The 59,081-nt window shown below is 49.4% G+C and overlaps 3 protein-coding genes across 4 annotated transcripts; 1 reads left to right on the top strand and 2 right to left on the bottom strand.

The window, feature by feature from the left end:
* The first annotated feature begins 10,296 nt into the window (after window positions 1-10,296).
* Window positions 10,297-54,769, top strand: ALAS2 (5'-aminolevulinate synthase 2). 2 transcript variants are annotated; one of them, XM_036740737.1, is made up of 12 exons: window positions 10,297-10,431; window positions 41,820-41,988; window positions 42,685-42,860; window positions 43,176-43,298; window positions 44,811-44,933; window positions 45,641-45,866; window positions 47,504-47,688; window positions 48,289-48,468; window positions 49,548-49,712; window positions 51,012-51,280; window positions 52,160-52,322; window positions 54,371-54,769. In XM_036740737.1, the coding sequence occupies exons 3-12, from the start codon at window positions 42,692-42,694 to the stop codon at window positions 54,532-54,534; spliced, it is 1,767 nt and encodes a 588-aa protein (XP_036596632.1). In that variant the 5' UTR covers window positions 10,297-10,431; window positions 41,820-41,988; window positions 42,685-42,691; the 3' UTR covers window positions 54,535-54,769. The 2 variants fall into 2 exon arrangements, with proteins under 2 accessions (XP_036596632.1, XP_036596633.1); XM_036740738.1 differs by lacking the exon at window positions 41,820-41,988.
* LOC118833381 (zinc finger protein 34-like) lies at window positions 11,049-19,978 on the bottom strand. Its single transcript, XM_036740739.1, has 5 exons — window positions 19,973-19,978; window positions 17,462-17,511; window positions 15,862-15,991; window positions 12,387-12,500; window positions 11,049-11,815 (listed from the first exon to the last, which is right to left on the bottom strand). The coding sequence occupies exons 2-5, from the start codon at window positions 17,501-17,503 to the stop codon at window positions 11,049-11,051; spliced, it is 1,053 nt and encodes a 350-aa protein (XP_036596634.1). The 5' UTR covers window positions 17,504-17,511; window positions 19,973-19,978.
* A 3,126-nt stretch (window positions 54,770-57,895) lies between the features above and the next one.
* APEX2 (apurinic/apyrimidinic endodeoxyribonuclease 2) lies at window positions 57,896-58,997 on the bottom strand (the record flags this gene model as incomplete). Its single annotated transcript, XM_036740740.1, is given in 1 exon segment — window positions 57,896-58,997. A coding segment is annotated over 1 exon segment (853 nt), but the record flags the coding sequence as incomplete, so codon positions are not given.
* Between the last annotated feature and the right edge of the window lie 84 nt (window positions 58,998-59,081).

Genomic DNA, 59,081 nt, shown 5'->3' with positions numbered 1-59,081 from the left:
GAAAAACGCTTTTATCTTTCTTTGCCTAGACTAGTCCAACCCAGCCTCATCATGTAGGAAAAGAGGCAGCGGAAGCAGTAGAAACTGTGACCTTTCCAAAACTATATCCTCTATTCCCTTCGAGCATGGTCCTGGGGTTCCAGCAAAGGTGACTGAGGCACTTTCTCCCCTCTCTGCCTTGGCTCTCTATGCCCCAACCTCTGCCTCTTGGACTCTTACTTAGCCTTTAGGGAAGCCTTCCCCACCACCCTAGCCAGACAGAGGGAAAAGACCAAACAAAATCCGGCTTTTCTTGGCCTAGTCTTTCTCTGTCCAAAAGGCTGTCTATTCGGATTGTGTCCCTTCCTCCTGGCTGGTATCTCTTCCTTTCTGCTGTCTGTACTCTGGAAACCCCCCTTTCCACCTTCATTCCCCCAATATCTGGAAACTTCTGTAAATGAAACATTCTAAACTAGAAACCCCCAGCGTTCAACACAAATATGTAAGACCAATACCCTAGTGCAGTGCTGTCAAACTTAGACACAGGATCCCTGTGTGCTGCCCAAATATTGACTTTGAAAACCACAAATTAACATCAATCGATCAACGTTTATTAAGCACCTACTGTATGGTAGGCACTGGGCTAAGTGCTGGGGATATGAAAAGAGGCAAAAGACGATCCCTACTCTCAGGGAGCTAACAACCAAATAGGGGAGACAACATGCAAACGTTTATCTAGAGAGAACTCTAGACAGGATAAATAGGAAATAAGTAGCAGAGGGAAGACACTGGATTTCAGAGGGGTTGGGGAAGGCTTCCTGGAGAAAGGGGCATTTTGGCTCAGACTTAAAGGAAGCCAAGGTCGGGAGGCTGAGTGGAGGAAGCAGAGTGGCTTGGGGGACGACCAAAGACAATGCCCAAGTCCTATTGTATTTTGACTTATTAAATATCTGCCAATGACATTTTAATCTGGGTCACTCCAGCTGCTTTGGCCAGTGAGTTTGACACACTGGCCCCAATGCATAAGCCATCAAAGGATGTGAGCAGACAGTTCTCAAAAAGAATCATGGGGGCAGCTAGGTGGCGCAGTGAGTAGAGCACTGGCCCTGGAGTCAGGAGGACGTGAGTTCAAATCCGAACTCAGACACTTGACACATTTACCAGCTGTGTGACCTTGGGCAAGTCACTTAACCCCAATTGTCCTGCCTTCCCCCCTGCATAAAAAATTCAAAAAAGAAGAATCATAGACTCTAAACAGCCACATGAAACACTGCCCTGAATCGCCCTCTGGCCTTCACTTAAACACAAACAGAAGGGCCTGATTGGCTCATTTCATTCTTTTAGACCCAGCATGATAAGCATGGCAGAATATGAGAGCTGAAAGGGGCCACACACCAAGCCCCTGAAGCCCAGGGATGAACCACCTGTCCAAGGCCACACCTGGCAGAAGCAGAGAGCAGCCTCCCAGCTTCACAATCCATCAGGCCCTTCTCCCTCCTCTGGAGTGCTCGTCTTTAGTACCCCTCCCCGCCCCCCATACAGCTAGGTTTCATTTAACCAGATAATAAATATAGTGATGAACATCTCAGAATTGAGGTAGGTTGGTCCTGGGACAAGAGCTTACTCCTAGACCATGCTCGGTACACTCATCTGTCTGTGTCTTAGCTTGGTGGAAGCAGCTGGAAGTGACGCACAGACTGCAGGGCCTGGAGTTAGGAAGATCACGGTTCAAATCTGGTCCCAGACACTTACTAACAGCTCTGTGACCCTGGGCAAGTCATTTAACCTTTTTTGCCTCAGTTTCCTCATCTGTTACATGGGGCTCATCATAGCATCTACCCCAAGGGTTATTTTGGAAATTAAATGAGATAACAACTGGAAAGTGCTTAGCACAGTATCTGGCTGTTACATGTTAACTTATTATTATGGTTATCTCCTTACTAGATTGTAAAACAACTGTGTTTTATTCCTATTTTTATTCCTAGATCTTCGGAAGAATTGCTAACAGGTTACAGATCAATAAACATTTGCAGTGGCTGTCTGTTTGGGGACCCCAGAAAACAAGGATGATAATTCTTCTCTGCCAGAGTCCTTGTCTAATACATCGTTGTAGTAGGGAGTTCTGGGTTCTCAGTGGCCTGCAAGCTTTGTCAGATTTCACCAAGTTTGAAGTGTCTCTCCTCTGAGGACCAGCATAGTTCAAGGTGGAGAGCATCATTACTAGATGAATTTTTCAGCCATGACACCTCACGAGGCCATTTAAGGCGTGCAGGGGCCAATGGATGGAAGAGATCAGCCATTTCTAAAATTTGCTTTACTCTGTACCTATTTTTTGCACATTGTAGTTACTTGGCTTTGTTCTTACATTCATTACCCTTGCTGAATGAGGAAGCCAAGACACAAGAAATTCTCCAGCATCACCTGTGCATAGAGGGCCCTCTGAGTGGGACCCAGCTACCTCCATTATTCTGGGGTAAGATACATGGCCACATCTTAAACGGCACTGAGCCCTGTGACCAGAATGGCCTTTGTTTTCTTTGAATGACTCAACTTACCTCATTGAGCCTTGTGGGGTGCTGGGGCTTCTCTTCTGGGGCAGGAAGCCTAGAGACCATGCCTGGAAGCAGAGAACTTCCTGTGTGATGAGTCATGGGGCTGGCTGAGGGGAAGTGTTGACTCCAGAGCCACGCCCTATTAGGTGTTAACCTAGGGGAAGGGGCCAACTCAAGAACCAATGGGCCCCAGTCATTCAGGTGGTGCTTGATGATGTCAAAAACTCTATAAGAGGGGAGAAGTCGGCTTGAAGATTCCTCTTTCCTTTTCTGGTTGGTGTGGGAACGGTGGCAAGCGTGACTCTGGGCCAGCCCTTGCTCTCCGGCCGAGCCCAGATGTTGGTAACTATGAATTGTATTGGGTCTGTCTGTTGATATTTGTAATTTGTTTGTATTTTGTTCTGAACTTCATGGTGCTGGTTTTGTTTTCCCCCGAACTAAATGAATGTTCTGAACTTCAGGGTGCTGGCTGTTTGTTCCCCTGAACTAGCTGAATGAATCTGTATTTGGTCTGTCTCTTGATGCTTGTCTGTATGCTCCCCTGAACTAACTGAATGCTAACTGAATGCTGGCGTTTTTCCCCTGAACTAAATGAATGTTGTCTGTATGCTCACTGAATGCTGGATTAAAGTAAGCTGGTCAACCCCTTCACCTTGCTTTCCTTGTTTAAGCAGATAAAAAGAACCTGTGCTTTCCCGGTGTGCCGGCAGCCTCCTGGGTGCTGGCTCTGGGGGGATCTTATGCCCCCACAGAAGCTGCTAGCTGGGTTGTTAAAACATATGGCATAGTCTTGAGCAGGGTCTGGCTTTAACAAGAGAGCATGGAGTTTTGGGGTGCTGGGTTGGTTGAATGTTTCCCTGTTTTTGGACTGCTCTTTGTACTTGAAGTGGCTATGGTTCTGTGGAGCCTCAGGAGCAAGGAAAACAGGCGGGTGGAAGTGCTGGGTGCGGTTTCCCAGGGGCCCAGAGCAGGGGATAATCCCTTCCTCCCAGGGCTTAAGCTGATAAGCCTGGCCCTGGAGGACTGTGCTGAAAGGGCCAATGTCCTGAGATTATATTGTACATGGAGTCTTGAAATAGGAGCAAAAGGGTCTTGCTCCATTGATAGAATAAAGTTGGGAGCTAAGGTATGGGTAAAACGGAAGCCAGATGAAGTCATACTCGGAGGGAAGGTGGCCTCGTGTGATTAATGGAGGAAAGCTTGTACATCTGGGGAATGGCTGGGAGGACAATCCTAGTCTCCATCTGGGGTGGGATCCTCTTGGCTTCCTCAGCGTGTTCCTTTTGAAAAGAAACATTTCCTATCTGAGTTTGGCTCTGATACTGGATCTTTGCATAACTGAAATCTCAACCAAACTGGAGATGATTTTATTTGAAGGATAATAGCCCATACTTGCCTACTCTTTTAGTTCTTTGTTTTGGCTAACTTTGTTGCTAGTTTTGTTTCCTTCAGGCTTAAGTATCCTGCACTTTCCGGTGACTGCTTAAGCTGGTAGCATTCTTGGAATTCCTGTCAGCTGGCTAAAGAACTGACCTCTGGTATGGGACTCTTTGGGGCAGGGACACCTCTACGTTTAGTTTCAGCGAGAAGAAGCTATGGAAAATGAGACATTCACCCCTTACCGCAAGATTTTGAGCCCCAATTGTTTGAAGGGAAGGTATGATGATAGTGTTCTGTGTACTTATTTTGTGTTATCCTTGCTATATTGTTTTATTGTTATGATATTATTGATGCCATGTAATGGATACGAAGATCTAGGGGTGGACATTTGAATTGTTAATAATTATTTAGGGGATGATTGATCGAAGAGATTATCTGGCTGGGACCTAGGGGTGGATCACATTTGAATTGTAAACCAATATTTGGGAATGTCACTGAATGACATGTTTTGCTTTATAGTGAATGATATGTTTTAGTTTCCTGCGTAATTGGATCACAATGTTCTAGGATATATAATTTAATTTAAATTATGATTGGATTGTGCATCCTAGAACATTGTGATGGGTGGAGTGCGTAATATTCCCCCCCACAGCCAGCACCTAGGAGGCTGCCGGCATGCCGGGAAAGCACAGGTTCTTTTTATCTGCTTAAACAAGGAAAGCAAGGTGAAGGGGTTGACCAGCTTACTTTAATCCAGCATTCAGTGAGCATACAGACAACATTCATTTAGTTCAGGGGAAAAACGCCAGCATTCAGTTAGCATTCAGTTAGTTCAGGGGAGCATACAGACAAGCATCAAGAGACAGACCAAATACAGATTCATTCAGCTAGTTCAGGGGAACAAACAGCCAGCACCCTGAAGTTCAGAACATTCATTTAGTTCGGGGGAAAACAAAACCAGCACCATGAAGTTCAGAACAAAATACAAACAAATTACAAATATCAACAGACAGACCCAATACAATTCATAGTTACCAACATCTGGGCTCGGCCGGAGAGCAAGGGCTGGCCCAGAGTCACGCTTGCCACCGTTCCCACACCAACCAGAAAAGGAAAGAGGAATCTTCAAGCCGACTTCTCCCCTCTTATAGAGTTTTTGACATCATCAAGCACCACCTGAATGACTGGGGCCCATTGGTTCTTGAGTTGGCCCCTTCCCCTAGGTTAACACCTAATAGGGCGTGGCTCTGGAGTCAACACTTCCCCTCAGCCAGCCCCATGACTCATCACACAGGAAGTTCTCTGCTTCCAGGCATGGTCTCTAGGCTTCCTGCCCCAGAAGAGAAGCCCCAGCACCCCACAAGGCTCAATGAGGTAAGCTGAGTCATTCAAAGAAAACAAAGGCCATTCTGGTCACAAGCCCTGAAACAAGAGTGTCTTACTGGCCTGGGTCTGCCATGGGAGGGATGAACGGCGCAGCAAGAAGGCAGGGCCCTGAGGATTTCAGGGCCCAGGGAGAGAAGCAGAGGCTGGAGGAGAAAGAGCACCTTACTTACCAGGTCAACTTCTCAGGGCCCCAGTTTGTCCTTTGTTACGTGTGGATAACATGACTTGTCCTGCCTACCTTGAAGAAATGAAATCTACTAAATGGGGGCTACCCAAGCCATTCCAAACTTCCAGTGGCACACAGTCCCCCACAGGGTTATCACAGTTATCAACAGACAAGCACCAGAACAAAGGCTTTACCACCATGATCCCATTTGAACCATCCAACAGCTCAAAGTCTCAGAGGTATCATGGCCTCCATTCTACAAGGGAGGAAAGAGGCCCAGAAAGGGAAAGTGATGTGTCCATGGTGTCAGAGGTGGGAGCTGAACCCCTGAGGTCATCTTGACTCTAAGGCCCGAGCTTCATCCCACTACTTCTCAATGATCTATGCAGACCACTTTGGAGCCCTTCCAACACTATGAAAAATTGGTGTTGTGTTCCTGACAATATCGTGTTATACCAATTACACAATCATGTCGTCATCATCATCCGAACAACCTTTAGCTGGACTACTGAATTTGCATCCACAGTATTTGGCGTGAGGGCCTTTAACGTTTACAAAGCATTCTCCTCATACCGCTCCCCGCCCCCACCCCTCTCTGGGCCAGCTCAGCTGTGTAGACAGGTATCGTTGGAATTTCATAGTTGAGGAAAGAGGAGTTACTTGTCCAGAAGCACACAGAGAAGGTAATAGGAATATGGGACCTCGAGCTTAAAGGGTCCTCACATGCCACCTAGTGCAATGCCCTGATCTGGCAGATGTGCCTGGGTTTGGGCCTAGGTCTTAGGATCCTAGAATCAGATGTTTAGGGCTGGAAGGTTATTGAGCTCAGCCCCATCACTGTATAGATGAGGGGGGTGAGGTGACTTACTAAAATTAGTAAGTGTGTAAAGCGAGACTGAGACCCAGGCCCTCTTGACTCCTATAACACTATGACACTATAACAAGCTGCTTCACATTATCTTTATTCTTAGTCACATGGAGACATCAAAGAAACAGACCAGCCTGAGTCTGGTACACAGCAGGATGAGCTAAGGCTCCAGAGGGGGGACATACCAGGGACAAAGAAGTAAGCCAACTCATGGGGAGCAGGGACCACACAGCAGGAGGAGGGGACAGTGGCTTACCTGGGCCATGGTTCTCTGCAGTGATGATTTCATCTGGGGCAATTAGTGGCACTATAGGAGGAGAAAGGAGCCATGAATGAAGAAAGAGCCACCATACTCCTACTTTGGAAGAAATGATCCAACTGAGGTTTCTGGGAATGGGTCTTTTTGTTGCTAGGCACACACCTGGGGAACATCTGTGGGCTCCAGATGAAAGGGATCCTCGAACTGCAGAAGGGGAGGGATTCCTCACTCAGAGAGGGGACAGGCTCACTTGTATCTGTCCTCCATCTCTCCTGACTAGACTGTGAGCTCACTGAGGAGAGAGACCCTCTCTGATTTCTAGCTGTATCTCATCAGGGCCCAGCAAGAGGCAACCGAGGAATACTTGCTGAGTGGAACAGCAGGGATTTCTCTTCCTTGGCCATCAATCTGATCTTTTCCTTCTCAGTTCTACTCGGCTAAATGGCTCCCTAATGTTTCTGGGCAAGTCACTTCCCTTCCATGGGCCTCCATGTTCACATCTGAAAAATAAGGGGTTTGGACTAAATGGTCTCTAAGTTCCTTTCTATCTTTAAATCCTAGGAACCTTCCCAGTAAAGTTCAAACTTCTTTTTGTGGTAATCCCTGTCCCCTCCTACCTTTTTCAGCACACTGCATCCTCAGTCACTGTCCTTTGTTAGATCTTCAGCCTCTCCCCTATCTACTGGCTCCCTCCTTAGTGCCCCATCTGCATCATCTTTAAAAATCCTTCACCATCATCCCTCCAAGGAAACTTTTCTTCAAAGTTAACAATGGTCTCTTACTTGTCAAATCTGCATTTTTTCCTCAGTCTTCATCTTTCTAAGCCTCTGTGCTGCACCAACATTTGGTGCTGTTCTCACCCTTCTTACATGGGAAGGCACCACCAGCTGAGGGGATGGGCAGGAAAGGCCTGCTAAGGAAAGTAGGATTGGAGCTGTCTTTTTTTAAAGCAGCTTTAAAAACAAAACCCCTTTAGTACCTAATACCCCCTCTTTTTGTTATAATCATTTGTTTTACATGATTTAGCATTAAGGTCAGAGATATTTGAGCTGAGACTAGAAGAAGGTAGAGGGGAGGAGGGAGAGGGAACATTCTAGGCAGTAGAGACAGCCAAAGGTACAGAGGCTGGAAATGGAGAATCATGGGTGAGAAGTGTGACTGGATTATAGAGTATGTAGTACAGAGTAAAGTGTTTAAAAAATTGGAAAGGCAGGAGGGGGTCAAGTCGTGAAAGGTTTTAAATGCCAAAAGTAGCATTTTTAATTTGACTGGGGGGGGTGGGGGGCAAGGGAGAGCCAGTGGAGTTTAAGGGACGGGTAGGGGGCCATAGTGGAGCCCTGGAGTGGAGGATGAACTGGGGAAGAGCTTTGAGGCAGGAGGTGAACGGGCTGGCTAGGCTGCAGCCCACACTCCGCTTGTGGACATTTAAAGCTGCCCAGCCCTAGAACACACTGGCCTCCTCGGTGCCCATCACAGCCAACACTCCATCTCCTTTCCTGATGTCTTCGCCAGGCTTGTGCCCGCGATCCCACTTTCCCCTTTCACCTGCCCTGCTCCCCCAGATCTCTCCTTCGGCCTCGGACACATTTGCTGTGCGAGCTGCTTTGTGTCCGTGTCCCCCGGGGCCCGTGAGCGGGCCGTGTTTGCCCCTCCCCCCGGGCCCTGCCCCGTACCCAGTGGCCGCCGGCAGGGCGATCGAAGCCATCCTTGCCAGCTCTGTCACTTTCCGGAGGTGGGCATGGAGGCCCAGAGCCACGCGCGAACGGCAGAAGCACAGGAAGCCGCGGGCCTCGGGGGCCTCCACCTGGCCTCGCCCTCCATCTCGAGGGGCTCCCAGGACTCGCCGGCCGGCGTAGGGAAAGACCCGGGTAGTTGGACCAGAACGCATCTGCGCAGGCGCGGCTGGCGGGGCGCTACGGGGCGCCGGAGAGGACAGGAGGAAGGGAAGCGGGGAGCCCGAGCCAGACCCCGGAGAGCTCCGGGATCAGCCTGTGCCCCCCCTTTCTCCCCGCCCCGAGACTAGGGGCCCTGGGAGGGGCGAGGCGGGGAGGGACTGGAACCTGCCCCGGCGCTTCACGCGGGAAAGCCGCGGCGCTACTGGAAGTACTCCCGAAACACTCCTGCACTGAGGCGTCTTCGCTTTCGTAGGGGAACTTCCGGTGCCGCTCTAGGCAGCCGCGGAGGCCTAGCGTCTCGGTGGTGCGCCCTCGGTTCTCCCCGCCCACCCAGGTTCACAGCGAGGGTGGAGCGTTCTCCCCGCCTCTCATCGCCTTGGAAACTTCTCAGTTCCGACGTTGGCAAAGGTGACGAAGGACCAAAGTGCTCCATGTTGGACAGGGTTTTTTGGTTGTTGTTCAGTCGTTTCAGTCGCCTCCGACTCTCTGTGACTTCACTGGGGCCTTTCTTGGCAGAGATCCTGGAGTGGTGTGTCATTGCCTTCTCCAGCTCATTTTACAGATGAGGAAACTGAGGCAAACGGGGAAGTGAGGGGCTACGGGCCAACAGGCATAAGGTCGCAGGGCTGTTGAACCCCAAATCACGATCCTAGCTAGCGTTACTTGAGCACTTTGCAAGCAACCCTCAACAAGCCTGGGCCATGGTCCCTATTGTAGTGAGGAGGAAACTGAGGCTGAGTGACTCTAAGGCTGGATTTGAACTCGGGTCTCTCCTGACTCCAGGTCCAACACTCTATCCCCCGCACCATCAGCAGTTACTAAATCTTGTATGCCTTTTGTTGACCAAAGAGAACAAAGAGGAGAGGAACCCGTCTGGACCAAAACAGTTATAGCAGCTCTTTCTTTGTGAAACTGATGGGGTGCCCTTGAATTAGGAAAAAGGCCAAAGAAGCTGTGCTTTGTGAATGTAATTCTATCTAGGACGATGGAGAAAGGAGCCGTGAATGAGATCACACTTTCTCTTTGAGTCCTTCATTAAGTGGGTTCCCTGTCATGCTAGGCAATGGGGGAATGCAGAAAGAGCCACCATACTCCTACTTTGGAAGAAATGATCCAACGGGGACAGGGGTGGGGAGCCTGCAGCTTCAAGGCCACATGTGGCCCTCTAGGTCCTCAAGTGTAGCCCTTTGACTGAATCCAAACTTTTGTTAAAGGGATTTGTTCTGTAAAACCTGGGCTCAGTCAAAGGACCATACTTGAGGACCTAGACGGTTCTTTTTTTGCTAGGCACACACATGGGGAGCAGCTGTGGGCTCCAGATGAAAGGGATCCTCGAACTGCAGAAGGGGAGGGATTCCTCACTCAGAGAGGGGACAGGCTCACTTGTATCTGTCCTCCATCTCTCCCGACTACACTGTGAGCTCACTGAGGAGAGAGACCCTCTCTGATTTCTAGCTGTATCTCATCAGGGCCCAGCAAGAGGCAACCGAGGAATACTTGCTGAGTGGAACAGCAGGGATTTCTCTTCCTTGGGCATCAATCTGATCTTTTCCTTCTCAGTTCTAATCGGCTAAATGGCTCCCTAATGTTTCTGGGCAAGTCACTTCCCTTCCATGGGCCTCCATGTTCACATCTGAAAAATAAGGGGTTTGGACTAAATGATCTCTAATTATTAATACTGCTCTATTATTATACTACAGGAAATGACAAAGGATGGTTTTGGAGAAACCTACAAAGACCTTATGAACTGATGCAGAGTGAAGTGAGCAGAACCAGGAAGAGTTTCTACAATAACAAGAATACTATAAAGACAAAGAATTTTAAAGAGCCAGGCACTGTGCTCAACACAGTAAGCAAGCAGCATTCCAGAGAACCCATGAGGAAGCCGGCTGCCCACCTCCCGGGATGCGCAGAAGGACACAGAGGACACATTGCAGCAATCACTGGTATGTTTTGCTTGACTAATTAAAAACCCCCACAATTTAAAGAAAATTTTTAGAAAAGAAAAACAACTTCCCCACTCCCCTCTCTCTACCACTTTAAGGTTTGCAAAGCACCTTGCTGAGTTCAGCCCTGAGAGGCAGCAAGGGGAAATACTGCTCTCTCCCTTGACAGATGACACAATTAAGGCTGGGAAGGGCAAGGGGCTTACTACAGATCTAAATGCTGAATACCAAAGAGAAAACATTTCCTTCTTTGCCTTCCCTGATGGATCTTTGTAAGCAAAAGACTGGGGCTAATTCACCTACATTTGGGAGGAAAAGCAGACTTGCCGAGACACACATGATGTATCCAGACCTACGTTTTGGCCTGATATCCAATTAGCTCTAGGGCCGATCTAGGCAATTGAGTATCCTGTTGGAAGAAGGGAAGGACATTTTTCAGAATAAATTAACTGAGATACTTTCTAGGCCAAGACATGGAAAAAGAGGAGACTGCAGGTACTTCTTGGCCTAGAAGGTGCTTGCCCTGGGTCTGTGCCCTAGCATCCATGGGGGGACTCCTTTCTCCAGTCTGTTTGTCACTATCCTGACCCTGAGGGGAACAAAACTAGCAGCTCAATTCACAGATTGCCCATGTTTATTATGCGCATAGGGCTCACAACAATGATTTTTCTGGTGTGAATTTTCTGATGATTAAGAAGGTTCCCTTTCTGGCTGAATGCTTTCCCACATTCATTACATTCATAGGGCTTCTCTCCACTGTGAATCCTGTGGTGTTTTATTAGGATTGAGCCCTGAGTGAAAGATTTCCCACAGATATTACATTCATAAGGCCTCTCTCCACTGTGTATTCTCTTGTGGTTAATAAGGTTCGAGCTCCACGTGAAAGTTTTCCCACACACATTACATTCGAAAGGCTTCTCTCCTCTATGAATTCTCTTATGGTTAGTCAGATCTGAGCTCCGACTGAAGGCTTTCTCACATTCGTTACATACATAAGGTTTCTCTCCACTGTGAATTCGAAGGTGGAGGACAAGCATGGATTTCCACCTGAAGGCTTTCCCACATTCATCACATTCATAGGACTTCTCTCCATGAGGGACAGTCTGATTTTTGGCAAGCTCTGACTTTTGCCTAATATTGCAATTCTGGGCCTCCCCACTCAGGCCACCCCCAGAAGGCTCTGCTTCTTGAGGTTTGTTTTCCCAGACAACATTTTCTCGTCCACATTTGGCTGTGGAGCTCGGCCTAGGAGTAGCAGCCACATGCCTGGATGTGGTCCTGTTAATGTTGTCTTGTTGGCCCTTGGTAAACAACCTTCCTTCTGAAATTCCATCTTGAGGAATGCCTGGCTTTTGCATAGACTCCTTGCTCTCAGTCCTGCCATCTGAAATGACAAAGAGAAGGGATATATGTCATTGTTATTCCTGGGCTAGGGTGCATAAGGGGGGCAAGGAGGAAGGAGAAGTACATGGCCTTCCCAATTTTGCATTGGGAAACAGACACCTTTACAATTTAGGTGGGAAAGGTGAGCTCCGAAATGAGGAGCTGGGGGAGGAGTGTCAAATGAACCCTAAGCAAGAGGATGTATGACTCCACAGTAATCATCAGTGATGATAATTCCCATTTTACAGCTGAAGATCAGATAGGTTCAGTGACTTGCCCAATGTCACACAGCAGGAGCCATGACTTGGATATGGTCCTAGGACACCAGGCTTTATGTCTGGAAGGGACTTCAGAGGTCATCTTGTCCAACCCTCTTCTTTTACTGCTGGGAAGTTCAGTGATTTGCCCAAGGCCACATCTGGCGAAAATGACCAAGTCAGAGGAGGTTATAAGGAGGAAGAAAAGGGAAAAGGAGACAGAGGGGATTGAGGTGAAGATCTCAGGAAGGACAGTAAGTAAAGGCAGAGGGGAAAGAGGCCCTCATGTGCCTGGCACCTGCCTCCCTTGCTCACCTGGCCATGTGCCTCTCCTGGCCTCAATAGCCTCTGTCCCCTGAACATCCAGGGTCCACAGCATCTGTCCTCGTTCCAGCTGTGAGATCAGGTAAGGCTTGGGTCTCGTAAATCCTGCCCGAGGGGAAGGAAGGCAGACGGGTGATGTTAATTGGGGATACAGAGTGGTCTAGGTAGAGCATAGGTTGAGTCCCTGGCACAAGGCTGGGAACATCCTGGGAGAGATGGAAAATACCCATAAATGCCATCTGGACTAAGGTCAGGAGGTATGGGCAGGAGCCTCTCAAACTTGTTCCCATCAACTGGGAGTCAGGGGGATGATGATTTGGGAACAGAAGAACAATTAGTAATCTGCCCTCCTCCTGCTAGGAGAAAGGTAGGCAACTCTCAGGGGCAAAAGCATGTGTACAGGCCCTGAGCATTTAGTGTCTAGTCTGGGGAAGGTGGGCTGGGTCTCTTCCAGGGGGTTCTGTGGGTGAGGAAGTCCATGCTTCCAGTGGGTAATGTCAAGTGAACAAGCATTTACTAAGCATCTGCTATGAACCGGGCCTATGCTAAGTGCTGGGGATACAGAGAGAGGCAGAAGACAGTCCCTGCCCTCGGACAGTTCCCATTCTCATGGGGAGACAACATGCAGGCATATACGTATGAAACAAGCTCTAGAAATTTGGGGCAGTCTCAGGGAAAAGGTACTGGGATTAAACGACACTGGGGAAGGCTGTGAGCTGAGACTGGAGGAAGCCAGGAAGTGGAGATGGGGAAGGAAAGTGCTTTGGGCATGGAGGGCTTCACTGCCAATGGAAAGGCACAGGGTAGGCTGTGCAGAGAACAGGCAGGAGGCAAGAGCACAGGGAGCGGAATGAGCTGTAAGAAGACTGAAAAGGGAGGAGAGGCCCAGGTTATGAAGGGCTTGGAATGCCTAACAGAACATTTTCTATTGGATCCTGGAGGCACTAGGGAGCCACAGCAGTTAATCGAGTAGGGGAGTAAACAACACGGTCAGACTTGTGCTTTAAGACAATGATTTTGACTTACGTGAGCTGATGCAAGCCAACTCTGAAGGACTTAGGATGGAAAACGCTCTCCATCCCCAGAGAAAGAACTGATGGGGTCTGAATTCAGACTGAAGCAGCCTTTTTAAACTTGCTTTATTTTTCTTGAGGTTTTTATTCTTGTCTATATTTTCTTTCACAACATGACTAATATGGAAGTGTCTTGCATGACTACATACGTATAGCCTATATTGAATTGCTTGCCTTCTCAATGAGAGGGGCTGGGGAGGGAGGAAGGGAGAGAATTTGGAACTCAAAGTTTTAAAAATGAATGTTAAAAATTCTTTTTACACATAGCTGGGCAGAGGAGGGGAATAAAATACAAAAAAAGCCAATCACATCAGTGGCTGAATGGAGGATGTACTGGAGTGGAGAGAGACTTGAGGCAGGCAGCCCCACCAGCAGCTACTGTAGCGGTCCAGGCATGAGCTGATCCATGGGGCTGCACCAGGGTGTCAGAGGAGAGAGGGAGCAGATTTGAGAAAGGTTTCAAGGTATGATCAACAAGCTTTGGCAAAAGATTGGATGTGGGAGTGAGAGAGCATGAGAAGTGACACCTAGGTGGTAAGCCAGGATGATTGGGAAGAGAGTGGTGCCCTCAGTGCCAATGGAGAAGTGAGGGGGAAGGGAAGGCTTGGGGGTACAGGGAGGGGGAGATGATGAGTTCAGTTTGGGATATGTCGAGTTTAAGATATTCAGGGGACATTCACTTCAGTTGGAGATGGGAAACTGAAGTCAGCAGTGGTTAGGGCTGGACAAATGAGATCTGAGATTCATTTGCACAGATGATAACTGAATCCATGGGAGCTGATGAGATCGTCAAGTGAAAGAGTATAGAGAGACAAGAGAAGGGCCAGGCCGAAGCCTTGGGGAACTCCCACAGTCAAATACAAGCTGGAGGAGGATCCAGCAAAAGGGACTGAGAAGGAGCAGTCAGAAAGGGAGGAGGAGAACCAGGAGAGAACAGGATCACTGAAACCCAGTGAGAATACAATTTAGAGGAGGAGAGAGCAATCAAGGTGTCTGAGGCTGCCTTGAGGTCAAGATGGATGAGGATCAAGAAAAGGCCATGAGATTTGGCAATCAGGAGGTCGTTCATAAGTTTAGAGAGGGAACTTTCAGTTGAATGATGAAGTCAGAAGCTAGAATGCAGAGAGTTAAGACAGTGAGAGGAGAAAGGAAGTGGAGGTACCAGTTGTGGACAGTTTTCTCAAGGAAATCAGACACAAAGAGGAGAGGAGCCATGGGATGGCAGCCAGTGAGTTTTTCTGAGGATGGGAGAGATGTGGCATGTTTGTGGGAAGCAAGGAAGTGGCCATAGTTGGGGAGAGATTGAGGATAAATAAGAGAGCAGGGACGACAGAAGGGGCAACCTGCTGGAGGAAATGGGATGGAATGGGATCGCTTGTGCAGGAGGCGGGATTTGCCTTGGCAAAGAGAAGGGAATGGGGGGTGGAGGAACTGAAAGGGGCATTCTATTTCTATAACTGCCCACTACTCAAGACCTTTCTTAGCTAGGTCCCTAGTTGATAATTACCTCAGACCCTCATGATACTAAGTCCAGTAAAGGACTGAGATGCCATAAGGTCAGAACAGACCCATCCGTTCCAGAATGGTTGAAATAAGTTCATGGTGCTCTAGGACGGAGACATGAAGGACGTAAGGACCGTGGAGAGTCCAAGCCTAGGCCTTTGGCCCCCTCTGGCTCCTGGAGGACTGCATGCCTCGCTGCTCCCATTTCAGTTTTCATGTTCACAGTTGTGTTGGCTATCAAAATGGGCTCTTAGCACTTAGTTCAACCAAGCACCCTTGAAGAGTTTGGCCTTTGTTTCCTTGATTAAATCAGGGGTCCTTGCTGACCTCCTTGCCTCAAGGGAAAGCCTTGTTTACATGGGTTTGAGTGACACATTTGTGACATCAGAGGCTTTTAGACCACGTGGGTTTAAGTCACCTCTTTGTGACGATTTTAGGTCACATGGGTGAGTTGCATGTGTGACTCACCCTTGACCCTGAAAAAGGTATAAAACCAGGGGTTGGCTTTCTCTTTTTCAGAGCTCTGACCCACAACTGTGGTGGTGCGTGACCCTGGGCCAGCCCTTGTTATGAGCTCCTGGGCTGAATTCAGATGTTGTTAACTATGAATTGTATTGGGTCTGTCTGTCAATGTTTGTAATTTGTTTGTATTTGCTCTGAAGTTCAGGGTGCTGGCTTTTCCCTGAACCAAGTGAATGGTATTTGTATGCTGTTGCTTTCCTTAGTAAAGCAGATCCAAAGAACCTGGGCTTGCAGCGTCTGTGACCTGGTTGGTGTTGATTTTATACCCTCCACAGCAGCCGCTAGCCAGATTGTTGAAACAACAGTTGGGAACAACTGTGGGAGGCCAGAGAAGCCCAGATCTGGGATGTGAGGGCATGCATACTTGCCTAGCGAGGCTGTGTTCCCATAATTCTCCAGCATCACTTCCCTATACAGGGCCCTTTGAGCAAGGTCCAGTTGCCTCCACTCTTCCCATGTGAAGTAAACAGCCACATCTTCAAAGGTCATCGACGTTTCCTAAAACAACAACACCGATTTTCCCTGTTGGGGGCGGGGGGGGGGGGGGGGGGGCGTGTCACGAGGCAGCAGAGGGCTCAGGCAGAGGTGGCAGGCTCACAAGGAGACAGAGGAAAGAGTGGACGGAGCCAAGAGTTTTGGATCTGACACTGGCTGTGTCATCTTGGGCAAGTCCCTTTATCTTTCTAAGCCTTACTGTCTTTGTCTATAAAATAGGGATAATAATATTGGAGTGAACTACCTCAAGGCTATTTTCGGAGGGAAGAGCTTTGTAAAACTTGAAAATAGAAAGAGTTCTAAGCTAATTTTTCTTCCCATCCCTGGTCCTTTGTAGCTCTGAAATTCTTGCGTTCTGTTAGTCTGGAGACCTACATCTTCTTCCACCCTCCTCCTCCTCTTCCTCCTCCACCTTCCTCCTCCTCCTGTTCTCCCTCTTCTTCCTCCTCCTCCACCTTCCTCCTCCTCCTGTTCTCCCTCTTCTTCCTCTTCCTCCTCTTCCTCCTCCACCTTCCTCCTCCTCCTGTTCTCCCTCTTCTTCCTCCTCCTCCTCTTCCTCCTCCACCTTCCTCCTCCTCCTGTTCTCCCTCTTCTTCCTCCTCCTCTTCCTCTACCCTCCTCCTCCTCTTGCTCCTCCACCTTCCTCCTCCTCCTGTTCTCCCTCTTCTTCCTCCTCCTCCTCTTCCTCTACCCTCCTCCTCCTCTTCCTCCTCCACCTTCCTCCTCCTCCTGTTCTCCCTCTTCTTCCTCTTCCTCCTCTTCCTCTACCCTCCTCCTCCTCTTGCTCCTCCACCTTCCTCCTCCTCCTGTTCTCCCTCTTCTTCCTCCTCCTCCTCTTCCTCTACCCTCCTCCTCCTCTTCCTCCTCCACCTTCCTCCTCCTCCTCTTCCTCCTCCACCTTCCTCCTCCTCCTCTTCCTCCTCCAGCTTCCTCCTCCTCCTGTTCTCCCTCTTCTTCCTCCTCCTCCTGAACTCTCCTCCCACACCCTATTCCTCCTCTTTTAAGAACTTGCTCAATGGCATCAGACAAATCACCCGCCCCAAGTCTCTTCAGGTACTGCTGTTGCTTCACAGATGACTAAAACAAGACTGATAATCTGGCCCTGCAGCCCTGCCTCCTTTCTCACAGGTGCATTTTGAGGGTTAAAGGGGTTCATTCAACCAACATTTATTCAGGACTTTCTGTGTCCAAAGCCCTGGAGGTGACTCCCATTGGGGATGACAAATGTTGTTCACGGGTCAGGTAGAAAGATAAGCAAGATTCAAGATAGAGCTATGAGGGTCAAGAACAGAACAGGCACAATAGAGAAAGCAAGGGAGGGACAGAGACAATACTTGTAGCTGGGGAGGATAAGGAATTAACAGCTCAAGTCAAACAAGCTCATGGCCACGACAGAGGGAGAATTACGTGGCAAGAAGCTGAGGAGGATGAAAGGAACCTGTGAGGGAGGGCGACAAGCGAACCCCAGCTTACCTGGGGGCTGACCCCTGCCTGGCTGATTCCAGTGCCTTTCATAGGTGGAGCTGGGCAAAGAGAAAGGTAGAGTGAGAAGAGCACACCTTTGTTGGCGCTTCTCTTACCCATCCCTGCCCCCAGCCCCTTTTCCACCCTTTACCTCCTTACATGCAATTGATGGGAGGAACCTGTCTCTATTCTACTTGAAGATTTCAGTGGCTCCCTACTACCCTTCTCTTTCTTTCTCTAGTACAGCACTCAAGCCCTCCAAATTCTCTTTTGAGTCTTCTCCTGTGTTATACCCCATCACACACTCTATGCTCAGGCCTGCACTCCCAAGGTCACCCTGGCAAGCTCTTCATTCTCCCACGCCCTGGCCTTTGTCCAGCTGGAATGTCCTCCTTCCCCCTCTTTCCTAATGACCCTTCCTTCCCACCCTTTGAAGCAGGTTTCGATCAAATACCACTCCTCCCAGAAGTATGCCCAGCTTCACCAGCAGAGGGCGAGCCACATCGCTTTCAGTGTCGACATAATGCTTTGTTTATACAGATTTAATATGTGGACCATGTAATAGTAAGTTCTATATCTAGGTCGCTGTTTTATTCCCCATTAGACTGTCACCTGTCTGGGGCTGGGGGAGGGGGGAACAGACTGGTGGCCACTGTCTCTAATTGGACCCAAACCAGGGTTCACGTAGTAATAATGATAGCAGAAACAATGATGCAGTCATCTAGACTTTGGGCACATGCTTTTTACATGTGTTATCTCAGATTCTCACAACAAGGTGAGGGCATGCTGGGGGAAGGCAGAGAGAGATGAGTGACTGACTGGTCCAGTGTTTGGGGCAGGATCTGAACTTAGGCCCAGCAGTCTATCCACTGCCATCTAGCTGGTCCTCAATCATGTGTCACATGCTATCCAGCCATTCACCAGGGCCTGGGGGGGGCACAGGCCCGGCTGCTTCAACAGGCCTCAACCTCTACCCTACCTCCTATACTTGCTCTGGGAACAATAATCAAATCTCTCCTACCAGTTCTGAAAAGGGTGGGATAAGCTAAAGGAATGAATGAATCAATCAATCAACACACATACTCAGGAACACCATTCTAACCTGGGAAACTGGGAATCACTAAGACCACATAATCTTCTTAAAGTTAAACTTTATTCTTTCAATTACATAATTACATCATCATGACTTTTTCTCCATCCCTACTGAACAGCAGAAAAACAAATTCAGGGAGCCTCTGGCCACAGAAAGCTTGGGGTTTGTGGACTAAACGAGAGTCATCAGGGTATACACCCCCCAGTAGATCATCAGCACCTTGAGAGGCAGGCCTGCCTCTTGTCTATCTCTGCCTCCCCAGCATTATACCTTAAGAAATGCTTGAACTGAAATGGACTCATTGACAAAAGAGGGAATTTTGTGGCCAGTGGAGGGAAAACTGGGATAGGTATACCCACAAACAAGCAGCTTTTAAGCACGTGCCCCTTTCTGGGATGCTCACTTGGGGCCTGCAGGCTGACCTTATCTGGAGAAACCTTAGGCTTAGCAAAAGGCCCACTTGCCACTTGCTCTGTCCAACCATGTCTGAGCAGTTCTTGGTCCATGGTCCTCTAGCTCTAAGAGAGATGTTGTCCATGAGCCCTCATCTTTCTCAAGGCTCAACCCTCAAACACACTAGCTGGGCTGCTCTGAAGAAACGGCACATTTCAGAGGTCTCCACCTGCCTCTGATCTGCAGCCAGGCCCTGCTGTTCCCCTTCCACTCTTCGAAGACCTGCTGCTAGCTTACATCAAGTTCAAAGTCCAATTCAAATGCCACCTACTCAGAAGCCTTCCTGGATCCCCACTGTGTTTCTTCCATATGAAGCCCTATCTCTCCATTCACACAGCCACCACCCAGCTGCAAGCTCTAGCATGGACTATGGCCCTAGCCTGCTGCTTGGCTCTGCCCCCCCCCCCCCCCGCCTCAAGTCTCTCCCCACTTCAGTCCATCCTTGACTCAACTGTCAAAGTGATTTTCCTAAAGTCTGCCTATATCAGGGCAGCTAGGTGGTTCAGTGAGTAGAGCACCGGCCCTGGAGTCAGGAGGACCTGAGTTCAAATCCGGCCTCAGACACTTGACACATGTACTAGCTGTGTGACCTTAGGCAAGTCACTTAACCCCAATTGTCCTGCCTTCCCCCCTGCAAAAAAAAAGTCTGACCATATCACTCCCCTACTCAGTGAACTCCAATGGCTCCCTATTACCTCTGTTTGGCATTCATGAACCTGGCCTCCTACCTTTCCAGCCTCCTTACACCCTCCTTCCTATTATAGCCAACATAATGCAATGCTTTGGTGTCTGGCCTCCCAAGGGCTCTCCCCCTTCACCCTCTGTCTCCTAGCTTCCTTCAAGACTCAGCTCACAGCCCTTTCCAGTCCTTCTTAACCCTAGAGCCATCTGTCAGAGATTCCCTCCCATTTGGCCTGTTGAGAGCTGGATGTAATCTGATGACTGGATGTGGCCCCAGGGATCAGAAGATGTACCTCCTTTCCTTCTCTGCTGATGTGAGGGGCTCTGGGTGTGGAGCAATGCATACATTGTCAGACTCAGCTGATGGGATGGTCACTTTTGCTCAACTGTCTTTCCTTTTTATATTCAGGGTCAGGGAGGGGGAGCAATATATTTGGAAGCGACACTATGTAAAAAGAAACTGAGAAAAAGGACAACTCACCGACTGCTGTCGCTCAGAGAGGCCTGCCCAGGGATGCCAAGGCCCACACCACCTCTCTTCTAATCTGTGTTACTGACATAGCTTTGGGGAAGTACTGGATTATAAGCTCCCTGAGGGCAGGCACCATATCTTCCTTAGGTTTCTATCTTCCGAAGAACTAATTCAGTTCATTTCAACAGACGTTTCCGAAATAGCAATTAGGCGCTGGGCATAGTGCTAGGCCTTAAGCAGAACAGGCCTTGCCCCACATAAGCTTACTTTCTACTGGAGGAGTACAGCACATACAGGCAATATAAGATCATTGGAGAAAGGAGGAGAGGCAGCACATGAGAAGGGCTCTGAAGGGCTGAGGGGGGACAGCATTAAAGGTGTGGCAATGGGAGATGACATGTTGGTCCATTAGGTTGCAATGCAGAGCACAGGAAGTAACATGAATTAAGTCTGGAAAGGTAAGAGGGAGTTGGGCTGTAGAGGGCTTTAGATACCAGGCTGAAGGGTTTGTAGATTATCCTGTAAATGATAGGGAGCCATTAAGCAGCGACATGACACTGAGAAGACCACCTAAACCAGGGTGGGGAACCTGCAGCCTCGAGGCCGCATGTGGCACTCTAGGTCCTTGGGTATGGCCCTTTGACTGAATCCAAACTTCACAGAACAAATCCCCTTGTAAAACTTGGACTCAGTCAAAGGGCCGTACCCGAGGACCTAGAGTGCCACATGTGGCCATGAGGCCGCAGGTTCCCTACCCCTGAACCACCCAACACAGTGACCACAAGTGATTGCACAGGCTACATCCCACACTCCTGGTCCCATCTCTCCAATGAAAGGAAGAAAAGAAAGATTAGCTATGCACATAAGGATGGCTTGGAAAGAGAAACGATTGGACAAAGGGGATCCAGTTAGTCCAAATGTGACATAATGAGAGCCTGTGCCAGCATAGGAAAGCATGATTAAATGTGAGAGATATTGTGGTGGTAGAATCTGCAAGACTCTGGAAGTGACTAGACAATAGGGAGGGCAGGGATGGTGGCAGTGGGGGGGGGGGCTTGGAGTAACTAGAAACCTGGCAGTGCTCTCAATAGAAACAGGGAAGTTTAAGGGAGGTGAGGTGGGGGGTGGGGGCAAGGCTGAGTTTGAAATGTCTATAGGACATACAGGTGGAGATGATAAGTGTTTGGTGTAGTTGTTGTGGGATGGTAATTTAAAAGAGTGATCAAGGCTGAATTTACTGAGAATGTCTGACAGAGATAATGAAATGACAGAGAGAAGAAGAAGGAAGAGGAGGAGAAGAGGAAGGAGGAGGAAGAGGAGAAGAAGGAGGAGGAAGAGGAGAAGAAGAAGGAGGAGGAGAAGAAGGAGGAGGAAGAGGAGAAGAAGAAGGAGGAGGAGGAAGAGGAGAAGAAGAAGGAGGAAGAGAAGAAGAAGGAGGAGAAGAAGGAGGAGGAGGAGGAAGAGGAGAAGAAGGAGGAGGAAGAGGAGAAGAAGAAGGAGGAGGATAAGAAGAAGGAGGAGGAGGAGGAGGAAGAGGAGAAGAAGAAGGAGGAGAAGAAGGAGGAAGAGGAGGAGGAGGAAGAGGAGAAGGTGGAGGAAGAGGAGAAGAAGGAGGGGGAGGAAAAGGAGAAGAAGGAGAAGGAGGAGGAGGAGAAGAAGGAGAAGGAGGAGGAGGAGAAGAAGGAGGAGGAGGAGGAGGAGAAGAAGGAGGAGGAGAAGGAAGAGGAGAAGAAGGAGGAAGAGGAGAAGAAGAAGAAGAAGGAGGAGGAAGTGGAGAAGAAGAAGGAGGAGGGGAAGAAAGAGGAGGAGGAGAATGCAGAGAAGAGATCTGGTTTAGAAGTCAAGAGATGAATGATGATCCAGCAAAGGAGACTTCAAAAGGAATGGTTAAACCAATAGGAAAAAAAACCAGACATCAAGGGAGGAAAAGATATCCAGGAAGCCAGGGTGGTGGCCAGTGCCTAAAACCACAGAGAGGTCAAGGAGAATGAGGAATGAATAAGGACCGTTAGTTTTAGCAATTAAAAGCTCATCAGTAACCTTGGAGAAAGCAGTTTCAGTCGAGTGTTCAGGCCAAAAGCTAGATTGGAAGAGGTTGAAACCTGAGAGGTGAGGAAACAGAAGTAATGAGTATGGACAACTCTTTCTAGGGGTTTGGCCACAAATGGACAAAGAGCTAGCTGATGCTAGGCTAAGGGGATGGAGGGAGAAAGGGAAGATTTGGAAAGATGAAGGAGATCTGCACATATTGTGTAGGCTGAAGGGAAAGAGCTAGGTAGGGAGGAGGGAGGAGTGAAGATGAGAGAACAGGTACAATCCAGGGGGAAAGCTCTGGGAGGGGATGGAAGGGCATGGAATCTGAGCAGAAGCAGAGTGAGCAACCCTCACAAGAAGGACTGCCTGTTCCTCAGAGATCAGAGCAAAGGAGGAGAGAGTGGGGGACGCTGGAAAGGGGGGTTGAGGGATGGAGTAAGGGACAAGAGGGAACATAGAGCACAAGCCCTCAATTTTTTTCCCAGTAAAGTAGGAACTGAGGTCCTCAGTGGTGAAGAAGGGGTAGTGGGCCTTTGAAAAGAAGGCATTGTGGGAAGTATCTCAGGCAAGCAGGCAAGAGTCAAAGGACTGCTGTGCAGCAACGAAGGCCCAACTGCGACTGGGGAGCAGAGACCTGTGGTGGGCGCAGAGAAAGGAGGTGTTGGCAATAACTCAGTGCTGGGGTTTGGCACATCATGGACGGTGAGCGGACCAGGAGACGAGGAGAGTGGACAGTTAAACTTGTCTGGCTGAGGGGAGAAAAGAGAGACAGGGAGTGGAGTGGTGAGGGCTGGATTGGAAGAAGAGGGAACGGTGAGAATGAAGACAAATAACAGATTTAGGAGAAACAAGGTAGAGAAAGAGATGAAAGGACAGAACATTATGATCAGAGCTGAAGATTCTGGGGGTACATACAGTACTGGGCAAAGGTATGAGACATAAAAGGGGACTGTTGCCTTCTTGGTATCTCCAAGCTTGGCACAGTACCTGCATACAGTAGGCACCTAGTAAAGGCTTGTTGACTGACTGATGTGGGCAGCTGAAGTGGAATGAAGATAGAGCTCACAGGAGTTGATGACCTGGGGGGGGTGTCAGTGCCAGGGTGTGTGGGCAGGGGCTGGGACACAGAAGAAGACTGGAAGGTAGGCACTGCCCACCACGAAAACAAAGTACTGAGTAATAATAATAATGATGACAGCAGTCATGAGAGTGAGCATTCATGGAGCCCTCACTACTGTGTAAACACTCTAGAAATGTTAGCTCATTGGCCCTGGGATGGAGAAACTGAGGCAAACAGAGGTTAAGTTTCTGAGGCTGGATTTGAACTCAGGTCTTCCTGACTCCAGGCCCAGAGCTCTATCCACTACACCACCTCATTGCCACAATATGCCTGCTTCTCACAGTTCCAAAGATGCACTGTCTTCCAGAGACTACTAGGCTTCTGGTTTTGCCATAAGCTGGAAAGAATGTGAGACTGAGAGACAAAGAGACTAAGAAAGTTTATTAACAAAGAAACAGGAGAGCAGAAGACTGTGAAAGGGCAGGGCTGAGAGGGAGGCAGATGACAGCATAGGGAAAGGTGGCCAGAGCAAGGGGTGTTTGCCCTTCAAGAGGGGGCCAACTGCAACCACAGGGAAGAGGGGAGCACAGGCTGCCCTCCTAGTGTTCCTGGGAGAAGCACCAGGCTGAGCACAAAGTAACAGTATGAGGAGAAATGGCATTGGTTTCCATGGCTGCTCATTCCAAATGCAGTGAAGCTGCTGCTGCTGATGCTGCTGCCTTTGCTACCTCCACCACCATCCCCACCACAGTTACTACTACTGATGCCCTGAGGCTCAGGATATCCTCTCCATGGCTCTTGTTAGTGAGCTCCCCGTCACCAGGGGAGCTCAGGTTTTCCTGGCTTTTAGGCCAGTTCTCTATCTCTATCCACTAATAAAATGTCCACTACCTGCTAGGCACTAGGGTTATAAAGAGAAACAGTGACAGGCCTCTGCTCTCAGGTGAAGGCTTAGGAAGTGCTGTTCTGTGTCCCTGCTCACAGCACTCATTGTGGCAGAACCTGTTCCTACCACATCTGGCACTGCATATGTGAAGAAAATTCAGTATACACAAACACTCACCAGGCCCATGCTTTAGGAGGCAGTTCTTCCCTTTATCCAAGGATCCACTGCAGGCTTTCTTTAAATGTCGAGCTCCCATGGTACACTGAAATTGAGCTCCACTTACTAAAAGCTGACTTGGCACAGCATCTCCCAAGCACATGTGTTGTGTAAAGCAAGGCTCAACACTGCCTGGGAAACAAATATTCAAGTCCTAGGGAAGCTAAAAGCCAAAGAGGGCGGCAGCTTAGGGCTGGCTTGGTGTGGAGTGACTTAGGGATATCAGACCTGTAGTATGAAAAACAAAAACTCTTTCCAAAAACCATTTATTGGATGCAAGGATGATCCATCGTTAGGGAAACAATTGACACAAATAATCATATTAGAAGGCAAAGCACCCAACATTACATGATCATCTCAATAGATGCAGAAAAGGCCTTTGAATAAGTACAAAGTTTTTATACTAAAAACCCTACAAAGTAGAGGCAGAGAAACATTTTTAACATCATTAGAAGCATCTATGTAAAATCAAAAGCAAGCACCATATGCAATACATAATAAATATGGGAGTGAAGCAAGGATACCCACTCCCCCTGCTATAGAGTTCTGGAAATATTAGTGACAGCAATAAGACAAGAGAAACAAATAAAAGGCATTATGGCAGACTGCGTGGTGTCTTGGGGAAGGGGGAAGGGGAGAAAACAAAGAACTCAAAATCTTATAAAAGTGAATGTTGAAAACGAAAACTAAATAAATAAAAAGGGAGAAAAGAAATAAAAAATTAAAAAATAAAAGGCATAGAGGCAAAGAGGAGATAGAACTATCTTTGCTAATATGATGCTCCAGTTGGAAAATCCTAGAGAATCAACAAAGATACTAATTGAAACAATAGCTTAAAAAAATCCTCAAAAATAAAAAAATCCAAAGTGACTTATCAGGAGCCTCGAAGAGGGAAACACAAAGTGTAGACAAGACAGCTGCTGCCGAAAAGGAACTTCCCACCTAGGAGGGGGATAAGAGCACAATCTTTAATGAATCCAATGACTCTAAGAAATGATATTCTATGACTTATAAAACAGAAACTATTGAGGGAGGTTTGAGGTGTTAAACCTGAAAATTTGGTTGAAGGAAACAACAGAGCTAGGTGATAGAAAAATGCATGTTGTTTATTATTTGCCCTTAAAGCATAGCGGAGCTAGCCTACTTGTACGTACAAGGAGTCAGAGTATAAACTCTGGCTGCCTGAACAAAGCAATGAGAAAACTTACATACGTTATTTTAGCAGAGCTAGCAAGCCTGTATGACCTCATTTTTATGACCCCCACGTATGTTTAACCATGATACAAGAAGAGGATTTTCCTTAATGGAATAGATTGTAAATACAACAAATTAGATAGTCGACAGAGTGTCAATTGGAATTACTACGCCAGGATCTCTGTGTTTAATTGGCCATTAACATTCCACAACATAGTATATGCCCATAAAATATTAAGATAAGGAAAAGTCACATAATTCAAGATAGTGTCTGGGGTCAAGGTTTTCACCCTTAATGTCCATGGACAGAGCAAGAAATGCTCCATCTGGATTTTGTTGATATAAGATAGAGATATCTCTGAGCTTACTCAGAGGACAAAGAGACTGTTAGGATCAGGCTTTTCTTCTGGTTAAGTAGTTCAGGCCCTGAGTCTTATTGAAATTACAAAAATGATATAAAATAGTATAATATTTTCCACAGAGGGAAAGGTCATTACTGACCAGGGGGATGAGGGAAAACTTCCTGGAGGAAGAGGTATTTGAGTTGCGCTTTAAAAGACTGATAGAAATTCAGTGAGAAAAAAGAGGACATTTCAGGCATAGGGAACAGTGTGAGCAAAGTCCTGGAGGCGGGAGAACATGGGAAAGGGTGAAGTTGACTGGTTTGTCTGGAGCACAGAGTAATAAAGGAAAGTAACATGAGATAGCACCAGACTGGAGGGGAGTAGAGAACCGCTGAAGAATGCAGTGACACACGGGAGGCTAGATAGGTATGGGTAAGAAAGATCATTCTGATAATGGTACAGAGGGCAGATTAGGGGAGAGATGATGCATGCAGCTAACTCAATGTCAAATTGTATTAAGGGACTCGAACTAGAAAGGTAATAGTCTTGCAGTATTCTGCTCTTAGCTGACTGCAATTGGAGTACTTGGTTCAGTTCTGGGCTCTAGCAAAGCCTTCTGCAAACAGTAGTACTCAATAAATGTTCTTTGAACTGAACTTCCTCTCTTATTTCTAGCCTGTGAGCTCTCCAGGAAAAAGAATGGATTTTATTGCTGCAGTGTCCAGTAAAGGCCTTGTGGTGCAGAGCAAACCCTAAATAAATGCCTCCTGAATTAACTCGGTGCCTTATTATCTCTCCCACTAACTCTAGTTATACCGAAGGCATTAGCCTCCAATATGTAGAGGGTTCGGGGGTAGGGGGGGGCGATACAAAGAAGACCAAAATCTAGGCCCTGGAAGGATAAGGCTCAGCAAAGAGAATTCTAGTTCAGGCTCTAGCCTCCAACTCTGTGGCCTTGGGCAGGTTCCTCCCCCTTTCTGGGTCTCAGTTTCCCTATTGATATAATGAAGAGTTTGGCCTGTATTATTTTTAAAGTGCTTCCAAGATGCTGAGACTGTAAATCACCAGATGAAAAGTCTATGGCTGGCTCTGCTTCTGTTGTGACTCTTTGGGCCTTGAGGGGGTCATTAGGCTGAAAGATCTTTTTGCTTTGAGATCCTATAAATATGTAGCTTTAGGGGAAGTTCAGGAAATCAGAGACGGCTTCCTGGAGGACGTGCCAGCTGGATTAAGGCCTTTAAAGGTAGGAAGACATCTACAAGCTAGAGTTTAAGCAGTGAGAAGGCTGGAGGGTGGGCCCTAGGGAGATGGCGCTGACCCAGGTGCTGAGCCGGAGCCGAGGGAAGAGTGTGCGCAGGCGCAAAAACAATAGTGGTTGGGGCGGAGGGACGCTGCAGCTGGCGCAGGCGCAGGGGCCGCTGGTCCCCGGAGGGGGCGCCACGGAGGCCAACGGAGGCCTTGACTGCAGACTCGGCCGGGCCCCAAGCTCGGGAATTCCACCCCCACCCTCCAAAGCCCCCCAGGGACCGCACTCACTCACTCACTCTGGCCTGCTCTGGAAGGCGACCGCGGGTGCGGGTGCGGGTGCGGGTGCGGGAGGGTCTGCGGGCAGCCCCCGGGCTGGCCCCTCGCAGCCTCCACCTTCGCCGCGCATCCGGCCGCCGCTCTAGGCAGCCCGGAGGTCCGCGGGCCACCGGCCACCAGGGTTGGCTGCGCGCCTCGCGTTGCATAGCAACGGGGGCGGGCCGGGAGCGAGATGGGGGGGGGGGGGCAGGAGGCGAGGAGGTGGAGAGGAGGTAGAGAACAAGAGAGAGTGTGGAAGGGGGGGAAGAAGGGATCCACGAGGAGGAGGAAGGGCTGGCCTAGGAAGGCAGAGGAGGGGGCCGGGAAGGAGGCCACATGAGTTTAAAACTCCATGTCACCAAAAAAAAAGAGCCTCTTCGGGCTCTGACCTCTCTCATTAACTCTACCATCCTCAGGTACCCAGGGTCCTGCCCAATCCCTTAGGCCTTCTTTTTCTCCCTTTCCTCGGAAATCTCTTGCTCCGAGGTCTCTCCCCTGCTCCTGCCCCCCAGTTGCCAGAGCCTAGCCCAGGCCCACCCAAGCAGAAGTTGGGTAGAAGAGAATCATGGGATTTGGAGGTGGAAAGGTCCTAGGCATATAAAAGACCTCAGATCCCATCTGCTCCAACTCATGCTGGTCACAGGGGCACCCCCAATGGGGACTGCAGTCTGGTCTTCACTTGAAGCCTTCAAGGCCCAGGGAGCCTAGTTTTTCGTGACCCCCTTTTCACTGATGCTGGCTCAGTCCTCTGGGATCAATCACAAAAAATTTAAGCCCTCTTCTAACAGCTGCCTTCAGTAGTTTGAAGGGCACTTGCATTCCTCTTTGAGCCTTCTCTTCTCTGGCTAAAACATGCCATTTACTTCAATACATCCTCACATGGCCTTAGGCTTAGGTCCTTCACCCTCCTCCAGAAACTTCCACTTCTCAATGGCCTTCCTCTGAACTGAACACAATACTCGAAATAGTTCTTACAAAGGGCAGAGTGTGGTGGGACCTCTCTCTCATTCTGCATACCAGGTCTCCTCAAATGAGCCATATCACACTGTTACCTCCTGTTGGGTTTGCAGTACACTAACATGCCCGGACCTTTGTGTGACAAATGATTAGGGAGGTGGTATGGTTCAGCAGAAACAGCACTGGCAGAGTCAGAGATGTAGGGTTACCTCCTATCTCCTAAGTTTACTACTTGTGAAAACACGGTCAATTCATAACCTCCCTGGGTCTGTTTCCTCATCTGTAAAATGACCAGGTTGGACTAGGTGGCCTCTGAGGTCTGCTCAACTTCTATGACTCTTCCACACTTGTGAAGTTGGTTTTTTTTTAACCCAAATGTTAGCTAGAAGGGCTGGTAGAGACTATGTAATCCAAGTCTTTCATTCTACAAATAAGGGGAAATGGGAGAGATGTGACTAACAAGAGTTCAGCTGATAAAGCTTTGCAGGCTTTCACAGACTGGAAACTCGAGCTGAGTTTGGGGCAGCCCCAAAGCCAGGCAGAGTCTAATCTGGTGCTGGCACTCAGGGCTCTCCTGGATCTGAAATTCAGCACTTTTGGGGGTCCAACTTCACTGCTTTTCAGCCTGTGCTGTCATCACCTCAATCTTCCTGAAGCCTAGCTCAAAGCTCATCTTTCCTGATTCAAAACCAAACGTGAGGGGCTCTCTACTGCCCATGAGACAAAGTCCAAACCCCTTAAGACATTCACAGTGTGGTGTGAATGTAGCTAATGTAAAGCTCCAACCCGAGCTCTGAATCTCACAGCTAAAGGGGGCCTCTTCCTTAGAGCCAAGTTACACTCTGAAGTTACTTATTCTTCCATGAAATGGGGTCATAAGTTCCTTGAGAGCAGAGTTTGCGTCATAACTCTGTATCTTTGACACCAACCACAGAGACTGGAAGCCAGAAAGCAGTGAATACACATTTGCTGCATGAGAGAAGCAATGAGCCAACTAATGGACACTGGCCAGAAGCTGAGCAGATGAAGCTGGGAAGGGAAGAAGAGCCCATTGAATGGAAAACAGTGGAATTTTTAGAACTAGGAGATGACCTTAGAGATTAGGTAGGTCAATTCCACCTCATTTTTTTCAGAGAAGAAAGCCAAGGCTCAAAGAAGGGGAAGAACTTAGGACCAAGTCCAATCTCGGACATTAGTAGATGTCCTTCAGTAAGTGCCTTCCCTTCAGTAAGCAGCAGCTCCCCCCTTAGTAAAATGACTCCCCCGTGTGACCATCCACAAGTCACTACTTAGCCTCTCTGGCCTCAATTCCTCATCTGTAAAGTGAGCTTAAAGTAGGTGTCAAAATCCTCTGTGACTCAGTGGTCTGTAAGGCATCTTCTTGCTTTGAAAATCTATGATCCTTTGAGGATTCAGCTCAATGTTCTCAAAATCTACCCTTGTCACAGAACCCTGGGCTGAATTGTTCTCACTTATGACAAAGAGACCAAAAGGATGTAGGAGTATGAGGACTTACCCAATCAGACCACGTTCCCATAATTCTCTGGCAGCTGGGCTCCAGCTGCCCCCATTCCTCGTCTGTGAGATAATACAATAATACAATACAATTCCATGGTTCCACATGTGGGGTGAGGAACAGATCAGGCACCAACGAAGGGCAGAGAGCAGAGGTGGGGGGAGGGGGCTTCAGCTTCTGTGCTGAGGTGGAAACAGAAGCTGGACAATTCACCAACACCGAGTGCGGTTAGGCCAGAGTGCTGCTTGGGTTCTACTGGAATTGGAATTGATACAGTTAGAGTCCCACGCTAACACCAGCACCTGAGAATTTCTTGAACAACAATTGACTTGCTACAGCCCTACCATTTGCTTAGATAATTCTAATAGCCTAACAGGCCTTCCTGGTTCCACTGAATGGTATCATAAACACCCCAAATAATCTTCCTTATACATACACTTGCCCATGTCACGCTTGCTCTTAAGTCTTCCGTGGCTCCCTACTGTCTGAATCAAGTTCAGATTTCTTTGCCTGGTATTCAAAGTCTTCCCCAATCTGGGGCCTCTCTGCCTTCATGCTTGTTTCATATGATCCCCTCCCCCCACCAACATACACACATCATGCACTCTTTTCTTCAGTTAAACTGGGCTTTCCTCTGTCCCCCAAACACACCCTGCACTCTCTTGCTGGCTCTTTGTGGTCACTCCCCTTTTCTATATGTTTACCACTGGCCCTTTAATATATTCTCAAACTCTTTCAGGAATCAAAGTCAAGGTCACTGGCCTGTAATTTAAGGACACATTCTCTGCCCTTCTTCCAAAATTGGAACATTTTTTTTCTAGTGCTGGAGTACTTTGAACATCCTCCACCATCTTTCAAAGACTTTTTGATGGCTGCTCAGCCACCAGTTTTTTTCAGTGCCCACCCTGACAGGGGGCTCCAACCTTTTGAGATCCTGCTCTTATCAGCATAAAAGGCAGGTCAGAGACTCCCAACATGTCTATATTTACTGATTTCAAAATTCTGTAATACACTGCTGACGCAATCTCACATACACCATGAAACACAAAAAGCTAATTTTAAAAGGAGGTGAAATAAATAGTCTTTTAAAAATATTTATTTTATTTAATGGCACAAAACCCTTTTCTTTGGTTATTTAATAAAAGTTCCTGTGTATGTGCTGGGGAATACGGTGAAAGAATGATTGTTATCAATGAATTATTGTTAATTTGATCACTGTAGCTAGCCCAGCAAGTGCATTTCTGCCACCTGCAAACAGGCCCTCTGCCTCCCAAGGGCCACAAGGCCCATTTTGGAATGGCGGTCATCGGGAGGATGCAAGCCTGTCCTTATCTCTTTTTGGGGACCCGGATTGTTGTGTACCTGCCCAGGGTGACTGACACCTGGCACAAAAGGGGAGTAGAGTGTGGGGGTACAGCTCCTGGGGGGAGCCTGGGGCTCTCTTGGCATCTCTGAGTCACAGCAGTTTTGATTCTGTCTTTTCTAGTCTTCACATCAATTCTCCTTAGCAGAGAAAGTAGAGGAAAAAGAACTCTCAGAGAGTGCTAAAAACAAATGAGTGCACAACACAGCACACAGTACAATGCAACACAGCACAACAAAGCACAACCCAGCATGAGACAAGCAAACAAAACACAACAAAGCACAATACAATGTAGCACTGCACAAAATAATGCCACACAGCACAACACAGCACAGCAGCTACACACAACAAACTATGACAGCACAGTGCAAAATACCACAAAACAACACAACACAGCAAAGCATAGGCACACCACAGTAGATCTCAGCACACAGCACAGCACAACCCAACCTAAGACAATACAGTAAAGAACAGCATAACACAATAAAACACAATGTAGCACAACAGAGCTAAACACAACAAAGTACAAGACAGCACAGCACAAAATAGCATAATACAGCCCAGTACATTACAACACAACATGGCACAAAATAGCACAACACAACCCAGCTAAACACAGCAAAGCAGAAAATAACACAACAAAACATAATAAGCACATCACAATATAATGCAATACAACATAGCACAACACAATACAGAACAAAGCAACACAGCACTGCACAACAGTTAAACACAACAAATCATAACTGAGTACAACCAACAAAGCAGAAGCCAACACAAAACGATGCAATTCAGCACAACAAAACACACACTTCACATCACAACACAATTCAACCATCACAACAAAGTGCAACACAACACAGCACTTCACAACACAAGCAGCACAACACAGCACAACAATCACAACCCAACAAAGCACAAGACAACACAGAACAATGCAACATAGTATGACACAACAATTATATCATAACCAACAAAGCACAACACAGAACACAGCACAACAAAACACAGCACTTCACAACACAACCAGCACAATAATCACATCATAACACAGCACAAGAAAGTACAACCCAACAAAGCACAACACAATACAGAATAATATAACACAGTACTTCACAATACAGCACAAGCATAGCACAACACAACAATCACATCATAACCCAACACAACCCAGCACAACAAAGTACAACCCAACAAAGCACAACACAATACAGAATGATACAACACAGCACGCCAAAACACAGCACAGCACAACACAGCACAGCACAATACAACAATCGCATCCTAACCCAACTCAGCATAACAAAGCACGACACAGAACAACACAACCAAACTCAACAAAGCCCAGCACTGCACAGCAGAACCCAGCACAACAGACCTTTCTTCTCACCCTCTTTTGCCTGCCTTTTCCTCCTGCCTGGCATTATCTCTTTATTGGGTCACAAAGATCAGATGTGACTGAAATGATCGAACAACAGCAACATTCTGTTTCCTGATGCTCTATCTTTGCTCAGGGTACACTCCCCCAATTCCTGAAATATTCCCCCTCCTTACCTCCTCTCTTGGATTTGATCTCCCTTCAAGGATCGGCTCCAGTGTAAAGGACAAGAAGCCTTCCCTGAGCCCCACCCACAAGTGTCAGCACGTGGCCCAAGTGACTGTATTTACTTTGCATCTGTCTCCTACTTATCTGTGTACACTCGGCGTCTCCCGGCCGAATGGTCAAGGACTCTTGTTTTCCATCTTTGTAGCCTCAGGACTTGGCACATAGTAGGTGCTTGCACTGTAGCTTCTTAGGGTCGCAGTTGGACTTCATAGCTTCTGACATCTCCTGGGTTTGTCTGTGACATGAAGGCCAAAAGAAGGAATTCTAACTTTGGAAAAAAAGGTCCTAGGTCCCACCTGAGACCCTGACTAGCTGTGTGATCAGGGCCCCTGACTTCTGTCTGCCTCGGTTTTCTCACTTCCAAAATGATGGCATCGAGTCACTGGGGAGACAAGGAAACAAGCATTTGCGACCATTTGTACCTGACCTGTGTCTCCCTGCTCTGCCACTTCCTTGGGCAAGTGTGCACTCTAGGCCTGTTTTCTCATCTCTAAAAGGAGAGGATTGGAAAGCAATTGAAGAGGTGGGGGGCCACTGGTGTGGAACATTGCATGTAAAGTCAGACTTCAGGGTTGACTAGTTTATTGGTTCTAAGGGCTGGCCCCCGGGGACGGACGCAAAGGACACGGGGCAGCCTAAAGCCAAAAGGCAGGAATAAAACATATACATCATTTTAATGGCCTCTAAACAGCCCTGTCCAGGCAGAAGCGGCCCATTGTGGGCTCAGCACCAACAGCCGCGAAGCTCCTAGCGCTCGGGCCCAGCAGGGGGCGCTAGGTGCCCGCGGAGCAACGACAGGGAGGGCGGAAGTGGGCGGAGAGAGCCGCTGGGCTCCCCGCGTGTACTTCCGGCGTCGTTCTAGGCGCTTGGAGGACTTGTCGCCTCGGTGGTGTGCCGGCCGGGCCTCTGCTTCTCGTTGACTTGAGAAGGCGATAGTAGGGCAGCGGAGGGGGTGCTGCGCCAGATCGCGACCCTTGGGGACACCCGCCGCCGCCTTTCTAGGGAGCTGAGAGCTTCTCCCTGCAGCCTTGCATCTCTGTTCCCCGCTAGTCTTTTCTGGGAACAGGAACGGGAGCGTCCTTAGATGGCGTCAAAAGTGCTGGGTGCAAACCCTGGCTCCGCTCATTGCCGCCCATATCGCCTTGGGCACATCATTTCACTTTGGAGGGACTCGGTTTTCCCCAATATACAATACGGGGGGTGGACTACATGACTTCCACAGTCCAATGGGCCTTCCAAATCATCCCCTGAGAAGCCGAATTTCCCTGGCAATCTCCTCAGTGTGGGTAATTTCAGGCAACTTGGAAGTAGAAAGAAGACCTTGGAGATGGACTAGCTCCACAAGTGAAGGGCTACGAGGTGCTCCCATTTACTGCATGATCTGAAAGAGATTTCCCCTACCCCCAACAGCAATAAGCCATCATCACCTTGGAGACCTGGTGGTGGGGAGAGGGTGTAGACAGCCCATGTCTGCCATCCAGGGACAGTACTAGTTGGGAGGAGTCTTTTCCTGACATTGAGCCTAAATTGCCTCTTGGGAAATTCTCTCCCTTTTGCTCCTCATTCTGCTCCCTGGGGCTAAGCCAAACAAGTCTATCATCTTCCTCCACGAAGGCCCTTCAGATTCTGAAGCAGCTACCATGTCTTTCAAATGCTTTGCTTTCCCATGCTAAATGACCCTTTTTCTACAAATTCTCATAGATTTGATTCCCATGTGGGTCAGAGGCTAAAGGAAAAGCTGGAGGAAAACAGGAGGGGAATGAGAGAGGGGGAGATGATGCAGTGGAATATGGAAGGAGGAGAATCAAAGAGGGAAGAGCCAGAGAAGGACAAAAGAGAGAGATAAAAATGAAGAAAAATTGAAAAGGGGGAAACAAAGGGGAGCAAGGTTAAAAGGAAACATGTTAAGAGAAGGGCAAACAATGTGAGGACTGAATGAGGGAAGAAAGACACACGGGAGACAAAAATGGAGGAGAAGACTGAGAAATAGAGCAAGAAAGTGAAGGGAAAGAGGGATGAGGACACACTGATAACCTCTTCTCCTTAGCTTTCTCCTGTTTCTCCCCTCTACCTGTGAGACTGATCCTTCTTGACCTCCTTCATTGGATCTTCCTCTAGCTTCTCTCTGCCCCCTAACCATAGGTGTCCCTCGAGGCTCTGTCTTTGGTCCTTTTCTCTCCTTATCTGCTTTTCCTTGGTGATCTCATCAATTTTCATGAATTCAGTGATCATCTCTATGCAGATGATTCTCAGATCTGTTTATCCAGCCCTAACCTCTCTCCTGACTTCCAGAATTACATCTCCACATGCTCAGTAGATATCTCAAACTGGACATCCCCTAGATATCTTTAAACTCAACACATCTAAGACAGAACTCATCAGCCTTCCTAGGTGTCAGCCACAGCTCTCACTTTCTCTCAACCCCACCCCCTCAGATCCAATTTGTTGCCAAGTCTAGTCCATTCTCCCTCCCCAACGACTCTCAGATATGCCTCCTTCTCTCCTCTGCCACTTCCAGCACTCTAGTCAAAGCCCTCCTCACCTCCCATATGGACTCTTCTGCTTGGTCTTCCTGGCTCAAATCTCCCATCACTCCAACCAATTATCCATTCAGCTACCAAAGTGCTCCTCCTAAAGTGCAGGTCTGACCATGTCACCAGTGCCCCACTCAAGTCACAATGGCTCCCTATTACCTCCAGGATCAAATATAAAAACATTTTTTTGGCATTTAAAACCTTGTATAACCCAGCCCCTTCCTAACTTGCTATTCTTTTTAAGCTTTACTTCCCTCTACATATTTAATAATCTAAAGAAACTGGCCTTGCTTTTCCTCACATGAGAAACTCCATCTTCTGAGTCCACACTTTCTTGCTGGCATTCCCCCTTGCTTTGGATGCTCTCTTGCCCTGCTTCTACCTTTTGGCCTTCCTGGCTTCCTTCAGGTCTTAGCTAAAATCTCTCTTCCTTTTCTTTTTTAATATTTATTTATTAAATATTTATTTATTTATGTTTTTAATATTCGCCTTTACAAGATTTTGCGTTTTAAATTTTCTCCCCCTCCCCAAAGAGCGAACTGCTATAGGCCGTACATGTACAATACATGTGCAATATTAAAGATATTTCCACATTAGTCATGTTGTAAAGAAGAATTAGAACCAAAGGGAAAAGCCACGAGAAAGAGAAAAAAAAGGAAAAATAGTCTGCTTCAATCTTCATTCAGACTCCATAGTTCTCTCTCCGAATGTAGTCAGCATTTTCCATCATGAGTCTTTTGGAATTGCCTTAGATCACTGTATTGCTGGGAAGAGCTAAGTCTATCAGAGTTGATCATCATACACTGTGGCTGTTACTGCGTACAATGTTCTCCTCATTCTGCTCACTTCACTCAGTTCATGTAAGTCTTCCCAGGTTTTTCTGAAATCTGCCTGCTCACCATTTCTTATAGCACAATGGTATTCCATCACAATCATACACCACAGCCTGTTCAGCCATTCCCCAACTGATGGGCATCCCCTCAGTTTCCAATTCTTGGCCACCACAAAAAGAGCCGCTAGAAATATCAATCCCACTTTCTGCAAGAAGCATTCCTTCCCCTGAGATCACTTGCCATTTGCCATACACATATACAGGACTGAAAGGTGACTGCACAACAACAACTCTATTTGTACACAACTGTTCGCATGCTTTCTCCTCCACTAGACTGTGAGCTCCTTGAGGACAAGAACTGCATTTGGCTTTCTTTCTGTCCCCAGAATTTAGCTCAGGGCCTGGAGCATAGGAAAGGCTTGTTGACCTGTTGAGCAAAGAAGCCAGAGAGGAGCCAAAGTGTTGGGGAGACAGAGGGGGGATACAAAAGGGGAGAAAAAACCCTGGAGAAGGCAAAGAAAAATGGAGATGGAGAAAAGACAGTAGGATATGGAGGAAGGAGGATCATCATGCCTTTAGAGCTGGAGAGGTGCTCAGAGGCCACCTAATTCATTCCCCTCATTGGACAGTTGAGGAAGCTGAGGGCCTGGAGGTCAGGGTCATGCCAAGTGTCAGAGGTAGGATGTGAAGCCGAGTTCTCTGACTCCAGAGCTACGGGCTTGCCGCTGTGCCATGGAGTGATAAAGGACATAGACAGGTAGATGGAGAAACACAGGAGAGTCATGCAAAAGACTGACACAGAGAAAAGCCAACAAAGAGAAGGAAAAAAAGGACACTTAAATCTGAGACCGGAGTGCTGTAGACAAACACAGATACAGAGGAGCACTCTATCAGACCATATCCGACATGCTAGCTGCCTTTTAGGAAGGTCATTGGTCAGATGGGGAGTAAAAAGCCCCCAAACCACGTTATCAGAGGATTAGTTGAAGGAGGTGGTAGCAAAGATGGGCTTAGCCTCCTGAAGACTGGAAGGGGGGGGGTCTGTGCCTTTTCAAATATCTAAAGAGCCATCGCCAGGAAGAGGGATAAGCCATGTTCTTCTTGACCCCAGAGAACAGGACCAGGAGCTGTGAGTGGAAGTTATAGAGACAGATATAGGCTAGTCAGAAGGGAAAATATCCCAACAAGAAAAAGCACCACAGCACGTGAGAAGCAGCCTGAGCCACCCTGGGAGGCTGGCAAAGGCTAGAGGACCCTTGTTGGGGTCTCCAGATGCTCAGTCAGTCTTAGAGTTAAGTGGGTTGGTGGTTCATGTTGGACGCATGCAGTGGGGACTGTCAGATTCCTATGGCAGAACAAGAGAAGAGAAGGTGGCCTTTATCTGTGGGGTGGGATAGAGGGGAGCCTAGGCCACTTTTAAGGGGCTATAGGAAAGAGAAGTGGGACACATGAACTATTTAGAGGGGTTGGGTTATTTGGATAATCTCAGGAGACCTGGGAAAACATTGAAAAATATCCACAATCTAATTCAACAAGATGTCATTAAGTGCCCTCTGTGTACAAGGCCCTGGGCTAGGTGTTGGGGTTGCAGAGAGAAATGAAAAGTCCTTGATCCCTCGGTGGGAGAACTGCAAACAGAAAAGAATATATGTGCTAATTGAAGGACCAGAAAAGGGCAGCCTAGAAGGAAAGGGAGCAGCAAAGGCTTCCCCGGAGCTGAGCCTTAAAAGAAGCTTGGAATCTTAAAGGTGGCATCCAGGAGAAAGGGCATTTCAGGTGGGAGTGACAGACAGCCCAGGGAAAGGCCTGGAGATAGGAGATTGAGTGCGGAGGTTAGGGAACAGAGAGTGCCCGAAGGGGAGGAAAGCCAAGCTGAAGACCGTGTTCCTTTGTTTTGCTTGAGTTTGCATACTTGTTACAAGGGAGGGCTTCGAACGGGGGCAGGGACAGTGAGTACTTCATGACAGAGATGGAAAAAAAACATGTATAAAAGAAAGAAAATGGCAACAAGACATTAAAAATACCCAAGGAAAAAAATCTAGAGAGTGAGAAATGGAGTGGGAGAGGACCCACAGAAAGAGGGAGTGCTGGAGATGGAGGGGGAGAGAGAAAGAGGAACCCAGAGGGCTGAGCCAAGGAGGGGAGAGAGAAAGAGGGAATGAGAGACGTGGAGGGATGGAGATGGAGGGGGACAGGGAAAGAGGGACCCAGAGGGCTGAGCCAAGGAGGGGAGAGGGACAAAGAGGGAGCCGAGAAAGTGGCCTAAGGGGGCCGGGGGGTGCAGAAAGAGAACAGACACGAAAAGGGGGAGAGAGACAAGACAGGGGAACAGATGGAGCGGGACAAGGTGGGGCAAAGGGAGAAAGAAAAGGAGACGAGGGCTCAGAGAAATGGGTGGCGACAGTTGGAGTCCGGGAAATGGGTAGTAAGAGAAAGAGGATGAGGAGAGCGTCAGAAAGAGAAAAGACGCCACAGAAATAGGGCCAGGCACGTGGATGCAGAGGCGAAGAGGAGCGGGGCCAGGGGCAAGTAGAGGGAGCCCCAGCAGAGGATTGCAGCGTTATCTTTGCGCAGACCTAGAGGGCCCGGGCCAATGGGCTGTCGGGCGGGGGAGTTGGGGTGTGGGGGCGGGGCGGGGCTGGGCTGATAAATAAGGGCTCCCGGCCAGCAGCGCTTTTGCGTTGGTCCTCAGTGCAGGGCAACAGGTAGGACTCGGGCCCTCGGCCGCTATCTCTTCGGGAGAATCTCTCTGTCTCTTTTTGCCGGTCTCCCAGCCCATTTGTCTGTCCTCGTTTCTTTCTGGTCCGAACTCTTGGGTGTGTGTGTCTGTGTGTGTGTGTCTGCTCCGGGGCGGGGGGGGGGAAGGGTGCGTGTGCGGTGTGTCTCTGATCCTGGGTGCGTGTGCGGTGTGTCTCTGATCCTGGGTGTGTGTGCGGTGTGTGTCTCTGATCCTTGGGGGGGGGTGTCTCTGATCCTGGGTGTGTGTGTGTTTCTGTTGAGCTCCATCCCGACCCTGACCCTTTCCCTGTCCCAGCTCCTCTGTCCCGGGGTTTTTCCTCTCTCCCGAGTTGCCACTGGTTTTCTGTCCCCCTCTCTGAGCTCCTGCCTGACTCTCTTTTTCTCACTCTCCTCTCAGTTTCTCTGTCTTCCCTCCCTCCCCCCCCCACCCACCCCCCCCCCGTTCCATCTCTCAGGCACAGAATGCTAGAAGCGAGTAAGATTGTCTCCTGGACCTTTGGTTTCTCCCGATCTTCGTTCGTTTCTGCCTTTTTGCAGCTCGTCTCCACCTCTGTCCTCTCTGCCTGGCTCAAACTCATTAGTGTCTCATGTCTCTTTCATACTTTTGTCTCCTTCCCTCTTCTCTCTGTCCTTCCTTCTCATCTGTCCTTTCCTCTCTCTCTCACCGTTTCGCACTCATCCCTTCTGCCTCTCTCCCTTCCCTTCTGTCTTTTCCTCTTTCTCGTCTCTTTCACACTCATCTCTTCTGCCTCTCTCCCTTCCCCTCTCTTTTCCTCTTTCTCATCTCTTTCACACTCATCCCTTCTGCCTCTCTCCCTTCCCTTGTCTCTTCCTTTCTCTTGTCTCTTTCACACTCATCCCTTCTGCCTCTCTCTATTCCGGTCTCTTTCTGCCTCCATCCCACTCCTCCCATCCATCCTTCCCTCTTCTCTCATTGCCAAGATAACCCTGGGAAAACCTGAAAACTCGTGACTAATTAAGAGGACTTTTTATATGGGAGGTTTTATTCAGGGAGGGGGATGAAAGGATTGAGGATGCTGGGTCAAGGAGAGCCAGGGAACATGGGGGCGATCGGGGGACTGGTTCATGTTCCAGAGAGAGAGGGGGGAGGCTGGAAGGGTGATCACCGTGGTGCCATGGAAGGAGCCCTGGATTAGGAGCTGAGAGGCCTCAGTTGTGTGGGTGAGACCTTGGGTGAGTCCTTTCCTGTCTCTGACCCCCATTTCCTCTGCTGTAACAAGGGGACTCAGCTCAATGGCCCCTAAAGTCCCTTCAGACTCTGCTGTTTTGTGAATCAGAGCCCCTCGCCCTATCTGGTGAAAGAAGGGCCAGGGTCATAGATTTTGAGCTGGAAGAGACCTGACCTTAGAAGTCATTAAGCCCAACCCCCTCATTTTACAGATGAGGAAACTGAGGCTCAATGAGGTTAGACTTGGCTTGTTTAAAGTCTTGCTCAGGAAGGATGTGAATGCTGGTCTCCGAGACTCCTGGGCCCATGCTCAATGCACTACGCTATGGGACCTCTGGGAGATGTGCTGGTCTTCTGAGGTCTCTTCGAGCTCTGACATTCTCTGAGAGCTGGAAGACTTTCAGAAGCCCCAAAGGCCAACCTCTACCTCAAGAGAATTCTCTCTATAACCCACAAGACTGCTCCAAGACCTGCAGTGAGGGGGAGCCTACCACCTCCAGGGATAGCCCCTCTCGATTTGGGACAGCTCCATCTGGAAGGAAGCAGCCTCTCTGAAGCTTCTCCTCCCAAGCCCCGGGTCTGCCCTCAGAGGCTCAAACAGAATCAAGCCAGCACCTCTTCCTCCTGCCAGCCCTCCAAAGATCAGAAGAATCGACCAGCCTATAGTTCAAGGATGGGATGAGTCCAGGAATCTAGGACAGAATGCTGAGATTCTAACACAAGAGCCTAAGATAAGATTGGAAGATTCTGGGACCCCAAGATTCTGTGATGGAGGGTGCAAGAGGCAGGGGGAGCCCAAAGCTGCCCAATCTTCACATGCACTGACCACTTCCCCTCCAGGGCCTAACTGATTCTTGGTGGCCTAGGGACTTAGGGGAAGGAGGGAAGGTGTGATTTTGCCACTCTGACCTCTGAGGGGCCTGAAACCATACCATTAAGAAATTAATTCCCTAGACTTAAACCCTTGCTAAGGGGCAAATCTGTTTGGGAGGGGGAATCACATTAAGGAATAACTCTTCACACTTGGGTTTGGGGAGTCCAGAGACCTAGGTTTAAGTCCTTGCTGTGCTCACCAGCTCAGCAAGACCTTGGGCAAATCACCTCCTCTCTCTGGGTCTCAGTTTCCCCTTCTGTAAGATACAGGATGGGACTAGGTGATCTCAGAGTCCTCTTCCAAAGCCTGATGCTCCTCTTTAAAAGAAATGTTTCTGATCACACCAAAGGGTCTAGGCCTCCCCCTTCTCCTAAGCCTGGGGATGGGTGGGGGCCGGGCAACTGGATGAGCCTGGCCAGGAAGATAAGCCCCAGGGACACAATTATCTGCCCCCTCCAGACTGGGCCCAGGATGCCCCAGGGTCTGGAGGTCCCCCCCAACAAGACCTTTATGGGCCATTTGGGGAAGGGGTGAAATCTCTCCCGACCCTCTGTCTTCTCGGCTTCCCTCGGGTTTTTCTGTCATCTGGATCTTTCTGTCTGTCTCTTTTCCCCTCTCGTATTTCTCATCTTTTTCTTGCTCTCCCACATACGTCTGGCCTTCTCTCTTCCCCTCGTCTGCCTGTCCCTTCCTCAGTCTCTACTTCTCTGACTTCTTTCTGTCCCTGACTCACTCTCCTGTCTCTCTGTCTCTGTCTCCAGATTCTGAAGGGGGAAAGACCAGGGATATGAAGGGCAGCCCTGCTGAAGAGACCCCCTCACTTTGGAGAAGGGAAAACTGAGGCCCAGAGAGGGATCGGGGAAAGGAACAAGGATTTCCACAGCACTTTGTTACAAGTCTCTCATGTGATGCCCAAAACAACCCCACAAGGCAGGTGGGGTTATTATCCCCATTCTACAGTTGAGGAAACAGGCAAACAGAAGTTCAGTGACTTGTCCAAGGTCACACAGCTAGTTAGTCCCTGAGGGTGGATTTGAATTCAGGTCTTCCCAGCTCCAGGCCCAGCCCAACTCCCCCCTGCAGAGAAGGCCAGGAATGTGCCCAAAGTCACACACAGTTTGCTTTTTCTTTTTTTAGGTTCTTGATCCCCAATATTTCATTTTTTCCAATTTCATGTAAAAACAGTTTTTAACATGCATTTTTAAAAAATCTTGAACTCTAAATTCTCTCCCTACCTCCTCTCCCCGTTTCCTGAGACGGCAAGCAGTTTGCTATAGATTACACATGTGCAACCTATGTCCATATTGTTTGCATTCACACAGGTTTTTCACTGGGAATAGAATAATCTCCCAGAGCCAGCCAGGGACCCTATGGATCCTAGACTCCCCCAAACCCCATCGTTGTACAGAAAGAACGAAAGCCCAGAGGGGAGACTTAGCCAAGGTCACGAACCAAGATGAGAGTCCAGGCTACCATACTGCCTTTCCTCAAATCAAGCCTCTGTTCTTTTAATCTGTACCAACTGTATGGAAGGGAGTCAGTTCTCTGTTACTGAGGGTATGCAGACAGAAGTGGGAGGATCCCATATCAAGAAATGTTCTAACCCTACAACTTTTTCTCATGCAGACCCAAGATGGCTTCCTTCCTACACCGCTGCCCAGCCATGGCCTGGGACAGGGCTACTTTCTTGAAGAAAACAAGGCCCCAGCTGTTGCTCAGTGCCCAAAGGTGCCCTGTCATGGTGGCCCGGGGCCTGGCCACATCCAGCCCAGGGAGCAAGGGGGCAGAGGCCCAGGCTTATGGTAAGAAGGGGGGAGGCATTCCACCAAGCCCCACTCCCAAATACCGGCCAGTGTAGAGGAGTTAGCCAAAAGGAGAAGGAGGTGTTGCACACAAATGTGGGAGGGAATTCCGAGTGAGGCTAGAAAAGAGAAGGAACTCTGGTTTCTGGCTAAGTGTCTTGTGGCAAGGTGCATGAGGAAGGCTCATGAGGCAGTCCTGAGCTGGGGCACATACCAACTAGCTCTCTGTCATCCCTTCCCCAGAGCAATTTTCCCCTCCTCAGAGTTCATTTCCCTGGGGCCCGGGCAGGAGTCATCTCTGTTGTTTTGGGATAGGGTCACCTTCCCTGGCCAAGGGCCAGTGCCCCTTCATGGAATCTGAGCTCCAGGATGGGAATAGCAAGATTGTCCTGAAGGCTGGGCCTGAGATCCAGGAGGATGTCAAGACTTTGAAAGCAGGTAAGAAGATTAACCCCTGTGAATCATCAAGGATGATAAGCAGAGGCTCTTTGAACCCGGGAATGGCAGAATCACCGACCGCCGTGAGAGCCACAGAATCCCCAAATCACAAAAAGAGAAACCGAGAAACCCAAAATATCTACGAGAGGGAACTGCCTTAGAGAAACAATGAAGTTCAGTGGCTAGGAGTCTGGCCATGGAGTCAGGAGTACTGGGTTTGAACTCTGCCTCAGAGCCTCATCAGCCACATGACCCTTGGCAAGTGGCAGCCTTGTTAAGCTTCGGCTGCACAGAAGGGATGCTGGTCATTACTGTAGCATCCCTGTGGGCCTGAGCTGAGGCTCTAATAGAAATAATGCACGTAAGCCCAAGGTCAGCACTCTTACTGTCACAATGCTTGAAAATTTCAAGACTTGAGAGTCTGGACCAGAAAATCTGAGAATTTTAAAGCCCTGTCAGATCACAGAATATGGGGGGTGGGTCACATAATATGTAGCTGAAAAATCTTCAGCACCAAAGAACTCCCTGCTTCCCAGAGCGGCTTGTCCCAGTCACCCCGACTTCCTGTGTGACCCTAGCCAAGCTCCTCCCTCTCCCAGGCCTCAGTTGCCTCACCTGTCCAAAGAAACGAGTGGACTGGACCAGATAGCTCTCAAGTGGCTGTTCAGTTTCTAATTTGATAGCTCCTCCCTTCCAGGGAAGCCCATCTCACCAAAGTCCTGTCTTACTTGGCTGGGTCAGAGTTGGAAGGGACCTAGAAACCACTTATGCCAACTCCTTTATTGCATAGGAGGAAACTAAGGCACAGAGAGGGGGAGGGAACCTGAGACCCTGGAATGGCCATCCTGAAGTCCTTAAAGTCCAACCCCCTCACTTAACAGGAGAGGAAACCGAGAAGGGGAGGGGACTTGCTGAAGATGCTACAGGTGGTGAGAGGAAGATCTTGGCTTTTATGGGGGAGGGCAGTGAGGAGAGATGGAGTCAGCATTCTGCCTGAGGCAAGGCTGTGTCCCTCAGCCAACATCAGTCAGGCAGGGAGTTGTTGGCAGAGAGGGTAATGGCTAACCATACCGAGTAGGAACAGAAGGCATGCCAAGGCACATGGGCAGTGTCGTATACCAGATAGGGCTCCGGACCTGGATCCAGAAAAATCCAGGCCTAAGTCTGCCTCAGATACTCTCCGGCTGGGGCACCCTGGGCAAGTTATTGAACCAACCTGAGATTTTTCCTTCATCCAAAAAACAGGGAAGAGACCATGGTGATCATGGAAGGGAAGAGGCTCAGAGAGGTTGTTCAGACTGCCTCAAGTCACACAGCAATGGATGGTGGGGACAACACTTGAACCCAGATATCCCCTAGTGGCTCACTCAGAGCTTGCCTCCACCCAATTCTTACTGGGGTTTTTTGTTTGTTTAAATTAGATTTGTTTTTTTAAATGTATTTATTTACTTTTTGGTATGTTGGCTTTCGCTGAGAGCAGGGTCCACTCTTTAGATCCTCTTTCCTCTCTAGTTCCAATTAGTTGCCTGGTCCAGGAGATTCAGTCCAGCCTGAGAAAGCAATTCTGGGCCTCCCAGGGGCAGAAACTGACCCTTAAGAACAAGATCACCCACCTCATCCAGGACAACATGCCTGGTAGGTTATCCACAAGTGGCAGGGGAGGAGGGTAAAGAGAAGGCACCTAGAAGGGCTTCAGAGGGAAGAGGCAGCACCCCAGGAAGACACACAGACCCCCAGGCTTCCCCTGGACCAATCTGGTATAACTAGAGTGAGGCACATTCATTGTGTTGTCTGAGACCTGAGGGGCTACTCCCTGCCCTGGACTAGTGAGAGACATGGAAGAGAGACAGAGAAAGAGAGCTGCTGTGAGGCAGAAGGAAAGAGAAGGAAAAGAGAAAACAAGGAATTGGACAGAGGTGGACAGAGAGAAGGGAGGGCCAGAAAGGAAGGCAGTAGAGAATTTGAGGGGAACTTGAGAAAGGGGAAAGACACAGAGGGAGGGAAACTGAGTCAGAGGAGGGAGGGATGGGGGGAGAGATAGAGATCAGGTAGACTGAGATAGACAGACACACAGAAAGAGGGGGAAAAAGGGAGAAAGGAAGCCAGCCAGAGAGAAAATGACAGGATTTGAGATGATGACAGAGGGAGAGACAGAGAAGGAGAAATACATTGGGTAGAGTGAGAGAGAGAGACGGATGGGTGCAAAGATGAGAGAGAGAATACAAAAAGAGAGAAAAGGTGAGAAAAGAAAGAAGAGAGGAGTCTGGAGAGAGAACCGGGACAGGGAGGCAGAGAGCTAGGAGGGGAGGGAGGGTTCCCCAATCCTGGCCCATCTCCCACAGGAAGCCCCACCTTTGGCTACGATGCCTTCTTCAGTCAGAAGATCGAAGAGAAGAAGAGAGACCACACCTACCGTGTGTTCAAGACCGTCAACCGCAGGGCCGACGCCTACCCTTTGGCCCAGGACTTCTCGGAAGGGGGAAGCTTGGTCACCAAGGAGGTGTCTATCTGGTGTAGCAATGACTACCTGGGTATGAGCAGGCATCCCCGCGTACTACAGGCCACACAGTAAGTACTGGGGGGGACCCCTTTCACCTGAGTAAGTTAGGCTTGCTGAGCTAGAGGAAGTTAGCATCTCTAAACAGGAAGCCAGTCAGTAAACAGTGACTAAGCACCTACTGTATGCCAGTACTGGGGACACAAAGGCAAAGGCCTCCCAGTCTAACCAGAGAGAGCAAGCAAACAACTAGGTACCAATGAGCTGCAGACAAGATGGAAATCCTAAACAGAGGAAAGGTACTGGAGTGAAGAGTGACTGGGAACAATTTCCTGAAAGAAGCCAGGAGGGAGAGAATTTCACACTCGAGGGATAGCCACCAAAAATATCCAGTCAAGAGACAGAGGCTCTTGTTGGAGGAGCAGCCAGGAGGCTGGATCCCTGGATCAAGGAGTGTGTTGGGGAGGGAGGTGTAAGGAGCCTGGAAAGGGAGGAGGACCTTGCCTGTGACTCTAGAGGCCATAGGGAGTCACTGGAGTTTACTGAGTAGGGGAGTGAATGATGGGGTCAACCCTTTGTGTTAGGAAAATCATCTTAGTGGCTGAATGGAGCAAGGCCTGGAGAGGGGAGAGGCCTGAGGCAGGCAGACCCCCCAGCAGCTGCTGCACCAGGAGGAGGAGACAGGCCTGCACCAGGGCGGTATCAGGGTGAGAGGAGAAAAGGGGGAAAAAGTGAAATTGCAGGCTTTGGCGTCAGCTTGGACTTGGCAGGGGGTGAGAGAGAGAGTGAGGAGTCCAAGGTGACTCCTAGCATGTGAGTCTGAGGGACTGGGTGGAGGGTGCTGCCCTCCACAGTAATAGGGAGGGTAGGAGGGGGAGGGTTAAGAGAAAGACAAGATTCTGATCTTGGACATTTACTGGACATCCAGTTTGAGATGTCTGAAATGCAGTTACAATCTGAGAGGTAGGGAACAAGCCCAAGTTGGAATGGAAAGACAGCAGGCTCTGGACCTTGGGACCCAGGATCTTTGGCATTGGAGAAGCCTGGGGCAGTAGACAGAGTGCTGACCCTGGAGAGTCATGCCCCAGGTTCAAATCTTGGCCTCTTTTCTATCTCAATGAGTCCCTCCCTCTGGGGACCACATTCTCCTCTTCTGTAAAGTCAGGTGGCAGAACCAGATGAGCCCTCCATCTGTGAACCCATCAACTGAGAATGGCTGGCCCATAGGACAGGCTCAAAGCCGAGCCAGAGGGTGGTCACATCAGTGACCTGAAGTCTTAGTCTCTGAGCCAGAGAACCTCAGAGCATCAGAATGGGAGAGTCAGAGACCAAGACCCTAACTCAGGCCTCAGCCAGAGCATGAGGAAAGCAGCATGGTGCCAGGTTGTAGGAATAGATTCAGTGTCAGGGTTCAAGGACTAGCTTTGTTGCCTACTATCTATGTGACCTTGGAAAAGTCCCTTCCCGACTCAGCCTCAGTTTTCTCAATTCCTGGATCCAAAAAACGGACTCCCAGGTCTTCTTCACTTTAAATCTACCTGGCACATGAGGGAAAGCTTCCTAGAAGCTGTCACTTAAAGGACCCATCTCCTTTAAGGAGCCCTCCTTGGTCCTCTTGGCTGTGCCCCCCAGGCCGGGCCTCTTCCCCCAAGGAGCCATGGCTCCTCTTCCAGTGCCACAGCTCTGCCCTCTCCTATTTCTACCCTAGGGACACCCTGAAGCAGCTTGGAGTTGGGGCTGGTGGGACACGTAACATCTCCGGGACAAGCCAGTTCCACGTGGCCCTGGAGCGAGAGCTGGCTGACCTTCACCACAAGGATGCTGCCCTCCTCTTCTCCTCCTGTTTTGTGGCCAACGACTCGACCCTGTTCACCCTTGCCAGGACCCTGCCAGGTGAGCCCCTGGGAAGCTGGCATGGGCTTGCAGAGAGAGAGTAAGTGTTGGTTAAATGAAAGAATAAACAAATGAGCGAGTGAACAGACATCCAGTAAGAGGGCAGGGACTACTTTGTTTTTGTCTCAGTCACTCTAGAACATAGAACAGTGCCTAATATACATGTTATTAGGTGAACTGGTGAGTAAATGAATGGGTGAATTCAGATTTGCTAAACCTGTCACCAAGGAGAAGCAACCACAGTGCAGTAGACAGAGGCCCGGACTGGCCCGTGGCCAGGAGAATGAGGCTGTGACTCAGACTTTGCTATTTACTATCTCAGGGACTTTGGGAACAGCCTTGTTTCTCTCCCAACCTGTCTCCTCTGTAAAATGAGAGGCTTGGACTGATTGATCTCTACCCACCTAATTCTTAGCTCTAATGGTTTATGATTCTATAGAGACTTCCTGGAAGAAGTGGGCTTGAAGCAGGGCCTTCCAAGCTAGGCCAGCTCTGGCCTAGCCCTGGCTTGGCCTCCCTTCTAGGCTGCCAGGGGCCAGGCAGGGACAAGGGGAGGGCCAGGGCCTTGAGGTCTGAAAGGCCATTCTCACCTGGCTGCAGGATGTGAGATCTACTCAGATGCAGGCAATCATGCCTCCATGATCCAAGGTATCCGTAACAGTGGGGTCCCCAAGTTTGTCTTCCGCCACAATGACCCTGAACATCTGGAGGAACTCCTGAGCAAAGCTGACCCCCTGACACCCAAGATCGTCGCCTTCGAGACAGTCCACTCCATGGATGGTGAGAGTGGGGGCGGGGCCCAGGGACAGGTAGACAATCCCAAGGTATGTCCTAACCTCTCACTACCTTACTTCACCAACAGAAACAACATTCTTACCTGTCTTATTTTTCCAACAATGTCGTAAACATCCCACTTCCTTATTACTCCAATGGAAAGCTGCTCAAACCATCCACCTGCCATATTTCTCTAATAGACACATTTCTTACCGCTCCCACTATCTCATTTCTCCAATCCGGAAAGCACAAAAGTCCAACCATGTTGCTTCCCTGCTCAGGAAGCTTCAGTGGCTCCCTACTGCTGCTAGGACAGAAGACAAGTTCCTCAGTCTGGCATTTAACAGCCTTCCCAACCTGATCCAGCCTCCCATTCATGCACTCTCTGTTCCAGCCAGATGGGCTTCCCTGCTGCTCGGCAAACTTGGCATTCTATCACTTGCTCGATTTCCCCACATCTGAAAGTGTGCTCACTCCTAAGCCCTGCCTCTTGGCCCTCCCGGCTCCTCTGCCACCTCCTACAGGAAGCCTCCTTGTCATGTTATTTTGCACTTCCTTTTCTGTTCTGTTTACTCAGTAGAATGGAGAAGAAGGGGAGCACAGTGCAGTCAATTTATCAGTATCTGTTGGACTGGAAAGCAGCCCCCATCACGCCCCTGCCTGGAGAAGCTCTCCTTAAAAGAAACAATATTGTCTAATTTCAGTTAGCTACTTAGCACTGATTAAGTGCCTACTATGTGCCAGGCACCGTGCTAAGTACTTGGGATACAAAGAAAGACATAACAAACTCTAACCATTCTGCTACTTTCTATTCCCCAAAGATCTGAAGCCAGCAGCAGAGGCTGGGGTCTTGTCCCTAGATGACAGAAGGAAAGGGCATTTGGGGGAGGAATCTGATCTGCGATTGGGGAGGGGGAGGCCAGTCTTTAGCCTTGTCTTCTGTCTGTCTCTTTCTCTCCCTCTCTCTCTCTTCATCCTGGTGAGCTTCTCTCTCTTTGAGCCCGTTACTCTTAGTGCATTCTGCTCTGTTTCCCAGTCTCTCTCTGAATCATCCATCTTCCTGGCTCTCTCCCAACCCCACACAGGTGCCATTTGCCCCCTGGAGGAGATGTGTGACATAGCCCACAAGTATGGGGCCGTGACTTTTGTAGATGAAGTCCATGCTGTTGGTCTGTATGGTGCAAGGGGTGCCGGAATTGGCGAGCGTGATGGCGTTATGCATAAGATCGACATTGTCTCTGGGACCCTAGGTGAGCTGCCTTGGGAGGGGAAGGGGAGACCCAGGGACAGACTGAGGGATTCTGTGGCCATTCTGATCTCCTGTGCAAGGATTACTGAGAAACTCACAAATAATGAGGGGCTTCATCTCCCCCATCTCCCATCAACTTCCATTTCTGGCTGCCCAACATATGCCACCTGTGGATGTAAATGGCTTAGCTGAGAATTCAATAGGTTACTTAGAAGCTGGAAGGGACCTTGGAGGGTATCTAGACCAATTCCCTCATTTTCTAGATGAGGGCATCGAGGCCCAAAGGCGGGAACATAGGAAGTTAAGTAACAGAGGCAGACTTTGAACCCAGGGCCTCTGCCTCCAAATTCTTACTTCCAAATTTGGGCAGGTTTAGCTGAAGATCCAGAGTTTACAGCTAGAGATTCACATGGCTTCTTTCACTGGAATTCAGTGGGCTTTACCATAGATTCGGGGGGCTTGGATGGGATCTGGAGGGCTGCACCCTGGATATGGTTTACATGTCAATTGAAAGGATTTCATCAGAAATTTAGAAGATTTACAGGAGGAGCCAGAATTTAGTTGGGGATTCTGAGGCCTTAGGTTAAAGGGCCTCAGAGAATAGTCATGGTTCTTCGCCTGTGACTCCTGGTAGAACAGGAGCCTTGCATTTGGATTCTCCAAGTGAGGCAGCAGGAAGCTTGATCTCAGCTTGAAAGGAGTGGCCAAGGAAGGGAGGGTGAGAGAGGGATTCCACCATCTGGGGCCCCATGGCAGTGGGGAGGGCTCATGGCAGGGCCGCACCCTTGGCCCCCTGCTCCAATCGCTCTGGGCAGACATAGGCCATGAGCTTCCAGGAGCTCAGAGCACCTAATCATCCCCAGACATGTCCTTATCACAACTCACAGTCCCCTGCGCAGGGCTCAAGGAAACACTATCCACACACGACTGAAAGATCATCTACAGAGGAGCCGATTCATTCTTCTCTCACACCTTCTGACCTTTCAGCAGGCCACAGAACCTCCAGCATCCTCTCCCCTCCTCCCCATCTCTTGCCTCTCCAAATTCTTTCTCTCTCGTTTTTCCTTACCGTTCTCACCTCTTGCCTTTTTCTCAACTCTCCTTCATTCAAGAGACATTTATTTTTGCCATTTTCCCCTGCTCCTAGTACACACAAATAGCTAAATACCAAGTGGGGTGTGATGGGGAGAAAATTCTGAGCTGGAGTGCACCTTGAAGCCAAGGAGGTGTGGGGCATGGCCTCCCTCCTCTCTCAGCCTTCCAGGTAGAGGACTGACTTCTTCCTCTCTCTCTTTCACAGGAAAGGCCTTTGGCTGTGTTGGGGGCTATATTGCCAGTACCCGTGACTTGGTGGACACCGTGCGCTCCTATGCCGCTGGCTTCATTTTTACCACCTCACTGCCCCCTATGGTGCTCGCTGGGGCTTTGGCTTCTGTGCGCATCCTCAAGGGTGAGGAGGGCCAAGCCCTTCGACGTGCTCACCAGCGCAATGTCCGCCACATGCGCCAACTGCTTATGGACAAGGGACTTCCTGTCATCGCCTGCCCTAGTCACATCATCCCTATCCGGGTAGGGAAGCCCCAGATGCCCCTTCCCCCTCCTTTGAGTCTCAGGGGAGGTCCCTGCCACATCCTCCACCTCCAAGATCTTTCTCTCTTCTCAGCTGCCTGAGGGGCCGAGGCACAAAAGGGGACTGGGGGCTGCTCTCCTTCTGAATCCTGCTTATCCTGGTAACTCTTCCAGAACCTAGGCAGGAGACAGGAGCGGCTCAACATAGTGAATGAATGAATTCGACAAATGATTGAATAAGAATGGATGAATAAATGAGTAAATGAAGGCATGAATAAGTGAATGAGTAACAGGAATGACAACAAATATACTGATTGAAGCCATGAGGGAGGAGGAGCAAGAGTGAATGAACGAAGGGCTGAGCGAATGAGTTAGTAAAGAAGTGAGTGGAGAATAAAAATGCCCATTGCCACAGTCATGACTGGCACAACCCAGTGGGCTCCCGGCCTCTCTTCCCAGCTCAGCCACTCAACTCCTGGTCTAAGCTTGGGCGAAGCACTTCTTTGGAAATCAGTTTCTTCCTCTGTGAAGAGTGGGCAGAACCCAGAGTGACAGGCACAAGTTCTAGAGAGGCAGACTTCACTGCCCCACTTGACACACTCATCACTGTCAAAGTATCCTCTGGAAAAAGGCTTAGGCCTTTTCTTATTGGCCCAAGAGGGTAGAGCTAAGAGCAACGGGCCAGATTTCAGCTCAATGTATGGAAAAACTTTCTGAAAGTGGAATGGGCTACATTGGGAGGTAGTGAGTTCCCCATCCCTGGAGGTCTCCAAGGAAAGCTAGATGACCACTTCTTGGGGCTGCTCCAGGAATCTGAGGTTTGATGACAGAAGGGACCAGGGGGACTGAGCATATGTCTGTCCTCTCCTATGGCCTCAGGTTGGGGATGCTGCCCTCAACAGCCAAATCTGTGACCTCCTGATTTCCAAGCACAACATCTATGTGCAGGCCATCAACTATCCCACAGTGCCCAGGGGGGAGGAGCTGCTGAGGCTGGCACCCTCTCCTCACCACACACCCCAGATGATGGACTGCTTTGTGGGTAAGTTTGCACTCCCCACCCTGGCTTTCTAGCTTCCCTGCCTACTTCTGTCCTGGCCCTGACACGTTCTTCCTGGGCCTGAGTTCCCTTCTCCTTAACTGGGGCCTCAAAGAAAAATGGTGGGCCCTGGAGAGAAGAGTGTCAACTGAGTCCAGACCTGGACAGACTGTCTAGATACTGAGGAGTAACTGGGGGATGAGAGATGGGGGGGGCAGAGTGGAAACGAATGGCCAACAGTTTACATTTACAAAGCCAAGAGAGTGGGAGGGGAGAGGGAAGGGGGGAGAGAGAGAGATGGGGAAAGGGGGGGAGCGAGAGACAGAGAGACAGAGAACAGGGGGAGGGAGGAGGGAGGAGAGGGGGGAGATTAAGGATAACGGAGTTCGAGCTAAAAAGACTTTCTGAGATCTAGATGGAGTCCAGATGAAGAATCAATGTCCATGTGTTAAAATCCTGCCCTGGCCCGTGTGTGTGGCCGGGCCTCTCTACCACTTTCTCTGCTCACATGCTGCACTTCAGGACAGCTCTGTGAGATTCCCATTTTACAGATGAGAAAACTGAGAACAAGAGGTTAAGTGACTGTCCAGGGTCCCACAGTTAGTATGTGAATGAGCTGACATTCAAATCTGGGTCCTTGGACTACAAGAAAGGAGAGATGAAAGACAGTGAGAAGGCAGTGGGCCAAGAGCCAGATGCCAGTGAGGAAGAAGAGCATGATGGGAAGGGGACTGAATGTTAAGCCAACAGCCTGGGGTCCACATCCTGCTTCTGACACTAGCTCTGTGGCAATGGGAAAGTCAGCCTCTAAGCCTCAGTTTCTTCCTTTGTTAAATGAGGATAAGAGATTTTGCAGCGCCAGCCTCACAGAGCTAAAGCACGATCCTAGGTGTCCCAGAAGTCTTAGTGCAGTTGGAAGCTTTAAGACTTTGGGGGCACCCCAGTGACATGATGTGGAGAGACAAGCCAGCAGAGAAGGACCAGGGCAGGATATTACCAAATGGAGATCAGGCATATCAGATCATAGGAGCCGTGGAAGCCAAGAGACAGAATCAAGATGGGCTGATGGGAAGGGGATCTCAGAGACAAAGTGTCTATGATTCCATGTGGGTGGGGGCCAATTTGACCAAATGATTCCCCAGCCCACAATCCCTTTCACCAGTGCAGCTGGGGCAGGCCTAAGAAGTATGAGCCAGGGCACTTCCATTCCACAGGGAGGCACTAGAAGATCTTAGGGCAGGAGAGACCATTGGGTGACATTCCCAGAGAATGTCACAGACCGTCAGAACAGAAGGGTCTGCTCTAAATCCCTCATTTAACAGAGGCCTAGAGAGAAGGGCCTCAAGGAGGGGCCCGGCAGAAGTCAAGGGCAGAAACAGGCTCCCAGCCCTGAGGCCAGAGGTCTTCCATCCTGGATCACCCCTCAGCTTGCCTGGCGCACTGCAGACACTGGAGGGGTGGCTAGCGGCATGGGCCCTGCCCAATGTGGGAATCTGTTTTGCTTGACTATGCTAGTTTGGGTTTTTCCTTTTTTCAGTGAGATGGAGGAGGAGGGAGGGAGAAAAACCAGATACTGGACAATTGAAAAAAATAACATTTTTAACACAAGAGTGCTGGCCCCAGGCTGAGATCCAGCTCTTACTTGTGGAGCCTTCTTGCTAAACCTTAGTTTGGTTCTCTGTAAAATCAAGCATGGGACATGGTTTCTAAGGATCTTTCCAGTATGACACCATGACCCAAAGTCATTTCCCTGTTCTCAAAATGAGGGCACACACTTTTAATCCCTGCTTCTGAGAGAAGCTGAGGGTAGTGGATTGCTCAAGTTTGAGACTGGTGAGCTAGAAGGTGAGCCCTGGGGGTGGTGGGTGAGGAGAAGCAAACCCACTCTGGTTGGAAGGGGAGCAGGCCAGATCCCAGGCCCATCGGTGGTGGAATGGGCCTTGGGGGGATAGGGAGGATTGGACTTGGTGCTGGCTAAGCTTCCTTCCTGCTGTGACAGCATGAGCCTACAGACGTCTTGACTGACACTCTCCCTGCTATCTTCCGCATAGAGAAACTGCTGGAGGCCTGGACTGAAGTGGGCTTGCCTCTCCGGGATGTCTCCTCTGCAGCCTGCAACTTCTGCCACCGCCCCGTGCACTTTGACCTCATGAGTGAGTGGGAACGCTCCTACTTTGGAAACATGGGCCCTCAGTATGTCACTGTGTTCGCCTGATGGCCTGGGTTGGGGAGGGAGGAGATAGGGGCTCCCTCCAGCCTCCCTGCCCCTGCCAGGCTTGGCACAGACTGAGTGGACTGGCCCTGCCTCAGTGTCTCCTCAGCATCACGTTCATTCCTCTAATGCTTTAAGATTTGCAGTGGGTTTCCCTGACAGCCACTTGGGGAGGGAAAATTGTGTAAGAATTCATGTAAGCATTTCATAGTTCATAGATAATAAATTGCATCCTATAGCCAGATGTGTGTTTACTCCATGGGGGAGGGGTGGGGGAAGGATCTAGGAGGTGGCACCAAGGTGACAGTCAAACATAGATGGGCCTTCAGACAGAGGGTCAGAGCACAAAGGAAGTTTGGCAAGCACACGGTCTAAATAACTCATTTTACACGGAGAAAAACTGAGGCCCAGCCAGGGGAATTCCAGTATTAGGCTCAGTGGAAATCAGATTTCGTTGTTGTTCAGTCATCTCAGTCATGTCTGACTCTTCATGACCCCATTTGGGGTTTTCTTGACAAATATACTGGAGTCGTTTGCCATTTCCTTCTCCAGCCCATTTTATAGATGAGGAAACTAAGGCAAACAGGGTGAAGTGACTTGCCCGGGGTCACACAGCTAGGAAGTGTCTAAGGCCAGAATTGAACTCAGGAAGATGAGTCTTTCTGACTTCAAGCCCTGTGCTATATCCACTGTGCCACCCAGCTACCCAACTATACCCCAAAGGGAGAGAGACCCAAGACAGGCTTAAGTAGGCTGCAGCATGTTTCCAATGATGAGCTATATGAGCTATCAAGAATGGGGGTCAAGATACCCAGAGAACATCTGATTGGCAAGTGAGCCATATCCAGAGCAGGAGGTCACCAGCCCAAGTGTCGCAGATGGTCAGAGGCCTAGAGAAGGGCCTCCAACACACTGGGGATCTCTGGAACAAGACAAGAGTTTACCAAGAATTGGAGAGGCTGAGCAGACCCTGAAGGGGGGAACATTCGTATGGATAAGACTGGGGAGCCTCTGAAGCATGCAGCCAAGCCGACAAGTGGGAATTTACCTGTAGCTGTCACAGGGCCCTGAGCATCCGCCTTTTCTCAGTCCTCATTCTGATCGACTTTTCTAAGGCTCCCACTCTTCTTCCTCCTCTCTGCCTGCACTTCTCGATCTCCTCTGCTGGCTCACTGTCCTCTTCCCACCCACAACTCGTCTTGGGCCCTCTTCTCTTGGTGATCTCAGCAGATCCTTTGGATTAACCTATGACTTCTACACAGGCTGACTCCCAAACCTCTAGTTCTAGCCCCAGTCCTGACGCCAAGGCCTGGATCACTAAATACCTGCTTGGTACCTCCACCTGAATGTCTCCTAGTCATTTCTGACTCAATAGGTCCCAGACAGAACACTATGGTCCTCCCCCTCCCCCCGCCACAATCTTCCTATTTCTGGTGAGGCCTTTTTCATCTTTACACTCAGCTGGGGTCAGTCTGGACGTCATCCTTCCCTTCTGCCTCACCCTCCCTCCCCTACATGCTGCTCTCACAAGGGTCCCCTCATCTGCGTTCGTGACCTCTCACATGGGCCACTGTAAAAGCCTTCCTTTAATAAAAAAATGTTATTGATGATCTTTCAAAGACACCACTGCCACTTCCTAATGACATTTCCTCCAGCCAAAAGGGCTTTCAATCGGACAGTAGCTAATACAATAAGTCTAGTCAGGCAAAACCAACACAGTGATGGTGTGTGAAGATGCACCCCTCCTGCTATGCCTGCTGTCTGTCCGAGAAGAGGCCTATGTCACCGCCACCGAGTCCTCTGAAGCCACAGATGCTCAATGAATTATCACTGTCCCTCGTCTAGTCTATCAAAATTCGTGGGCCTTTACATTACTAGAGTCATCTTGGAAATGGTTCCCGTTTTGGTTCATCCAAGACTTCCCAAGTTTCTCTGAATCCCAGAGAAATGTATTGGTCACCCTCACATACCACAGTGTGTCTGGCCATCTCTCACTGAGGGCATACAGCTTCCTTCCAGTTGGTACTATAACTCTCTTTGAGCATACGGGACTTGAGACCTTGGTGGTTATAGCGTGAGAGCCTGCCTTTGGCCCCTCCCCTTGCCAATCCATCTTTCCTCATACTGTTAAATTCAAATGCATCATTCCCCTACTCAAAAACTCTCAGTGATACCATAATGCCAGTAAGCTAACATGAACCTCTCACTGGGTATTTAAGGCCACTCCCAATTTGCTTCCCAGCTACTTTTCCAGTCTTCTTTCTTATCTCTGCCCTTCATGAGGGCACCTCCCACCTCCACGCCTTTGTACAGGGCATTCTCCAGGCTCCACCATCCACCTTACTCCTCTAAGAATCTTTCATTTGCTTTGAGGTTCAGACTGCAGGCTCTTTCGGGGATTCCCCAGCGCCCACCACAGGCCCTGAATAAAGCCCATGCTGAAAGAGATCTTGGGACCGTAAAAGCCTGTCTAGTTTGCCGGCCTTGTCTCACAGAGGATGCCGATACCCAGCAGGGGCAGTGCTGGACACTTCCCCTCCAGTGGCCTAATGAGCACCTCAGACATGACACATCCACCTGCATGACAATCACTATGGTTGCTTTTGAGCTCTGCCTCAGCTAGTCTGGACTTGGCAGACACAGAAGATGGAACCATGTGGAAGGCTCTCGCTTGGCAGAGCCCCATGCTGGGGGCAAGGAGCAGGTATTCTCAGTCCTGTTTCTTTTTCCTGGGTCCTCTTTAGAGGTCCAGATGAAAACTGGGAGGGGGCACTCTGTATACCAATCCAACCAGCACACTTAGCCCCTACTGGCAGTCACTGGTTGGTATATGGACCTCAGAGTAATCCCCAAGATGGTGTTCTGGTCTCTGGCAGTGATGCTGATGCCCTTGGCATGACTCTGACCCCAAGTTCCAGCTATTTCCCCCCTGCATGCTGGCCCCTTTCACGGCTCCCTTCACCTTGCCCCAGCCAGTCAGTCAGTCAGACAAGAACACCTATAAGATATTGGAGAGGTGGGGAGGCGACAGCAAGCCTCCATTTTGTCTAAGTCTTGGCTCCATCATCAGAACCTGTCACGTCATGTAGACCAGGCCTTTCCCTAAGAAATCAAGAGGCGGCCTTAATGCTATGTAAGGGCCCTTCCAACATCACATGCAGTGACAACTCTACGATGTCCTGAGTGGCCCCCAGATCCACACGAGACCTCGGGCCTCCCTCTCCACGGGTACCATGGGATTAGGTCATTTTTACTATCTACCCGAGAGCCCTGAATCAGGCAGGGCTTCAGCCCATCAGGAAGCAGCTGCTAACCTCCTCCACATGGGGAACAGAACTGGGAGGGCTTTGGGAAACACCCAAAATGTGCTTCAACAGCTCAAAGATCCAAACTTTATTCATGTGAAATAGAATGTTACCTTTTTAAAAAAGTTAAACAAAGCCTAAGTTAGCAGCAGCTTGCTTCTTTCCCCTGAGCCCCTTTCAGTCCCATTAACACCTGCTCTGGGGCCCCTTCTTGGGCCTTTGCAAACAGCCACTCCAGAACCTAGGACTGCCTCCCCCCTCCCCCAAGGGAGTGGGGAAAGAGGAAGAGCCAGGCAACAGGCAGGCCCTCAGTGAGTGGCTAGGCTCTTCCCAGAGACCCAGAGAAAGAAGTCACAACGAGCAGCAGGGTTGCTGGTGTGGCCCATAGGCCGTGAACAGACATAGAACTGCCGGCCAAAGTTGGGTCCGGCTTTCCTCACTGTCCGCAGCACACAGGGCTCCCCATGGCCCTTGCACAAGGGAGGACGAGGAGGACCTTTCAGAACGGCCTTCCAAAATGCTGCCTGGCCCTCACCTGGTTCAGGGGGTGGGGGTGCCACTGCCCTGGGGTCCTGGCTGGCTGGATCAGTCTCAGGTTCCTTGGCTTCAGTGATGAGGGATTTTTCTGGGGGATGGCCTGCCTGGAAGAACTTCAGGAGACTCAGCTGGCCTTGGGCTGGGTCCCCACAGGTTCTTTTGACCCGGTTCTTGGCCAACACACCATTCTTTTCTCCTTGGGGCTGGGGCAAGGTTGGCTCTGGAGGGTTTGGATCCAGTTTGACCAGGAACCGGGAGAGTTTCTGCTGCCGCCCAGCAAACTCTGGCAGGTACCGGGTACAGAGTGGGGGACATCGGGGTGCAGGGATGAGCTCAGCCCTCAGGGTGGCCCCAACGGGGCAGTGGTCTGAGCCCTCCACCTCAGGCATGAGAAAGGAGTCCTCAAACTCCCCCAGCACCAAAGGTCTGTCACCGAGGATATAATCGAGCCGGGTGCCATAGTTGGTAAGGCGTGCCCCTGTAACAGTTGACCAGCAGGTAAAGGCACCGATTTTGGTTGGATGGAAGTGACGGAAACTGTCAACGAACAGCCCACTGTCCCTGTCGGGCTGCCACAGGAACTCCGTGAGCCACTGGCGCCCGGGGTTCTCTTCAAAGCACGCCTGGGGTAGGCAATTGAGAGCCAGAGAATGTCAGAGCCAACAAGACCCTAAGAAAGAATCAAGCATAATCCCTCTATTTGGAAAG

The sequence above is a fragment of the Trichosurus vulpecula genome, unplaced genomic scaffold, assembly GCF_011100635.1.
Source record: "Trichosurus vulpecula isolate mTriVul1 unplaced genomic scaffold, mTriVul1.pri scaffold_70_arrow_ctg1, whole genome shotgun sequence".
Classification (NCBI taxonomy): Eukaryota; Metazoa; Chordata; class Mammalia; order Diprotodontia; family Phalangeridae; genus Trichosurus; species Trichosurus vulpecula.
Note: the sequence above shows the minus strand (reverse complement) of the source record. Positions and strands in the feature narration are given on the sequence as shown.

Bases quoted from the DNA above. Each gene is read 5' to 3' on its own strand.
- LOC118833381 (XM_036740739.1), bottom strand. From the start codon at position 17,503: ATGAAAGGCACTGGAATCAGCCAGGCAGGGGTCAGCCCCCAG. The intron at 15,992-17,461 runs GTAAGCTGGGGT...TTGTTGTTTTAG, and splicing joins AGGCAGGGGTCAGCCCCCAG to GAAACGTCGATGACCTTTGA. The intron at 11,816-12,386 runs GTGAGCAAGGGA...TTGTCATTTCAG, and splicing joins CAGGAGAGGCACATGGCCAG to ATGGCAGGACTGAGAGCAAG.
- ALAS2 (XM_036740738.1), top strand. From the start codon at position 42,692: ATGGCTTCCTTCCTACACCGCTGCCCAGCCATGGCCTGGGACAGGGCT. The intron at 45,867-47,503 runs GTAAGTACTGGG...TTTCTACCCTAG, and splicing joins CGCGTACTACAGGCCACACA to GGACACCCTGAAGCAGCTTG. The intron at 47,689-48,288 runs GTGAGCCCCTGG...ACCTGGCTGCAG, and splicing joins CCTTGCCAGGACCCTGCCAG to GATGTGAGATCTACTCAGAT.